The sequence below is a fragment of the Mustela erminea genome, chromosome 6 (genome assembly GCF_009829155.1).
Source record: "Mustela erminea isolate mMusErm1 chromosome 6, mMusErm1.Pri, whole genome shotgun sequence".
Classification (NCBI taxonomy): Eukaryota; Metazoa; Chordata; class Mammalia; order Carnivora; family Mustelidae; genus Mustela; species Mustela erminea.
The window spans coordinates 72,941,456-73,002,403 of record NC_045619.1 but is presented as its reverse complement, the minus strand read 5'-3'; the positions used below and the strand labels follow the sequence as shown (position 1 = coordinate 73,002,403).

Genomic DNA, 60,948 nt, shown 5'->3' with positions numbered 1-60,948 from the left:
AGCCCAGTCTTCTGAAGTCTTCAGAATACAGTTCTTAGACTTGTAATAAAATGCACATAAAAGTTACTATCCTAAGGGTCAATAGTGTTAAGAATAGCCACACAATAGCAAAACTGTAACTATACTCTCACTGAACTCCCCATTTCTCCCTAGTCCCAGAAATGTATTTTTTAAATTAATAGGAACTGTACATGTAGCACTGAGATTTTATGAAAATAATCTACACTTTTCTAGTAGCCATAAAGTGAAAGCCAAAAACATTTTGCTTTCCATGCTTTCTTGCCATTTCCTGACCCTAGAAAAATGTTTGCTCTTCTTCTGAATGTAACCTGAAAATATTTACTCCTGACAGCTTAACTAAAATTTCTCCTTTTTTAAAACACCCTTCTAAGATGTGCATTGTTGTGAGGGTAGAAAATCAAACACAAACCATTATAATTTCATACATATATATTTTAAAAATAAATGTTTATTTCAAGTATGAAAAGTAATGTTTAAACATTATCCAAAAATTATGTCCAGCTTAACAAGTACAAAACAAGACTTCTGACAAAGTTTACAATTAGGTATAAAATACTTAAGAATATACTCTGACATTCACAGTGAGCATTTTAAAAAAATAAGTATTGCTAATAAGCTTTAGAAATAAAAACATATTTACAGTCCCAGCTAAAATAAACAAGTACTTAACTGAGAACAGCCCTCCCTCAGGATGGATAATTAGCATTTCAAAATAAACAATGGTAAACTTTGTTCAATAATGTCAAAATTCAATACCTTGCAGTTTCCCTGAAAAATACCATCTATTTCTTATGCCTGGTACCCACAGGTAAGGTCCTCAAGCTGTTTTAATTAAGTAATTTCAATGATATACATAACTTAAGTGGTAACCAAACTCTCTTGAGAGATTTTATCATGGTAATTCTGAACATTTCCAGCAAAATACCCTGAACAAAAAATGGCAAAAAATTACCCTCAAAATTATTTTAAAGGACTGCTACCAAGGCTTCTGCTTCTCTTCTCCATATACATCTTTTTGTAGGTTTGAAACATTGCTTTTGAATCTTTTACTGGATTTTGTAGTGTCTCAAATCCATCTGCACTGAAGGTTCTCTTGGAGAGTCTCGAATTAGCCAAAACATTATCTAAGGAAACAGAAATTTTATTTATTACTATTAGTGACCAATATATAATTAAAACGAAGAGGAAAACCTGCATTCTTCTTTGGGATAAAATATCACTAACAAAGAGTATGATAAACTGGCTTTTTGGGCAACCTTCTCCGGTCCCCTCTCTCTGCAGAAGCTCTGTACTGTATCATTCAATATACTTTGCTGCCCAAACAAACAAAAACTATGGATTTTTACCTACAGAATGATAAATTATGCACAAAGGGGATCTTGCCTCTCTGGTGGGGACTATTTTCTACTCTCATCCCATCTTCACAAGCCCAGGGCTATTCTGTTCTACTATCATTTGCACAAAATGTGTGACCTTTTAAACCACTATCTCAACTATCATAAAAAGCATGAACACGAGCCAGTTTCAACCAGTGAATGGGAAAGACAGTATTCTGGCCTTGCTACACTTTACAAGTCTGTCATTTTTCTGTTTTGTTAGACCATCTCAGCATTGCATTAGCTCATTATCTTTTTGATGGGTTCAGTTTTTCCTAATTCTTGAATTTCTAGATGTTCCTCTTATTTCTCAGTCTCCATTCCCTCTATACAGAATTCCCACGGTTTTCATTCCTGCTCTAAAAAGTCCATTCCTGGGGCGCCTGGGTGGCTCAGTGGGTTAAAGCCTCTGCTTTCGGCTCAGGTCATGGTCTCAGGGTCCTGGGATCGAGCCCCACATCGGGCTCTCTGCTCAGCAGGGAGCCTGCTTCTTCTTCTCTCTCTCTCTGCCTGCCTCTGCCTACTTGTGATCTCTGTCAGTCAAATAAGTAAATAAAATCTTTAAAAAAAAAAAAAAAAGTCCGTTCCTACTCTAGAAAGCCCAATCTTTTCTAGAATACAGTACAATTTTACCTTTTTCTGATGCTCTAGTTCTTTTGGTTCTTTACATGATTCAAAATTCTTATATGTTCTCAATAGCTTTATGATGTCAGTAATACTGATACCCAAGATGTGTCCCTAAATCATTTCCACTGGATTCTCTCAGCTCCTCTTCTCTGAACCTTATCCTGACTTGAGTTTCACAACCTGCTCCATCTACACTCCAATCTTTGCTACCAAATTTAGATGTACAATTATCTAAAAAGTTTCTTGGCATCTATTTGGGAGTTCATGACAATTTTTTTTTTATCTTTCTTCACATTGGTTCATAGTGTCCACATCTTCATCTTGGTATTTGTTCTTTCACACTTTCCCTGAATCTGATCCAGCTTTTTTGAATTACAGGTGCATTTTATTTGCCTTTACTTTTTAACTGAAATTAAATTGACATACAGTATTATATTAGTTTCAGGTACAACCTGGTGATTTGATCTTACACTTTTGACAGAGCTGTGACTTGTACCTTGGCTTTTCTCTACCGTTTCAGATCTCCTTGAGCTTGTCCGCCAGTCTTTATTTTTTTTTTTCATCATGACTCTGGGTATTGTTTATTCTACTTCAGTTTATTGCTCATCCTATCTGTGGATATCTTTTCTAGTCAATCTGTGCAGGCATCTGTGTTTTCAGGTTCAGATTTCAATCAAGCCTCTCACTTAATCTACAAGGTAATATCTCTATTTCCAAGGATCTTTCTTGCCCAATCTCCATGCCCACTTTCATTTTCTCATTTTTAAATTCCTGTGTTCCAACTCTGAAAGTGTTTTCTACTCTCAGGACTCTTAAAATTCATTTTCCCCCTTTTCAGCTGTTTTCCTATTCTGATTAAATGTGCATTTTTTCCTTCTTTGAGTCTTCAATTCTACTCAGTGTTTACCTATATGCACCTTTAATGTATAGATGCAATTTCTAAAAATTGTATTTAAGCTCTCTCAATTTTGTCAAACTTCCTCTCCTTTAAGAAATGTGCTTCTTCCAGGGGGAGGGAGGTAGGGCGAGGGTGGTGGGGTTATAGACATTAGGGAGGGTATGTGTTATGGTGAGTGCTGTGAAGTCTCAGCACTCACCTGAGAGATTCAGAAACCTGGCGATTCACAGACCTGTACCCCTGGGGCTAATAATGTTTATAAAAAAATAAAAAAAATTATAAAAAAATAATTAAGATGAGAGGAAAAAAAAAATGTGCTTCTAATTGTTGCTTATGGGGAAATTCTGCTTCCCTCCGTCTTCAAGGAATTCTAAACCCCTGTCTCTGCATATTCAATTAACCAAAACAAAGCTAAAACTCCTGAACCCTAGCTTCTAATTCTCAGTGCAAAACCCTAAAAACCAAGCACATTCATTCCACTACTTAAAATCAGATACTGAAAGTTCTGGTTTTTCTGGTTGATCCTCAGCCCAAATCCCTTCCCTGCAAAAATAAATTTTAACTAGTAGGCTCAGTCTTATCAAAATAATTCAGATTCCACACTTAATTAACTTTGAAAAGGGACCAATTTCAAGTGCCCACTCAGTTACTAGTCATGGAATTTCAGTCCAATGATCTAACCTTCCACTGATAAAATGGGGACACCCTATCTGGATTTGAGAATTAAATGGATTAACTTATAAATCACCCAACCCAGGGGCTGGCAAACAATGACATGGCCTGTAGGCCAAGCCCAGCCTCTAGCCCAGTATGGTTGAAACACAGCCCATACTCTTTCACTTATTATTTTACTGCCATTTTCTCACTAGTGTCAGAGACGAGTATTTAGGAGACCTTATGGTCTGCAAAACCTAGTATTTACTATCTAGTCCTACAGGAAAAAAAGTATGCCAACCTCTTAACTCATGATAAGAAACATCTTTTTATTAACGGGTAACCTCTTCCTTCTCTACAGTAGGACAGAAACGATGGAAGGGGCGCCTGGGTGGCTCAGCTGTTAAGCATCTGCCTTCCGCTCAGGTTATGATCTCAGGCTCCTGGGATCGAGCCACATATAGGGCTCCCTGCTCAGCAGGGGGCCTGCTTCTCCCTCTTCCACTCCCCCTGCTTGTGTTTCCTCTCTTGCTGTGTCTGTCAAACAAAATCTAAAAAAAAGAAAACCAAAAAACAAAAAGGAAGGGAAAATATCTTCCTATTATTCACACAAATATTTAATCACTAAAAATATGGATAAAAAACGAATGTCACAAGTTTCATAACTATAATCCAGCTTCTACATAACCAAGTGCCCAATAAACAAAATAAAAATTTATATAGATGATGATTTTACCTATTTCTTGGCTGGCTTCTGGCATCCTTTTCTCCTCAGTTACACCTCTTAACCAGTCTTCTTTAGTACTTTTTATTCCTGAAACTAAATATTCATTTTCAGATCTCTAGAAATTGCTATTCATCTTTTAATACTATATTGAAGGAAAATCATGTAAGCATAAAACAGAGATTAAAAGGTATAATATATTCACATATAATCCAAGTCTGAAAGAAGCCTGAAAAAAATGCTCTCTTCCATTTCAAGTGCCTGAGTATCACGTAAATGGAAAAGAAATTGCTTCAAAAGTTTATCTTCACTATGGAATTGTATTTCTCCCTCTTAGGCTGAACATCAACCAATCTCAAGGTACTTAAGGGTTCATGAGACAGAAAAGTCACTCCCATTGCCCCCACCCACTTTTAATGTTCTTGTTACACGTGCCTCAGTTCCCAAAGATCTACTTACATAGCCAAGTGAAATCACCAATACTTTACAAACTGAATTTTATACTGATTTTTATCATACATCCCTATCTCCTTTCAAGAAAAGATACCTTGTATTTATATCGTCATTTTATGTGCCCCAACAGATACCATCTAAACATCACGGGAGAAATTAAGGTTGTCATTCAAATCATTTACTTCTCCAATCTGAATTTCTAAGCACAATGTTTTATATGTAATATCCACAACCCCTAAATGTTTCCTTACTATCATAAAAAATTAGTCCTGTTTTCTCCTTCCTGACACTACACTGAAAGTTCTATTACTCAGCAGCTAACTGACAGTCATGCTTAACGTTCTGGCTTTGGTAACTTAATACTGGACAATACTACTTCCACAGTCCTCCCATTTCAAGATTTTAAGAAAAGACTACATAGTTGCACTTTTTTGTGGTAACACAGTCACCAACTACTTTAAAGTCGATAGTAAGTTGTGCCATTTCCCTATGTATGAGAAGTTTTCACTAATATGTAACAATTATCTCCTCATATTTAGACAGACAAAATCTTCAAGTTCACAGGGCTTTGAAATTCCAAGCCCAAATGACAATCAACAGAATACTTGAAATAGTATGTTAACATTTTTCTAACTTAGCGCAAAAACCATTTTTCGTAATATAGGCTTCTTGGTGCAAAAGGAAATTTTGTATTTGGCAAACTTCCAATTTTATATACCTCTGAAGTACAAATTGAGGACAATTTACAGTAAGGGGGAGATAAATACTGCCCAAATGATCCACTGATTTACAAAAACAAATACCAAGCAACAGCAAATTCATTTAAGTCTTTTCGAGCTACCCATGTGGCTTAAGTAGTGCTAACCTACTTTTTCACCTATAATGCCTGACAATGTTCCAGACACGATGAAGAAAATCATACTAGACCTTGCACAGGTGCTTGCTCCTTCCTAGGACAAGGCTGCAGATCCTTCCAGTCATGAACAGAATTTGTATTCTTCATCAGTCCATCTGGACATAATTTAAATTCCAGCATGTTTCGTTTTTCTGTGGCAGGTAAGAGGCTCTGAGGTTTATTTTCCAGTCTCTTCTCTTTATGAAGCTTCCTGGGTGAACTCTCTAATTTTGTGAGACAAATGCTCTCACGCTCAGTACATTTAAATGCAACTCTGTTCAGATACAGTTTCCTTTGATCCTTCGACTGGGGAGACATTTGACTGAATTCCACTTCACTGTTTATGTTGCCTGAAGTTTTGTCTAACTTGGTTTTATCAATCCACATTTTATCAGGTTGCTTTCCACCAACTATACCCTTAACACTTCTTGAAACGTATGTTTTAGATTCCTCAGAATGGTGAATCTTGAGGCTTTTACCATGGCTTGAATGAATATTTAAGGATTCTTTAGAAGCCTGTACACTGCTGTTAGGTCTCTCATTTGATTTCCCACAACTCCCAACCTGCATGGGAAGTTTACTGGACTTCATGTATTGAGAATCACATGGTACATTTCTCACATAGCTTTTCTTTGATGCACTGCTACCCACTGCTTCTTTGTGCTTCTGCCTTTGCAAATACTCCTTTGATGTTAGAACTCTACTAATTTTAGATGAACTATCCTTAGGAACTGAGGACTTAACATGTGATACTGCTTTTTCTTTAACCCTAGCTCTTTCATTTGTAACTGACAAAAAATTACATAATTTAAAGGTACTATCTCCCATACTTTTATTCTGCTCCCGTTCATATTTCTTCTTCTTCTTTATCTTTGAATCAAGTATGCTCCCATCATCTAACTTCCTTTTTTCCAAAACTTTTTGTCTTAAGCCACCTTTCAATTTTATTTTCTCTGGGGATAGTGACTGTACCAAAGAACCACTCTTCATACGTAGATCTTTATTTTTACTTGTCAAAAACCCTGCCTTTGGTTTTAGTGGACGTAAGTTTTGTGCCATGAGCTTCTGTTGCAGGCTCTCTTGAGAAAATTTTGTCATTTTATTACTGGTATTAAAAGTTACCTCATGAAACTGCAATTTTCTTTTTCTTTTGTGACTTTGCATGGAATCTAGTTTTTTATCACCTTTAGATAAAAACTGACCTGATACTTCTTGTGTCTTCACTGACTTATGTTTTGTTTTAGGCATATCATTTCTATTTTTGCCTTGCTCTATTTCAGAAGAATGTTTTTTTGTATCTGGAGAAGTCGAAGGAATTTCCGGACTGTTATTTAGAGAACTATTACACCCAACAGGTACATTTCTATCAGAAGTTCTTTCTTCTTGTTCACAACTGTTAATCTTTGAAGGAGAACACTGATTTTCCCCTTCTTCTTTTGAAATTGAATTGTTGATGGAACTACACTGACACTGGGGTACTCCTTCATAAACCATAGACAGCCACCCCAATGCACAGCAACCGACATCATCTTTCTCTGAATCTAAGGTATCCTCGGTCTTTCCATCTGTATCTGCTTGTGGCTCACACTGGCTGCTCCCTTTTTTTATAGGTTGTTCTTTCTGATGTTCCATCAACTTGTCTACCTCACAGAGTTGATCATCATGTTCAGGAAATAATTCTCTCATTTGCTCTGAGTTTAATATTATAATTTGTATTTGGTCTGCTGAGTCCTTAGAGTCGCAACCAGTTTTATCACAAGTTTGATCTTTCAAGATTTGGTTTGTTATTTGCTGGGTCACAGAACCTTCATGTGTGTTCACAGCTTCAATACCATAGGGAAATTCTTTTAAGAGTTCTGATAGCTGATCATGTAGGTATAAGACAGATGCTTTATCACTGAGAATCTCACTTCCTGGAGGATCTTGAGCAGTGTAACTGCCAGACATGTCAACTTCCTGAGGACAACTATCCTGCTGAATAGCTGACAATGAACACATATCATTAGCTGTGCTTTCTTTTTTAGTGATATGGTCCATGTTATTCTCCTCTAGAATTCCACTATCCACTTTAACATACTCTGAAGATGACTCTTGAGGTTGCAGAGATTCTGCCTCATCAGTTATTTTACATGAAACATCTGTGCACTGTGAAAAATTATCATTTTGAAAACGAAAGTCTTTATTTTCAGTGAGGCTGTCTATTTGTTCTTTTTGTTGTTCTTTGGTAATCACTTGAGTAGGTAGAGATTTCTGTGGCTCAACCCTTTCCAAAGGAGGCATGTTAAATATCTTTGCTATTTGGGAATTGTAAGATGTATCACCTTCAACAAGAGAACAAATATTGTCAATATGTAACATATCACCACTAACAGTATCAGTGTTCCTTGACTTGTATGAGGCTTGCTGTTCACTCACAGAACAGTGGGTATCTGGTTCTAACTTGATACGCTTCTCTTGATTGCTTTTAGGTGTGTCTTCTGAATTAGTTGACTCACTTTGCTCTTCCTTCTGAATTGGTGAGAACATCTTTGTGTCTGTTGAGGTACCAGCAACTGGTTCATTAAGATTAGCTTTCAAAGCAGCAGTAACACTTGTATTTTCTGCCAGCTGATTTTGTAAGCTACAAACACTGCCTTCCTTAATAACTGGATACAGTGTTTCAGGTACAGCTTCAGGTGTTATTCCTTTGGCAGACAATGTTTTGACATCTGAAAGAATTAAGGGAGACACCACAGCAACCTGAAGTTCTGTTCCCTTTGTAACAGCTGCACTGGAAGACTCGTAATTCTGTACTACTGTTGACAAAGTTGTTTCTTGTGAGGTGTATACCTTCTTATGAGAATTTCCTATAACTGAAAATGGACTCTTATCACAGGTTTCCACAGGCTTTGAAACTCCAACTGCTGTTCTGTTTTTTGTCTCATTATACTGTTTTTCCTCTGTAGATTCTGAAGGCTTTTTCCACAGAGAAAGACAGGTTGCTAGCAATTCCACAGAAAAGCGTTTGTCACTGTCAGAAGGCATTCCACTTGAGGATTTATGCTCGAGGAAAAAGGAGTTGTCTAAAACCCTGGCATTTAGATTACAAGTACTTGGAGTTTCCATAGTTTTCGAAGATGGTTGGTTACCAGTGATTGGAGTATCTGGGTTAATTTTAAAACCATGTGGTTTAGAACCCTGAATAGTTTCACTTGCATTTTTAAATAATTTCTCCTGAGGTTGATCTCTACATGTAAGCAGACTGAGAATTAGCGTATTTTTATTTGGGTTTTTTGAAACATATTCCTCAAAGGATGTAGACTGAGGGACACTAGTAGTTTCAGAATTTGTTGGCACATTTAGTTCAACATTGACATTTCCTGATGAAATCTGAGTGTTATTTAATGTTGCCTGGGTAATCTCAACAGTTGATGCCTTTAAAGAAGTCCTAACTTTTAAATCATGTAACTTGTCTGGCATAGGCAACTTTTCTGAACAGACAGAATTTAGAAGAACAGAATTCACTTGGTTACAATTTCCCCAGTTTGGGTCCTGAATGTTGGAATTCATTCTATTGTGTGTTCTATTTGTTTCTTTTGTAGATTCTGTTATGGTTCGTGGTTTATCCTCTTTAGTCCCTAGGGTCACTTGTGGTCCAGACTGGATTTGGGCAGTTTGTTTCAGAGATAATTCAGAATTTGGAGCTAATTCATTGTAAGAGGTATCAGTTGTTTTAATACAACCTGCTGCCATCAGAAGATTTTTATTAATTTTAATTTTCCTTGCAAGTTCCGAGAACTTCTTTTTTATTTCTACTAATGTTTTAATATCCCTCACTAACTTTTCTTTTGTGGCACTTGTGTCCAGTACTTGATTTGAAGTTAGATCACAGTTTCTTCTTCTCTCTTGATTATTTTGAGCAAGGGCCTGAACACCATCCACAGAAGATCTAACAGGTTCATTAAAAGGCTGAGTGACATTGGTATTTACTTTCAAGTTACAGGAATTTCCAACTGTGCTGACATTTTCATTAAGGTTTTGCCAATGCTGTTGAAAGCTTCTGGAGTAGTCTTTCCTCATCTCAGGTAAGTGCAGTTCTTGACTCTGAGGAATGTCCACAGAAGCCTGTTTAATAACATGCTGAGTACTCTGCAAAGGCTGGCCTGCGTATCTACAATCATAAGGAGGTGGTGGAGGTCTTTTGTCAGTTTGAGTAACTGCATATTGATAGGACTGTATGGCTGCAGTCTGCTTTGACTGTAAAGTCTGTGGAGAATCTGGAGGGTGAACATTTTTAATATGCAATGATGTTGATGGCACAGAGGTTTGTTTCTGAGGAGTAGGATCTGGCAAAAAGCTTCGTGATGAGTAACTGTATTGCTTTGAAAGTGGTCTGTAATCTGGATAAGTCAGTCCACTGGATGTATACTGTGGTGTCCAATCAACCTGTCGTTCTGATAAAGATGGGTTAAGTCCTGGGGCTCCCTGATAAGTTACAGGAACTCTTGCAGAATTAGAAGGGATCATTTGTAGTTGCACAGAATAGGAGTCTGATGTTACAAACTGATTCTGTAGTGCATGTATACTAGGTTTATTAGTTCCAAAACCAGTCTGATGGGACATAGTTGCACCTGCATGAGAAAGCATAGGATTTCTCATTGGTGAGTTCAACCATACATTTTGGGTAACTCCTGAAGACGTTTGAAAATTGTGATTTAGCTGTTTGGATCCATTAACATTTGCATATGTGATTCGTTCTACTGAAGTTTGTGAGGCCACAAGTGTCCCATTATGCATATCAGGAAAAGGGATCTGCTGAGGAGTTGTGTAATTCCTGATATTTAGCAGTGGCTGTGAAACTGGATTTGAAATACCAAGAATACATGATTCTTGGTTACTTCCAGGATAGTTTAAAGAACTTTGAGATGTTGTGTTAAGTGTATTTATTAATGCCTGCTCCAAAAAACATGACTGCTTTTTAGGATACTGTGGTGGTGAGGTGACATTCTCTGGTTTTGCATTCCAATTCATTGCTGATTTGATGTAGCAGCAGTGTGTTAGCAGTTGCTTTGAATGTCAGGAATCTGTAGGAAATAAAGATCTTTTATTAGAATTGTGGCTATGTAACCTTAACACCAATGCTATGTCTATCATAATTCCAGACACCTTAGACCAAAATTCATATTTAACTTGGAGAAGAGAAACAAAGAAAAGAGCAAAGGAGGATACAATATAAAATTATGTCAAAGCTCAAGAAGATTTCTGGGGTGTTTTTACAGGAATTCATTCTACATTATACAGTTAAGTATTTTGTTTGTTACACTGATGTGGCAATTACTTTCTGCTATTATTTATTTTAATAGGTTCTTTATTCTAAGTAACCCACGCTCACTGAAGCAAACACAAAGTTCAAACCCATGGCAAAAAGTCCACTGTCTATAACTCCCTAGGGGTTTCATTGTTAAATTTCCTTTCATGAAATTTTATACACCAAAAACAAACATATAAAGAAAACCTTATCTTTTTGTCTGATTTTCATTACGATACCTGGAATTCCTCTATCATTTCACTATAAATGTATTAACTTCACTGTTTAACATTAAAGTTTCTGGGTATATCCCCATTTAACCAGTTCTCTACTGACTTAAGTTTAAACAGTCCTCTATTTGTTTTTCTCAAGTTTTTGCACTTATTAACTATACTACCCTAACCATTCTCGTATTTTTGCTTTTATATTTGTGGTTATTTCTGAAAATTCCTAGAAATGAGATCAGTGTGTAAAAGGACATTAAAAATAAACAGTGACAAATTGCCTTCCAAAATGGTTAAATTTTATACTCACCAACAGTACATTGATAAATTTAAAAAGTCAAATCTATAACCATAATAAATGAAGACAAATGAACAAACTTAACATACTAATTAAATAAACTTAACATACTAATAGTACATCCCAAATGCAGGCCATTAATAGATTACCCAATGCAGACATTCCTTCCAAGCGCACATGGAACTTTTACCAATATGACCATCCAACTGAGCGATAAACCTCAATTTTCAAAGAGTTATAGTAATTCAGATTAATTTACAGTAGAATCAATCTAGAAATTATAGGGGGGGAAGTAACGAGGAAATTGCCAAATAACTAAGAAATAAGGAATGTACTTTATACTTACATAGAAAAAGTGCTCTGGTGTCTCTACCTCTACTTAGGATACCAGTCCTACTGAGTCAGAGCCCCACCCTTGTAATGTCATTTAACCTTAATTACCTCCCTAAAGGCCTTCTCTTCAAATAGTTACAACAGGGGTTAAGGCTTCCACCTATGAAAAGCAAAGAGGGACACACAATTCAGGCCATAACTTGCTCTTACATTCATGTTCATGTAACACTTCAGGGTAATTCATAGCATAAATAAATGTACTTTAAAAAGAAAACTGGAAGGGGGGCTTGGTTGGCTCAGTTAGCAGGGCTTATGACTCGATCTCACAGTTTTGAGTCTGAGCCCCACGATGGCTGCAGAAATTACTTCAGATCTTTAAAAAATTAATTAAAATAAAATAAAATGAAATGACTGGGAAATAATTCCCACATTTATCACAAGCAGAGTAATAAGTTAATTCAGGGAAAAAAATGATGATTGAAATAAACAAAATAATGAATGCATATGCAAATACAGAGATTCAGCAAGTCACAGGTAATTCTTTAAAAAGAATAAAAATCAGTTAAGCCTCTGACAATACTGATCATGACATTTTTAAAGTGCAATACTGGCAGCGGTGGGGGGTTGGAGTGGGGTGGGCACCTCAGTTGGTTAAGTGGCCAACTCTTGTTTCCAGTTCAGGTCATCATCTCAGGGTTGTAAGCCCCACATCTGGCTCCCTGCTCAGCTGAAGAGTCTGCTTGTGGATTCTCTTTCTCCCTCTCTTTCTCTGCCTCTAGCCCAGCTTGCATGCACCCACTTACTCTATCTTTACAATCAATCAATCTCTATTTAAAAAGTACAATATTGGGAATAGAGACTACCATTAGACCCTATAGATTTAAAATAACATTATTATTCTGAAAAATTCTATTCCAATATATTTCAAATTTAGATGGAATAGAGAAATTCTTCAAAAAAATACACCTAGCCATGAAAAATATCACAAAATTAAGTATCTTTTCACAAAGAAAATGCCAGACCCATATGGCTTTGCTGGAGTATTCTAACAATCATTTATGAAAGAAATAATCCAAAATAACAAAGGATAAAGGAGAGCACTTCAGAGCTCATTCACTGACACTATCATCCAAAAGATGAAAAGGAAAATTAAGAAGCTAATCTCTCGCAGAAACACAAATGCAAAAATCCTAAATAAAATGTTAGCAAACCAAAAAGAGTGACATATGAAAATAACCTATCATGATCAAATTGGAATTATTTCGGAAATACAAATGTCATTTGAAAATTAAAGTAATAATGACAATAATTTTTAAAATTCCAAGTTCATTTCAACACATACAAGAACTTGATAAAATTCAACATTCATTCATTTGAAGAAAACTATCAAACCAACAACAGAAATTTCCTTAAATTTGATACATGGTAGCTTTCAAAATTCAGACTGACAACAAAACCAACACATCACTATTTCCCTTTCTATTCATCACTGTACTGGAGATCCTCGAAAATTTTAAGAATCAGGAAGGAAAACATAGAAACTATGATGCAGAGGTTATGTAGAAAACCCAAAACAATCTACAGATCTTAGAGATCTATTAATTTATGCATCGTAGTGTTCTCCTTAAGAAGAAAAACAAAACCGAAGAAGGCATATATGCTTCTGGATTAAAAACAGATCCCAGAAAAACTCAGTGAGAAGAAGTCAGAGGGAGATAAATCATGAGAAGCTCTTAACTCTAGGAAGCAAACTCAGGGTTTGGAGAGGAGGAGGGTGGGGGAACAGGGTTAACTATGTGATGGGCATTAAGGAAGGCATCGCAACTGAGGAATAACTGACTCTACATCTGAAAGTTAGGATGTAATTATTATTATGCTGGCTAATAAAGAAGAAAAATCAGATCCGCATATTCCTCACATGCCTTCTACCAAGAAAGCTGCCTTAATGCAACTGACTGGGGGCACCTGGCTGCTTCAGTCAGCATAGCATTAGACTCTTGATTTAAGGGTCATGAGTTTGAATCAGGGGCAGTTTACTTAAAACAGAAATAGTAATACAACTGATCAAGAAGATGCATTAATGCAAAGTGGCACTTACACTGGAGTTAATGATGCCTAATACATTCCCCTTAGTTCTTATTCCTACTTGCAGTGAGAGGCCAGTTATGAAGTGAATTGTGTCGTTCCACCGCAAATTCATTATGCTAAAACCCTAACCCTCAATGTGACTATATTTGGAGACAGGGCCTTCAGGCAGGTCATTACATTTAAGTGAGGTGATAAGGCTAGGCCCCTAATCCAATAGGACTAATGTCCTTTTAACAGAGACATCAGGCAGACACACACAGAGGAAAGACCATGTGAGATCACACAGAGGCGGCTGACTACAAGCTGAGAGGACTCAGGAGAAACCAAACACCTTGATCTGGGACTTCCAGACTAAAACTGTGAGAAACAAATTTGTTGTTTAAGCCACCCAGTCTGTTACATTAGGGCAACCCTGGAGGACCAATATAGAGCCTATGGGTAGGAAGACAAATGACCTTTTTGAGTAACCTGGGGTTACTTTTTTCCTCTCTCTTCTCTGCTGGCACAGAAGAAAACTGAAGCCTGGAAAATCATCTTTGAACTACCTATTTAGATGGAGGGAGTCAAAAGTTTGATGTTTGTGTTCCTGAAATAAAACCAGTCTGCTGACTTGTGTGACTTTTATTTTCTGACTTTTTTCGGACTACAGAGTCTCTACTTTTGGATACCCAGTATTAAGCCTTCTGAGAATATAATGTAATGGAGATTACCAGAGACAAGATTTACATGAGCTATCTATCATCTTAATTTCTCTTGAAAAAATGAATTATTGGACAAAATCTCCACCCCACTCCATCATCACCCTTCACCTGTGACAGCCATGGCACTCACCTGACAAACCCCAAGTATGGCTGATTTTAAGAATCTCCTTCTCCGCACAGGAGCAACTGAAGTTTTCTAGGGGAAAAATAAAAGTCACACAAGTCAGCAGACTGGTTTTATTTCAGGAACACAAACATCAAACTTAACACTGCTCAACAATTCTACTTCATTTTATTGAATTTCCCTATTCTCTAAGACCTCTCCTCTCAGGTCCCCAGCTACTCCAACCCACACAACACATTTCCCTGCCCTAACTCAGCTGCTTATATTTCATTTTTTTTTTTAAAGATTTTATTTGTCAGAGAGAGAGAGGGAGAACGAGCGAGCACAGGCAGACAGAATGGCAGGCAGAGGCAGAGAGAGAAGCAGGCTCCCTGCTGAGCAAAGAGCCCGATGTGGGACTCGATCCCAGGACGCTGGGATCATGACCTGAGCCGAAGTCAGCTGCTTAACCAACTGAGCCACCCAGGCGTCCCATCAGCTGCTTATATTTCAGAGAAAAAATAGCATCATCTGCTGTTCTCCCATCATTAAATCTATGAAGCCCACCAATATAAATGTAACATGCATCTCCTGCAACAGAGCTGACCTTCATACAGAATCTCCACATTTAAAATCCTATTCCTAGGGCATGTGAGTGGCTCAGTGGGTTAGGTGTCTGCCTCTGGCTCAGGTCATGATATCAGGGTCCCGGGACTGAGTCCCACATAAGGCTCCCTGCTCAGCAGGGAGTCTGCTTCTCCCTCTGCTCCTTCTCTCTGCTCAGGCTCTCTAATAAAAAAATTAAAAAATAAAAAATAAAAATAAATAAAATCCTACTCCCCTCCCTTTACTCCTACTTATCAACCTGTCTCTCCAGGATTAGGTCTTCCACACAGGTATACACATACTCTAGGATTGGCAGAATTCAAAAACAAGAGATCAACCTCACTGGGCCCCATATTCTTCACCTCTCTACCTCCATACTAGTAACAGTCTTTTAGTTTGATTTAAAACCACAAGCATAGGGCAACTGGGTGGTTCAGTTGGTTAAGCAACTGCCTTTGGCTATGGTCATAATCCTGGAGTACTGGGATCAAGTCCCCCATCAGGCTCACTGCTCAACGGGGAGTCTGCTTCTCCTGCTGACCTTTCTCCTCTCATGCTCTCTCTCAAATAAATAAATAAATAAAAATCTTAAAAAAAAAATCACAAGCATAATAAGCTAGATTTTAAATGCTTAATACCTTTAAAGGTATAGATAAAAATGATTCAGAGCTACCCTATGACCCTGCAATTGCACTACTTAGATATTTATCCCAAAGATACAGATGTAGTGAAAAGAAGGGCCATAGTACGCCAATGTTCATAGCAGCAATGGCCACAATCGCCAAACTATAGAAAGAGTCAAGATGCCCTTCAAGAGACGAGTGGATCAAGAAGATATGGTTCATATATAAGATGGAATATTACGCCTCCATCAGAAAGGATGAATACCCAACTTTTTTATCAACATAGTTGGGACTGGGGGAGATTAAACTGAGTGAAATAAGTCAGGCAGAGAAAGTCAATTACCATATGGTTTCACTCACTTGTGGAGCATAAGGAGTAACACATATGACATTAGGAGAAGGAAAGAAAAAGTGAATTGGGGTAAATTGGAGGGGGAGACAAAGCATGAGGGACTATGGACTCAGAAACAAAATGAAGAGTTTTGGAAGGTGAAGGATGGGTTAGCCTGGTGGTGGGTATTAAGGAGGGCACGTATTGCATGGAGCACTGGGTGTGGTGCATAAACAATGAATCTTAGAACACTGAAAAAAAAAAATAAAAAAATATATAACGTATACAAAATACAGAAAAATACAAGAAGAAAGATTTTCAGGTGGTCTACAAAAAAAGGTAATTTGTGCTTCCACAAAATATACAGTGGGAAAAAAACATTTTGAATATTAGAATGTACACTAGAAAATATTCACTTAACGCAAAAGAAAATACTAAGGGAGGAAAAAGACACAAGACCTAGAAATCAAAAGTATAAATAGCCGATATAAATCCCACTATATCAGTAACATTAAATGTGAATGGATTAAATAATCCAAAAGACAGAGAATGTCAGACTAGATTAAAAAAAAAAAACCCAAAACCTATTTAACTAAAATGCTGTCTCTAATAGACACACTTTACATCCAAAGATACAAACAGAATGAAAGTAAAAGAATAAAGAAGGCATCATGTCATGCAAACACAGCAGTTAAGAGAACTATGGAAGGTCTATGCTAATTATCAGACAAAATAAACAAATCTTACTAGAGATAAGAAGTATTCTGCAACCATAAAGGGTCAATCTAGCAAAGAGATAAAACAAACACACCTAAAAGAGCATTAAAATTAAAAAAAAAAAAAAAAAGCAAAAACACAAACAAGGGAGAAAAAGGCAATTCACCAAGAATTGAAAATTTCAATTCTGTATTTTCAATAATGAATAGAACTGGCAGAAAAATCAAGAAAGAGAAGTACAGAACACATTATACACGCCTGTATTTGCTTCTAGTAGGGATTAAAACAAATTGAGTATCTTAAGTTGTGGGTTAGTAAATAATTGTCCATTGGTTGCCTTCTAAGTTTAAGGATCTCCCCACTTTGGCAACAACAGTTCAAGTACTTTTGTCAAGTGGTGAAAGCAGGCCGCTCAGTAATGGGAGATGTCATCAAGCCACCAAAACACTGGAATTTTATATTCAACTGTGGGAAATTCTAGGAACATCTTTGCTATTACTAGCTGTGAGTAAATTAGCAATCCCTGAATAATGACACTTGATACAGTGAGTACAAAGTCTGGCTCTACTAATCCCCTCCCCCCACATCTGGTAGGTTTTGTAGTCTGAAGAATAGGTAATACCAATATGTTGATGCTGATAGGATGTTTGGCCTTCACTGGGAGGCCAGAAGTCCTTGTATGTTGACAATGATAAAAGTGCCGTGACCCAAACTGAGGGAAGTCAGAGTCAATACACACACTCCTACCCTGAAGAGAACATCTGTGAGGTTTGTGTGTCATAATAAAAACAATCTTAAAAGTTTTAGCTAAAAAAACCTTTTTTATATCCTAGAAATAGACAAAGTCCCCCCCCCCCTTTTTAAAGATTTATTTATTAGAGAGAAAGAGTGTGAGCACACATGGGAGGGAGGAGCAGAGGAAGAGAGTCCTTAGGCAGACTCCCTACTGAGCAACACAAGCTCCATTCCAGGACCCTGAGATCATGACCGGAACAAAAACTAAAGAGTCAGCCATGTCACTGACTGAGCCACCCAGGTGTCCCAGTCTATGGCTTTAAATTTTCTGATACTATCACTATTACATACTGTGAGAAAACTGGAAGAAAGCAAATCACTAAAAATTCAAAGTATAAGAAGTTGTGAATAGTAAGCTATGAAATGCATAGTCTGGGGCTTTAAATTTTATGATACTATCACTGTTACATCCTGTGAGAAACTGAAAAAAGCAAGTCACTAAAAATTCAAAGTATAAGAAGCTGTTAATAGTAAGCTATGAAATGCAAAATTAATCTGTGAGGCAGGGAAAAGAAAATCAACAGCTGTAAGAGACTGTATGTTAACAATGTATGTGATTTTTATATAAAAATTTCATAAAGCCCTCACCAACGGAAGAAAAGATTTGTGAATTGTCTTTTCATTTTAAAGTATTCTATATCCTTTTAATGCAAAGATTGTAGTTTAAATGAAAAATTGTCAACCTAGCAGCCTCCTTTATTGGTAATTTAGCCTTATTACAGAAATTTACAAAGCAAAAAATAATCTAAAAATCACAGCTTGGAGGAATAATCATAGTATCTATCTTACACAGAAACACACAAGCACACATACCCATCAACAAAACTCTTATGAAAAGGAACTGTCATATTATGGTTTGCCATGGCCAGGCCTACTACAGGGTCAGATGAAAATAGTAAGAAAGACTAGGACAAACTAAGACACATCAAGAACTGTTTATATACGGGGTGACTGTTAATTTATCAAACTGGAACATTACTGAAGTGAAAGACAATGCTATTAATAACCAAGATTAATAGGCATAAAAAAAGACTGTCTTAGAGCAACACAAAAGGTGCAAATCTAGACAATGTCTGGTGGGCTTCAATAAATGTCAAACTAATAAACATTATCTGTAAGTGCTGAACACCAAGTTAAAAAGAAGTCCCTATTTAGACTTCTGAATGGGGAAAAAGTTCCCACCCCTCCCTTCAGATCTATGTCAACCATAATTATCACATGATTTCATTTGCAAGCCTTTTAGTATTTCAAAAATATAGAAACTTAAGAAATGAATACTTTTCTCCTATCTAAACAAACAAAAAAGCAAATGGAACTCTCCCTTATCGCTTTTTAAGTTCCACTTCTAATGTGTTCCACACCGAAGTTTATTTGGAGTGTCCACTGATGTGGTTAAATTGAGGAAGGCCAGTATTTTTCATTGAAAAAACCAATCTGCATTAGAAAAAGCTACCGATACTTCTATATTATCAACAACGCCACAAATACCAACACTTTTCAGGAATGCCAAAGTATCATATTTACTCAACCTATTCTACCTTTGGCTGTTTGTAACCTTAGTCATGGGAGAAAATAGGCTATCAATCCTTGAATTAAGCTTTCAAGAATATTCTAAGTTTTGTGTTATTTATAATACAACTCTGTAAGTAACGGTTAACATGAGAATTTACCATATGTTAAGAACTGCACTGAATGCTTTAAAGATATGATGCCACACAGTAGTGTCACAGCTAGCACAAGTCCCACTATCACAGCTGTGAGGTCTCCACGCTGCCGGAGACAAGACTACAATTTCATATGCAATTTATTACTTACACACCAGAAAAACCAGTATCAGTGTCCCTATTCCTGGAGGGTGATACCAACATGGCTAAGAACACAGGGTGCTGAGAAGCCAACTCAAGCATAATCATTTTATAGCCTGAAGCTATATCTCAAGGGTAAGGGAGGTGGTAAACTGTGCTCAATGGACACCAGGGCAGTAGAAAGAAAGAAAGAAACAAAAAAACATCCTCATGGTCATTTTTTCCAAGGGTTCTTATCAACCTTTGTTCCAGGAGGACAAGCTGGGTGTCCTACCAAGATATTCATACAGCGATCTGGCTTTGCCTATTCGGCCCATGAGAAGACAAAGGTAATCACAGTACCATGGTGAAGCTGCCCTCTCCCCCTACATCTCTACCTTCTCTACCTTCTCTACCTTTCACGTGTCCAGCTACAAATTTTATTCAGAAGCACAAGACAGTTGGTCAAATACCTTAATTAACTGTACTTTTCTCTTAGGCAACAATGGAAAAGACTGTCTTGACCCTGATCCCTGGCAGGATGATCAGGTGTTTTGTGGAGGTCAGGCCTCCACACAGAGCCAAGTCAGCAAAGTACGTCCCAGGTATCATCATCAAGGTTCACCAATGACAGCCACATGGCTTTCTCCCTGGAAGAACAAGGGAAGAAGGAAAACTGCTCTACTCTTGCTGACTGATTAATGGGACAGCACAGGGTGTTGGGAATCACATACATCGCATCGTAACTGGCCAGTGGAAGTTCAGAGCAATGCATTTGTCATTCCGGCTAGAAAGTTTATGCTACTTTACTGTGTCTCTAAAGCAGAGGTCAGAGACAAATTTCAGACTACCTTTTATAGTTGTACTATACCCTAGAGTGGGAATTAAAGATCCCAGAGCACACATGAGAAAGTCAATTACCCTTCCTTGGAGTTCTGCCTAGCCGACTGTTCCAGGTAAGGAAGGAAAAAGGATTCATTAGAGGGTAGTGGTTTCAAGAATCTAGAAATCCCTGACAAGGGTCTCAAGTACACAAGTAGTTTGCCAGGCAAGTATAAGCTACCTAAGATGCAACATGCTGCTGGAGTACAAAGTGTATTTATTAAGAGTTTAAATATTGCTATTGTAATAGGCGTGAGCCAATTCTGTGGCTCTTGAGGTGGACAAACTCTTTGAACAAAACTAAATAGGAGCCATAAAAGCAGGCTGAATTGCCCCGAAGAAAAATCTGAAAACTTTCACAGTTATCGCTGTCATTATAAGCCACATTCTACCGTCCACTTTGGTTGTCCCAGGTTTAGAGGGTCACAAGAACTTTGTTATAACAGAGGCATTTTATTGGCATGGAGTTAAGATCTAGACTTTAGAGAACTGAAGTTTGAGATTAATGATGCAAGGGGACCTGAAGTACCAGAAGAGCCCTGTGGGACACAATCTACTTTGTTAGCAGGGTCAGGCAGGGGATAACATATCTACTTAAAGCCAGAGCCTGTAACTCTAGTCCAGAAAATACATACAGGAGAACTTCCCTTTCACTGATCAGGAAATCAATGGAAATCACGACTAGAAGGATAAGGTATAGAAGCTTTAACCCAAAGGACACCACTCCCAAGGACATTCACTTCCCAAATCAGCAGGGGCTGAGTTGGTAAGAGTCCTCAGATTACAATCTTCCACTGGCCAGCAGTATGTTGACTGAGGGTGGTAGGTAGCAATAGCCTAGGGTAAATTAGATTACAAGTTTCTGCCTACTTCCCCAACCCTGATCCCCTGGGTCTACTGTCTTCCTTCTCCAACTAGCACAGGGGACCTATGTAAGTTTTGCAGGTGAGATGGCATGACAATCACTCAACTGTGAACTGATCTATACTATGCTCTAAGCCGCCCTAGCTACAACACTTTGTCCAGTAACATGGTCACCTGGAAGGAAAATGTAAAAGCCAATAGAAGCTGTGGCAGTGATCCTTCAGCACTGTAATGAAGCACTGATCTAGTTCATACATCCAATAAACACCCTCAACTACTTCATCTAAAACAGTACATGGCAAAAAACTGAAGCAAAAGCAGATCTGATATAACCTACATAAACAAATACTCTTTGGGGTTCTAAAGAATTTCTAATGTACATAAATGCTTCTGGAGACCATCTGTCCCTGCCATCTGCAGCTGCAGAGATGGCATACGCATGCAGTCCTCGTGAAAGGAGAACCTGGAAACATGCATCTCGCCGCCATGAACTTTGCCTGTGCCTTCTCTCTCTTCTGTTGGTCATATATTGTATTTTGCTGTCATAAACTTCAGCCATGAGAATACAAAAATAGAGAAAACGAACAGAACCAAAACTTGGGTCTTTGAGAAGATCACCAAAATGGATAAACTTTTATCTGAACTGACCAAAAAGTCTCAAATTTCTAAAATCAGGAAATAGAGACATTACTATCAATACTTCACAGAACATAAAGAGAATACTACAAGCAACTGTATGCCAATGTATTTGATAATTTGGATAAAAATCATATATTGTGATTTACAGTAAGAAATATGTATTTGATTTTTGTTCCCATTTCTGCCAGAGTTCCTAAAATCCTTAGGTTTTCCAAAGTGATGTGATGAAGGAAGGTGCCTTTTGTTATGTTAATACGGCAAATTTTCAGAATGCACCAAAAGAGGTGGGCTGTTGGCCAAGAGAACCAGCCCCCTGCTTAAGGGGTTGGAACTTTGGGTCCCACCCCTCCCACCTCCAGACAGGAAGAAGATGTGAGGCTGCAATCAATGGCCAATGTTTTTAATCAATCATGATTATGTAATGAAGCCTCTATAAAAACCCAAAAGACAGGATTCTGAGGGCTTCTACATTTGTGAACACATGAAGATTTGGGGAGAGTGGCATGCTCAGAGGAGACAGAAGTTCCATTCTCCTTCCCACATACCTCACCCTATGCATTTCTTCTATGACCACTGATTTGTATCCTTTAAAATCCTTTGCAATAAACCAGTAACCTAGTAAGTAAAATGATTGAGTTCTGTGAGCCTCTCTAGCAAATTAACAGACTCCAGGGAACAGTTTGTGGAAACCTGTTATCTACACAGCCAGCTAACTGGAAGTACAGGTAACAAATAATATGGACTTGTGACCAGTATGGGAAATCCAAGGAGGGTCAAAGAAAAACCTACAATATGCAGCCTGTTGGTCAGAAGCACAAGGGACAACCTGGGCACTGGTATCTTTCATGGGGGTGAGGACAGTCTTGTGGGACAGAACACTCAACCTATAGAAACTGATGCTACTTCCAGGTATATAGTATCAAAAATGTGTTGACTTGCGGAATACCCACATTGTATCTTTAGAGAACTGCTTGTTGTTGATGTGGGAGGAACCTTCCCCTGGAGAGCGGAATTGAGTGCACAATCCCAAAAGACCCCAAAAGACACACTGACCAAAACTGACTCCAGAAAATACAAGAAATCTAAACAGACCTATCAAGAGAATGAATTAGTAACCAGAAAATTACCTAAAAAGAAATGCTTAGTTCCAGACAGCTTTCTGGTGAATCATATAAAAAATTTAAATATTAGAAACCAATTCTATAAACTTTTTTTTTAAAAAGATTTTATTTATTTATTTGACAGATAGAGATCACAAGTAGACAGAGAGGCAGGCAGAGGCTAAACCACTGAGCCACCCAGGTGGCCCTCTATAAACTTTTCTAAAATGCAAAAGAGGAGGGAATACTTTCCAAGTTAATGCTATGAGGCTAATATTCCCTAACGGCAAAACCAGGAAAGAGATCACAATGAAACTGCAGACCAGTTTCTTATGAATACAGATGCAAAAACATCCCCACAAAGTACTAGCAACCAAATACAGTAGTATATAAAAATTATTATATGCCATAACCAAGTGGGACTTGTCCCTGAAATGCAAAATTGGTTCAACATTAAAAAAAAAAAACAAAAAAAACCCAACAACGTTATATAACCAATAAAATGAAGAACAAAAACCACACAATCATCTCAGCAGATGCAGAAGTATCTAATAGGGCAGAAATTAAATGCACGTTCAAATATAACACATGTCCATGATAAAAACACTCAAACTAGAAACAGAAGGGAATTTCTTTGATTTGATGAAAGGTATCTACAAAAAACCCGTAGCTTACTTCATAATGAACAAAGACTGAATGCTTACCCCCTAAGAGATCAGGAACAAAACAGAGATGTCTATTCTTGCTACTTCTGTTCAGTATTGTACTAGAGGGATAAGCAAAAAACCAAGGCAGTCATACAAAAAGAAAGGGATATCTGATTGGAAATGAAGAAGTAAAATTGCAGGGCACCTGGGTGGCTCAGTGGGTTAAGTCTCTGCTTTTGGCTCTGGTCATGGTCTCGGGAGTCCTGGGATCGAGTCCCACTTTGAGCTCTCTGCTTGGCAGGGAGCCTGCTTCCTCCTCTATCTCTGCCTGCCTCTTTGCCTACTTGTGATCCCTGTCAAATAAATAAATAAAATCTTTAAAAAATAAATAAATTTTAAAAAACTATCTCTAATTGCAGATGACATCATATTGTATGTAGAAAACTATAAGGAATCCACTAAAAAACTAACGTTAAGTAATAAACTAATTTAACTAGGATGCCTGGTACAAGCTGGATGTACAAAATCCAAATGTATTTCTTTTCTTTTCTTTTTTTTTTTTTATTTATTTGACAGAGAGAGAGAGAGAGATCACAAGCAGGCAGGGAGGCAGGCAGAGAGAGGAGGAAGCAGGCTCTCTGCAGAGCCAAGAGCCCGATGTGGGGCTCGATCCCCGGACGCTGGGCTCATGACCTGAGCCAAAGGGGAGGCTTTAACCCATTGAGCCACCCAGGCAGCCCCCAAATGTATTTCTAAACGAAACAACACTTACTCTTGTAAACAATCCATTACATCATTAAAAAGAACAAAATACACTTTGGAATAAATTTAACAAAAATGAAACATTTATACTCTGCAAAACATTGCTGCAAGAAATTAAAGACCCTGGGCACCGGGCTAGCTGGGTCAGTAGAGCATGAAACTTTTCATCTTGGAGAGGTTAAGTTTGAGCCTGATGTTGGGTGTGGAGTTTATTTAAAAAGAAAAGGAAAATAAAAGTGTCATAATTCTTTTTTTTTTTTTTTTAAAGATTTTACTTATTTGACTGAGGGAGACACAGTAAGAGAGGGAACACACAGGGGGAGGGGGAGAGGGAGAAGCAGGCTTCCCACCGAGCAGGGAGCCTTATGTGGGGCTCAATCCCAGGACCCTGGGGATCACGACCCAGGCCAAAGGCAGATGCCCGACAACTGAGCCACCCAGGCACCCCAAGGTGTCATAATTCTGAGGAAAAAAATAAAATAAATAAAACCCTAGATAAAACAAACAAAATACTTGGGGCACTTGGCTGGCACAGCAGGAAGAGCATGCACCTCAATCACGAGTTCGAGCCCCATGTTCGGTGTAGAAATTACCAAAAAAAATGTTTTATTAAAAAAAAGAAAAAAGAAATTAAAGACCTAAAAAAAAAAAAAAAAGGAAAACATCCCACATTCAATGAATTAAAGGATTTAATAATGTTAAGGTGGTGATACTCCCCAAACTCATCTACAGATTCAGTGCAAACCTTACCAAAATCCCAGATGTCTTTTCAGAAGTTGAGAACATGATCCTAAAATTTATTTTGAAAAGAGTAAATTTGGAGGATTTACACTACCCAATTTCATATTCTTTTTTTGGGGGAAGATTTTATTTATTTATTTATTTGACAGACAGAGATATTAAGTAGGCAGAATGGCAGGCAGAAAGAGAGGGAGCGGGAAGCAGGCTCCCGGCTGAGCAGAGAGCCTGATGTGGGGCTCGATTGCAGAACCCTAGGATCATGACCTGAGCTGAAGGCAGAGGCTTAAACTACTGAGCCACCCAGGTGCCCCTCGCACTTCCCACTTCAAAACTACAATAACAAAACCATGTGCTACCTACCAAACAGGATAGACAATCCTCAGTGGAACAGAATTCAATAAAGAACTCTTACAACTCAACAATACAAAGACAACTCAAATTCTAAGTCAACAAAGATTCTGAACAATTTTTCCAAAGATCTAAGTAGATCATAAAAAGATGTTCAACATCATAAACCATCAATCAAAAACAGTGCCATACCACAAAAAGTGCTTGCCATGGATGTGGACACACTGGAACTCTTATGCGTTGCTGTTGAGAATATAAATACTTCCACTACTATGAAGAACACTCTGGCAGTTTCTTTCCTTTTTTTTTTTTTTAAATTTTATTTATTTATTTGACAGAGACACAAGCAGGGGGAGTGGGAGAGGGAGAAGCAGGCTTCCTGCTGAGCAGAGAGCCGATGTGGGACTCGTTCCCTTGACCTGAGACAAAGGCAGATGCTTAAAGACGGAGCCACCCAGGCTCCCCACTCTGTTTCTCAAAAGATCAAATAGTTATCATATGATGGAGCAATTCTGCTCCTATGTGTATATCCAAGAGAATCAAAAATGTATGTCTACACAAACGCTTGCACGTGAATGCTCACAGCAGCATTTACAGTAGCCAAGTGTCTGTTACCTGATGAAAGGATAAACAAAATATGGCATACCCATACAATGGACTATTACTTGGCAATAAAAAGCAGTGAAGTACATACATGATTCAATATGGATAAACCTTGAAAACAACATGTGAGGTGAGAGAAAGTCACAAAAGATCATGTATTATTAATTCATCTATAAGAAATGTGCAGAACACACAAACCTAGACATAGAAACTAGATTAACAGTTGCCTGGGAATACTTGGGTTGGGGTGGGTTGGGGGTGAGGAGGGATTTGTGAAACAACATTCCAAAACAGAGTAAGTATTACTAACAGCCACTCCAAATAGAGTCAGAAGGATATTGAGGAAATAGGGCCAGTGCTTATCTTATTTCAATTTTTGGAACACCATGAACTTTTGACTTTTGTCAACTGGAACTAGACCACCTCCTGCAACACATCCTCTTACTATGGACTGAAACAGAGAGAATGTTAATGCCTATTAGCCAGTCAATTGTGTATTCTAGTTAGTTTAAACTCTGGTACCACCAAGCATTATTCTTCCAAAATAAGTTATGTACCCTCCTGGTTTCTGCCTCTATAACCCTGCATTCCTCACTTGTTGGGAGGACACTTTGGATTTCAGTCAAATCTGTGTATCCCAGATTGCAGTCCAAAATATGCCTAAGAAACTCTTTCGGTTACTTTACAGCCTCATCATCATCTGAGTCGACACCATTAATGAGCATGGAAACTGTTTGAGGTCGTGTGTGTATGTGTGTGTGTGTGAAGAAACTTCTAAAATTGACTGCAGTAATGGTTGCAAACCATGTGAATACACCAAAAATCACTGTACTCTGTAAACGGACAAACTGAATTAATGAGTATGTATGAATTCTATCCCTGACTGTAAAGACTAAACACAGCATTTCCCTGTTATCAGCACAGACAGGCACATGACCCAATGAAAGCCATTGAAATTAATTATAGACTTCTGGTAAAGCAATCATACACAAGGCATGTCCAAGACGAAGCTATTTGGATATTTACCTGGATATGCTGCAGCCACTCAATGAAGGGAGAATGAAGTCAGTGCTGAAGATAGCAGAGCTCAAAGATAGGAGTGTCTCTAAAGCCTAAAAATTTTCTTTCCTTAGATTCACATGCTAGATCCAGCCGAAGATGGAGCTACTTGAACTTCTAATGATGTAATCCAATAAATTACCTTTTGGAATTAAAAAAAAATAATTTGCTTATGATTTGTTTCTTAAAACCTAAGGTGCACAATATTTCATATAACATTTTGCAACTTTAAGCAGATTAAAGATTTTACTTACAAAGGAGTCTTGTAATACATCTCAAGAGAATCTTAGTGATTGTCATTAACTCTTTGCAATCCTTACTACTATGAGCAAATGTCTCACTTGAGACATTTACCTCAACAGGGCAGCCTCCAACATTGCCCTTCAATTTACAAGCACACTTAAGATCCCAAGAATATACACACTACAATGCTGCCTCCCAACAAAGCATTTTGAATTCCTCAAAGTCCGCAAGATTACTTCTTTCTTTACAAGGCTTATTATAAAGTAAATTTTAACTTGCATTTCTGGAGACAGAGTTGGTAAACTGTCGTCTCTTTATCTCAAACTGAAAGCTTTCCATGTCTGTTTCAGAGTATGCCTTACATGGGGGGGAGGTGCAAAAGGGTGGAGAAGGCCTCCATACACACACACAAAAACTGGAAATTCACCTTTATAAATACCTTTTTAAAGATTTTATTATTTACTTGAGAGACGGCACAGGCAGAGGAAGGAGGAAAAACAGAGGACTCCTCCCCCAGCCCAGCATGAGAGAGAGCCGGACATGGGGCTCAATCCCAGGACCCCAAGACTACGACCCTAGCAGAAGTCGGATGCTTAACTGACTGAGCCACCCATGCGCTCCTATAAACACCTTTTTAAAAAGCAACATCAGGGTGCCTGGGTGGCTCAGTGGGTTAAGCCGCTGCCTTCGGCTCAGGTCATGATCTCAGGGTCCTGGGATCGAGTCCCACATCAGGCTCTCTGCTCAGCGGGGAGCCTGCTTCCTCCTCTCTCTCTCTCTGCCTACTTGTGATCTCTCTGTGTCAAATAAATAAATAAAATCTTTAAAACAAACAAACAAACAAACAAATAAATAAATAAAAAAGCAACATCAATTCCCTAAACATTTGCACTCCTATTTGTGCCAGTCATCGATAATCTAACCGGGAAGAGATTCCTGTATATCACACAGTTAACATGTAAAAACAAGGCTTTCGGGCAAATCTGCCTAGATAAAGAATTTAATGAGGCATTCCTGATTTCAAATTAAGCCTGCAGGTAAACTAGAGCTGTGTCTGGTACTTTCCTACAAAAACTGGACCTACAGCAGGGTCTATAATGAAGGGATTTAATCAACACAAAGCTGGTAAACGGACTTGGTGAAGTTGGTAAACTTAAGAGTTTACATTAGCAGACTGAATTCCCTATTAGACATAATGTTGTCTTGGACTATAAAATATCTTTCTTCTATCAAAACAATAGCTAAAATTTATTAACCACTTACCACTAATAGCTGATAGCTATTTCAAGTGTATTGTATGAGTAAAATCATGTAACCTATCCCAACAATGCTATGAGGCAGGTGCTCTGTCATCCCCATTTTACAGATGAGAAAACTAAGGCAAAAGGTTAAATAATTTTCCAAAGATTGTATAGATAATAAATGGTAGAGCCAAGATTTGAAGCTCAGCAATCGACTGCAAGGCCATAGTCTTAATCACTACAGATTATTTCCTGACACAACTTGGGTGTTTACAGTATAGAAGCCTAAGAGATGATCTCTCCAGCTTTCTATCTCACAGAATGGTTCTCTCAGAGTTGCACTCTGTGGTGCCTTAACTCCTTGCCAGAAATAATAAAACCAAATTTTAAAAATCAAGAAACAGAGCAATCTTAAGTAGACCTCTACCTGAGTCACCTGAACCAATCACCTCACCATAATCTACTCTTCCTTATCTTGAAAAGATTAACAACTGAATTCTGTGCTTTGTCAACCATACCATTTCTCCCCAAGTTTTGTCATCAAATCCATTGTGTCCTACCATTTAATGTTTAACCAATTTTATTCCCTAACAGATAAATTAAAAAAGGTTACTTGGAGGGAACAGACTTACTTGTAAAGACAATCTTACTCTTGTATTATTGTGTATGTTCCCATTTCCCTCTGAAAATGTGTTCCCCCTTCACACAGTGTTTACTTCTTTGGTCCTAGGAAGAGCAGGAAACATTTAGTAATCAATAATAATTTAATATAAAATTTATATTTTTATGTATATGAAATTTACTTCAAAGTTACAATAAAAGTATATGTTAATCTGTTTACTTGATACAACACTGCTGTGCAAAACTCAGTTCAAGGTTGCACCAAAAACATACTAGGTTTACAAAAATTCGTAAGTGTGCAAAGTAACAGAAATAGAAACTAGGTGTGGCCTAAGATACCATTCACTGTTTAATTCAGAATTGATGTGCAGTCCTCCAGGTTCACTACTGTCCTACCATTCTAAAACAAAACTACTTTGTTTTTGCAATTTTCCTGAATAGTAAGAGAACAGTAAGAGAATCCGAATCTCCGCTATACAGGAGGCAAAATTAAAAAAAAAAAAAAAAGTAAAACCTTAACATTCGTGCACGGTAACACTGAATATAAAACATACGGTTTACAGCTAACATTAAACAGAAAAATCCCCAAACAAGCCCTGTGACCCACCTATTCAAATGCACCCCAAATTGAATCACATCACCCGCTGTTCTCTTTGTTTTAAAAATAGGCCTTTTCAAAATGTTACAAATAGGGGCGCCTGGGTGGCTCAGTGGGTTAAGCCTCCGCCTTTGACTCCAGTCATGATCTCAGGGTCCTGGGATGGAGCCCCACATCCGGCTCTCTGCTCACTTGGGAGCCTGCTTACCCCCCTCTCTCTGCCTACTTGTGATCTCTGTCAAATAAATAAAATCTTTTTTTTTTTTTTTTTTTTTTAAAGATTTTATTTATTTATTTGACAGAGAGAGATCACAAGTAGGCAGAGAGGCAGGCAGAGAGAGAGAGAGGGAAGCAGGCTCTCTGCTGAGCAGGGAGCCCGATGCGGGACTCGATCCCAGGACCCTGAGATCATGACCTGAGCCGAAGGCAGCGGCTTAACCCACTGAGCCACCCAGGCGCCCCAAATAAATAAAATCTTAAAAAAAATAAAGTGTTACAAATTAAATGTTTTCACTGAAACGATTCCCCTAAAGGGTGCTGCTGAACTCGGGACCAAGGACACTCGCTCAGGGCATTCGCATCCCTCGAGAATACCTAAAAGCGATATGCATTTGTGCATTTAAAAATGCCTCCAGGAACTCGCTACCGCTGAGAACGGAGAGCATATGCGGTACAGAGGCGTTCGCGGGCCACTTGGATACACGAGCCGAGCAATCCTGTTTCGGGAGGGTCAGCATAATGGAGGTGGAGAGGAAAGGAACGCTCGAGAAACAGTAAATGCAAAACACAATTTTTTTTTTTTCCCCACACCGACGACAGGAAATAATGAAAAACATAAGCCTTTTTCACACCCACTGCCTAAACCACCGCCTTGTAGTTCAACAAAATGAGTGCTCGCTCTCGCCACCCGCGACCTCCACCACAAGGAGTAAGGCAATTTAAAGAAAACACCCAACGAGGCGCCGCCCTCCGGCTCGAGCTCGGCGTCCGCGGCTGGCCGCCGCCAGTCCCGCGCGGCCGTCCGGGCCACGAGCGGGGCGGACGGCTGGCCGCGGGAACCGCCGGGCCAAGGCCCGGAGCCGCCTGAGAGTCCGCGATCCCGCTACCCCGTCCCCTCCTCAGAACAAAAGCTCCCGCCGCCGCACGCCGGGCCCCAGCCCGCGGGCGCCTACACTTCCGGCGCCCAGCGCCCCACGGGGCGCCGAGGATGGCGAGCGAGGAGCCGCGGGCTACCCGGCCCCACACTTACCGACCGGCGAACAACCTAGGGCGGGTAAGCGGGGAGGGCGCTCTGGCCTCCCGGGCCCCTGAGTTTAAGTCAGCTCGGTCCGCCTCCAGGGGCGGGTCGAGCAGCGAGGTCCCGGCTCCCCGCACAGCTTGGCCCCGCCCCCGGCCGTGGGCGGTAGCGGTGAGGTCCGTGCCGCCCGGGTCCTAGCGCCACCCGTGTGAGCAAGGCAGTGGCCAGCCTGGCCTTCCAGTGTCTGGGCGGCGAGATTTGCAAAGGCACGTTCACGTGTCTGATGAAGAATCCCTCTCCATCAGTGGTTCTCTGCCTCTCACTTGCATCAGAACGGTCCAGAGAGCTTGTTACAAAGGGATTAAAGATTAAAGACCGCTACCTGGGAAACTGCCAATTCAGTAGGGCTGAAAGTGTAGATTTCTAATAAGTTTCCAGGATAGGCTATTGCTGCTGGTCTCCGGACCAATGATACAGAGAATGGGGTCGGCAAGCTTTTTATAACACATGTGATAGAAACCGCACCAAGGGAAGCTGAGATTCCCGTCCCCCATCAGGCCACTGGCAATAGGGAGCGTGTCCATTAATGCAGAGGAAACTTCTCAAAGAAAATAGACCCTTTTTTCATATGAGGGCTTGTATAGGAAGACGTAAATAAGGGAATATGACTGAGGGTAAAGAATAACAAAGGGTAGTGGTGGTTTGTTCTTGCTTTTGGGAGGGCAGAGTATTCCTTTGCCCCCAAGGTTTGGATCTTAGCTCTGCCATTCACTAGACATACAACTCTGGGAAAATCACTTACCCTGTCTCGGCTCAGTTTTCCTGCCTCCAAAAGAAGAAGTAACAGGAATGCGGGTTTCTCCTGCTATCCAAAAGTAGAGATTTCCTATGAAAACTTTCCTAAGCCAAAATGGTGTAAAGTGAGGAAGCGATGACCATTAATTGATATGGAAACATTTTTGAACATCCCCAGACCCGAAAAATAACTCCTTCTAGGTTTTCCGTAGGACACATCTTGCTAACTGTAGTGAGTACGAACCTTTAATAAATAAAGTGTAATAAATAAATGAATAAATAAATAAATAATATGTAGTAAGTGCAAATCCCTACTAAATGAAAAACAGGAACAAATTGCAAACTAACCACATAGCAAGTAAGCCTAGACCATATGCGTGTAGTGATAACAAACTAACCTCATAGCAAATACCACATAGCAAGTAAGCCTAGACCATATGCGTGTAGTGATAAGATTAGCGCGGAGTAACAAGTTGTAAATATTTTAACTTGTGTGAAATATTGCAGACCAAAACATGTTTACGACGTGTGTATGTTTTTGGTGTGTAAGCATAAGAAAAATAAGTGATGTAATATGTTTGTGAAGGAGACTTAGCACAGTATATAAAGAGGCATCGGGTTGGACTGAGGTGTCGGGAGGACATCGCCGGTGTTACCGACGTCCCGACAGTTTCGTTGCCGACCACTCGGGGGTTCTCAGTCTCAACTTCTGCGGTGACCTCTCTGTCTAGATTGTGAGGCCACGTCTCCTTCTCCGTGACAACGTCAGCGGACCGTGACCGGGCCACGATAGTGGTGCGGACCTCGTCCCAATAAAGATCAAGTGAGTTACATCATATCCATCTCTCTATCTCTTCTTTACACGTTGCGACCTCCTGGCGGGACTCAGGGGTTTTGCTCGTGACGCTAACAGATGCACAAAATAAATTGGGGTACAGCACAGATGCTCCCAGACATAATTAAAAGCTACAGCAGCTCAGTGCTGAGATACCCAGTGTCCTCCCCAAGGATGGAGTGTGGTGGTGGCCCTCTGGCTGCTCAGGGTCCATGCAGTAAAATAAATGTTGAATACTGTTTTCACTTACCACCTTTTTTTCCATGAAAGCAAAAATCCTCTTCAGATTTCTCAGGGTTAGTGAAAACAGGTACTAATGTTAGTGGCGTAAGTACCTTATGTACTAAGTACATTATGCCACTAAAAGCCAAGTGGCATAAGGAGAACTTTTGAAGAGTGAAAAGCAGGGCATACCTATACTTCCTTTATAGGATTATTGAGATCATTACGTAAAGTAATATATAATTTAGACTGTCTCCTGGTACATGGAGTGGTGCACTTGGCTCAGAAAAGGGATTTTCCAGAGCCTCCACCACACACATCGGCTATGAGATACCAACCCTAGGGAGAGGGAGTTTTATTGCCAGAAAGTCTGATGCAGACCCCACTCCTATATCACCTAAGGAAGGCTTAATGCCCAGCAAGATTTAATGCCCAGGAAGCTACAATCCTATTTGGGATGAAGCTGCTGATCTCTCTTCCATGTATCCTTGCCTGTGTTTATGCTGACTTTCTCCTTTTGCCTTTGGATAAGTAAAGCTTGTCTGACTTCCAGAAAGCATTTGGTCTTTCCAGAAATCCTAAAGTAAAACTAGCAGTCATCAATACAGTAGCCCTGAAGGATCCCTAGTGAGAAGACTTGCAAAGGGAAGCACAATCTCTAGGACTTGAAAGTATATTTAATCCAGGGCTGGACTTTACATTGCCTTCTTTTTTAAAAGGCTTAAAAAAAAAGAGATTTTATTTATTTATTTGAGAGAGAGTATGAGAGAGAGAGAGAGAGAGAGAGAGAGAGAGATATCACAAGCAGGGAGGAGGGGTAGAAGGAGAAGCAGACTCTGAGATTATGACCCGAGCCAAGGTAGATACTTAACCAAGTGAGCCACCCATGCACCCCTACATTGCCTTCTCTTTCAGGTACTTACAACACAGTGTGTCAAAGTATGTTGTTATCCAGGTGTTCAGCCTGAGGAAAGATATCCCTGTTGGAACACAACCTGGCTCCTGGCCAATGTGACTGGTGTCATGTGAAATCTTGTGAGAAAATACCAGGAGATGGAGGGCAAGAATCTTCCTGGGCCAACGCCTGGATTAAACGTGGGAGGATCCGTGGGGTGTTTTCCTGTCCTCTAGATAGATCTGATAATTATGCTGAATCCTTAACTCGCTCTTGTCATTTAAAGCTAAGAGATACTGTCATTTAAAGCTAAGAGATAATTGTTGTTCACTTGTCTCACTTGATTGCCTGGTAAATCACATTTCACATGTAGCCCACCCCCTGCACATAAATCTATATCCTGTTTGTAATTGGATCTTGTGGAAGGTATAAAAGAAGAGACTGTAAGAAATAAAGATGCCTACTGATCATCAGTCAGTAGTCCCCCCATCATTTTGGCCCAGATCATCAGGATCCCCACCTCACAAAGGTGACAATCCCCAAAAGATTAGATTGCTCTATCCTATCTCTCCCATGATAAATTACACATTCTCTCCCTATGTTTCCCGACATTCAAAAGCAAAAATTCAAAATTAATTTGACTATAGATACTATCTCAATCTTTGCATGACATCATTAGCATGTTTATAGTAAGAAATTATAGCAGTGTACAAAAGGTGACTATTATTCATTTAAGTTGCAAATTAGGTCATTGATTTTCTTTTTCTTTTCTTTTCTTTTTTTTTTTTTTAAAGATTTTATTTATTTATTTGACAGAGAGAAATCACAAGTAGGCAGAGAGGCAGGCAGAGAGAGAGAGAGAGGAGGAAGCAGGCTCCCCGCTGAGCAGAGAGCCCGATGCAGGCCTCGATCCCAGGACCCTGAGATCATGACCTGAGCTGAAGGCAGCGGCTTAACCCACTGAGCCACCAAGGCGCCCTCTTTTTCTTTTCTTGAATGTCCTCTATATTCTGTTTCCCTTTTCTGTTAGTAATACTTAGCTGGGTACAGGGCCACATAACTGGGTCCCAAGCCTCTTGCAACTAAGTATTGCCATATTTCAGTTCTCATATGAGCAGAATTGTACACAGCTTCGGCCTAAGGGAATTCTTTAACCCAAAGTTCCTCTATCATTCTCATTTGTTTAGATTGTAATGTAGAAAAGACAATAACCAAATTTCAACCATACAAAGGAAGATAATTCCTGAGGACAGGAATTCTTTTCCTTTCTGGGGCCATAAACTCTCTTTGGTAGCTTAGTAGAACCCATAGACTCCTACTTAGAAAAGTGTTTGGGAATGCTTAAAATAAAATACGTAAGATTACAAAGGAAATTAATTCAGTATGAAAGTTCTGAAAATATTTTAAAAACTAATTATGACCTAGTAATATGTGTTTCCTTATTAGGAAATAAGATCTAGTAGCAGATCCAATAAAAACGGATTTTTTTTTTTTGAACTGATGACTGAAATGATATTTCAAGATCATCTGCACTAACTCTGATAATCTGAAAATACCTGCGATATATATGATGACAAATGTATCGTTAATACTACTATGTTACTGTGGATTTTTTTTGCCAACATTCGTAATTGAAGATGTGAAAGAAGATTCAGAATGACCTATCTATTGCTAAAATAGTCACTCTAAATAGAGTTAGAAAGATATTAGGAAGTAAGGCCTATGCACATCTCTTCTTTCAATTCTCAGAACACCATGAATTTTTGACTTTTGTCAGTTGCAACTGGACCATCTCCTGGGATATATCCTTCTACTTTGGACTGAAATAGAGATAACCTAATACCTGTTAGCTAAATAGCCAATCATGTATTAGATAGTTGAAAGTCGGCCAGCACCAATTATAATTCTTTATTTTTTTAAGATTTTATTTATTTATTTGAGAGACAGAGATCACAAGTAGGCAAAGAGGCAGGCAGTGGGGGGGTGGGGAAGCAGGCTCCCCGCCAAGCTGAGAGCCTGATTTGAGGCTCAATCCCAGGACCCTGGGATCATGACCTGAGCCGAAGGCAGAGGCTTTAATCCACTGAGTCACCCAGGTGCCCCACCAATTATAATTCTTCCAAAACAAATTATGTTAACTTGTGTTTTTTGCCTTTATAGTCCTGGAATTCCCACTCATAATTTGCAAATTCTCAATTCAAGCATCCTTTGGATTAGGTGGACTCTGTGTTTTCCAGATTGCAATCCCTAAGACCCCAAATAAACACTTTGATTGCTTCACAGCCTCTTCTTGACCGATTGACAAGGAATATGATACATTTCAGTAAAGCATTTGAGTAAAAATAGAGTTAATTGTTTTGCCATTATCAGGGACAAGTATTCCTTTAAGGGAGCAAGGTCCGTTTCAAGGGTCCTTCTAACTGGATTGAGAATCAAATTGACAGGAGACAGATTAACTGGAGAAAATAAAATTTAATAGCATATGTATGAGGAATTCACATAGACATGGAAATTCCAAAGATAGGCAAAATGAGGTACATGTGTCATTCTGAACTAAGGAGAATGGGATAGGGATCTGGAACTTCAGAGGAAAAGAATGTAATTCACAGGGTGGTGAGAAAAGAGAAGATTTTTGGTAATTAGGTGTTTGCCCTGCCATTCAGATGGGTCACTCAGATAAAATTTATCTTTGCTAATAAACCTTTATTCTGGAAAGACCCTCCAATTTAGATTCTTCTATATAGTAGAGTGAGGGGCAAAAGTTTCTCCTAAGCCCACAAGGTCTCGATTGCCTGCAGCTCAAAATGGCCCATATGCCAAATGCCAAAGTGGGGGTAGGGGTGAGGAGTGGGAACTGTCCCATTGTCCCAAACTCCTTCACCTTCCAAATTCATGGTATTACTAAATTCTATCCATGAGTGTAGTAGGCAGAATTTTGGTGCCTGGAATCTTTACCTCTTGATGTTACTCCATGGTTATATTAGTTACATACAAAGGGGATTTTGCAGAGATAACTAAGATTACTAATCAGCTGATCTTAGCATAAGCAAATGAGCCTGGATTATCTGGGTGGATCCAGCCCAATGTAATCATATGAGCCCTTTAAAGCAGAAAAGGAAGATGGAGGAGGAGGAGGCCAGAGAGATGTGGCAGAGGTGGAAGTCTGAGAGTGAAAGGATGAGAGAGGCTCAACTCACTGTTTCTCACTTGAATGGAGGGCACCACAAGGAAAACATGCGAAGCAAGTAAATTCTGCCAGTTACCTGAATGGGCTTGAAAGCTCTGTGAGATAATAAGTAGGTGTTGTTTAAGCAGCTCAGTTTGTGGTAATTTATTATGGCAGTAATAGAGAAATAATATAATGGACTCCAGGTTATAACCCTTACCCAAGGCAAGGTTTAAGGAACAAAATGGAAAGAAAATAGATTCTGAAAGATCTGTAAAGAAGAACTCTTCACCTGCCTGGAACAGCCAGATTATCTAACTGAGAGAGAAGTAAATTCCAGTCTTTTAAGAGTTTATTAAAACTCTTGATATGAAGGGGTATTGCCTTATGTGAGATGAAAAATGAGAAATGAGATGAGGACCAAGCCTCAAAAAACTGTAAAGTTTAATGGTAAGAGAAAAGGATAAACCTTAAAGAGACAAAGGAATAGCCAGAAAGAAAGAAGGAAAACCAAGAGAATGTTGTTACACAGGTGAAGAAAAGAATGGGCTAGATGAGTAAATTGTGCCATTTGTTAAATATCAAGGAAGAGAAAATAGGAAAATTTCCTTTGGATTTGACAAGAAGAGGATAATTGGAGACTTGAGCCTGTAAATAGAAAGGAATGAGACCAGCAGAAACCGTCCTGAAAAACACTTGAAGGACTTTCACAACCTGATTTCAAGACTTACCCAATAATGATACACATGGTTTGGGTACAGCGATGAGCCACCAATTCCCCTTCATCCATGTGTACTTCAGTACTTTTCTCCATGCTCACTCAACCATGTATTAATAAATAAACATCCATACAGAGAGATATTAGTCACCATTTTATTAAATAGTATATGTTACACACTTCTCTGATTTGGCTTCCAGGTCATAGAAATTGTTATAAGTCATTTTTTCAAAAAGATTTTATTTATTTATTTGAGAGATAGAGATCACAAATAGGCAGAGAAGCAGGCAGAGAGAGAGAGGATGAAGCAGGCTCCCTGCTGAGCAGAGAGCCTGATGTGGGGCTTGATCCCAGGACCCTGGGATCATGACCTGAGCCGAAGGCAGAGGCTTTAACCCACTGAGCCACCCAGGCACCCTGTTGTAAGTCATTTTTAATAATTAGTTAAATTGTGTCTTATCCAATGAAATTCACTTTGTTTCCATTTTTTTGCCACTTATGAACAATCCATAAGTATTGGAAGGATTCCCAGGAGGAGGACTGTTGGGCTGAATTGTAATTTTAACATAACAGCTATTGTCAGATTATTTCCTTTTAAGGCTACAAGAATTTCCATTAACGCCCAGAAAATTATCCTTTCCCCATCATTAGCAATGACTATTTACTTCTCAACTTATGTAAAGTTGATCTCCGTGTCGTGTATTTTGAACAGTCAAAAAGATCCCCCTGAGTAGAATTACCAACTGGAAAACAAAATTCAAGGGGAGTTTGGAAAACAAAAACCAAGGAGGATAAGATGTTGTCGAGGGGTTCAGCAGTCAAAAAAAAAATAGCCTAGCAATGCAGATTCTAAGAGCTTGAGTTTGGAAGACTGAATGTAAGATGATGAATGTAAGAACTACTATTCTGTTCAGATTCATGTTCAAGGAGAATAAATCCTACCATTGTTGAGAATTAGTTTTTAAAGACTGAATTTCAGCCCAGTTTTGTTAGGTCAATTCATTCTCAGTGGTGGTATCCCAAGTGACATTGAATGTTGTTAGAGACACAGACGGTCTAAGAATTTTCCACACCTGTTACTACTGTTCTTGTCCCCACAATTGTCCCTCATCACACCTTCTTGCACACGACCATAGCCCCTACCTATTATCACCCTCAACTCTTCTTGACAAAACTGATCCCGTCCTGTAGGTAGGTGGCAGTTACCAGTTGGGGTTGGGAAATGTAAAGTAAAGTTGCATTGAGTAGTAGGCACATTACAAGCTATGCAAATGCAATTGGCCTCCAATACATTATTAGATGCTGGAGAATACACCTATGTAAAAATACAAATAGGATCTCCTGATACTTATTATAAAAGTTATCTTCCCATTATGGTAACGATAAACCCGGACCCTACAAGACTGTTGGCCCTAGCCAACTTTTGGATACATATGGCTCTGAATATTATGAATCAATCTCAGTTTTGTGTTGCTGATGGTAACTACCCACAAAACCTGCTTTTCAATAGCCTAGTGGGTGTGGGGGCCAAGCAGGCCAAAGTTTTACAACTCTTATTAAGAGTCTTACCACTCAGTTTGGAATACTTCCCTGTGGTTCAGGCCCTCAATACATCTAAAACATGTAATCAGAACCAATTGCAGATGCATGGCCAGTAATGAGCCTCTACTCAATACGACTTTACCTTACATTTCCCATCTCCAACTAGTAACTCATAACTTCCTAGAGGATGGGATCTGTTTTGTGCCTGTATGGACTATATCATCTCTGAACAATTCTTATGGGGGTGTTCTATAGGCAAACTAGGATTATTGATCATGTCACACCCAGTGGCACATTATCAACAAGACTTGCTGCATCTCACCTCCCACCCCACGCTCCATTAGGGTGATAATGTGGCTCTCATATCAGATAGGGAAACAGCAGGCTTGCCTCTCTCTGGTGGGACTCCGAGCACTTGGAAAAATCTTACACCATGAGATAAAACAAACTGTGTGCCTACTCCTTAGAACCTTGAATGATATGTCCCAAGAGTTAGATGCCCTGAATCAAGAACTGAGCGAAGTTAGGGGAAACTTCTGGAGAATCAGCCAACCATTGATTATTTATTACTTCTGCATCACTTAGATTGTAAAGGATTTCCACACATGTGTTGTTTTAACTGAAAATTCTTATAAAGTCTCACAATATATGACATTCAAGCTGAACTGGACAAAATCAGATTCTCTTCTGGATTATTTAGCTGGCTTGGAGAATGGGATCATTATTTCAGGGATGCTATTTTGCTGGTGAAAATAATCATTGGTTTGTGTTTCTCTCTCTGTTTTTGTCAATGCCTGTGTCACCTCATGCCTTTCAACATCTCCCCAGAGTTGTACCGTGGACCTCCTGACCAACCCCAGGGTAGACTCTGACTGTCACAACCTCATACCCTCCCTTTCCAGCATGAAGAAGTCAGAGCTGTCATCATTCTTACTCCCTAATGGCAATCAGGGATCCTTTTCCAAGAGGAAGGATGAATAGGGAAAGGAGGGGACTTTTGGGAGGGAAAGAAGGGCTCTAACTAGGCTCTGAGGGTATTCAGGTATGCAGGCACCAAGACAGAACAAAAATAAAAATCAGAAAGAAAAATCAGACCACCCTGCCCCAATGGGTAGGGTTGAAATGTTTGATGATAATTACACTGTGACCACGGAATATAGAAAATGACCACACACCAAAAAAATGACCAGGCCTTAAAGGAAAAGTTAACCATCAAAGATGTTATCACAAATCCTTGCTCAACCAATGACGTCATGGGAATTGGAAGTCTACAAGTTTCCTGGTCAGTTTTTAAACAAAACACTGCCAGCAAACGTCCCCATTGGCACCCCTGGTTGGGACCCCTCTCACTCCTGAGAGCTTCCTCTATACATTTGCTTTATGAAAATCTTGTCACTTTGCTCACTCTCCTTTGTTCACGAGATTCATTCTTTGACTCCTTAAGAGAAGAACCTCATCTCCTGCTTCATTTTTGACCAAACAATAATTACCAATCCACAAGAATTATTACACCCTTTCTTAAGGACCCATCTTTGACATTCTGTTCCCCAAATTAGCCAACCTGAACCCCTCCCTACTAAGATGCCACCCGTTCATAAGTGAGACTGCTCATTTGGAGACTTCTCATACTTGGCATTCTCCAGTAAACATTGTTTCTGTAAGGGCAGGAAATGCCATCTTAGTCATGACATTATTGCACAAAATGGAAAGTTTCTTTCCCATCAAAGAGTGGAAGCTCTTCATTACTTTACCTTGCTAATCACCAAAGCATAATGTCAAGGAGTTCTTGGACTCCTGGGATATTGTAGACATCGCATTCCTAACTTTGGGTACTGGCTATCCCTTTATACAACCTTTAGTTGACACATGTCAGGGAATAGAAATTTCCTGTCCCCTCCTATGTCTTTTTAGCCAGACAAAGAATCAAATTGATATGAGACAGATTAACAGGAAAAAATCAAATTTGCTTTTTTGCATGTACACAGAATCCACATGGACCTAGAAATTCCACAGATGCTCAAGCAAAAATGAGGTGTACATGTTGTTCTGAACGAAGGAGAAGGGGTTAGTGGTCTGTGACTTCAGAGGGAAGGGATGCATGCAATTCACAGGAAGATGAGAAAAGGAAATATTTGGTAAACAAATGTTGCTGGATCACTCAGAAATACTGAGATATAGAGGACTCAGCTCAAAGAGGACTTGCTAGATTCCTGTCTACCATACCTGGTTCCTCTCCAAATGTGGTACTGATTAGCTCTCTTCCCAGAGCAGGTTGCCTATCTAAATTCTTTTTAGACAGTTGAGAGGGAGGTAAAGAGCTTTTCCTGAATCTACTGGTTTTGTTTGCTTTTTAACTTGAAGTAATCTTCATGCCAAAGAGGCCCATTTTGGGATAGCTGGCCCTTAGTTCCTACGCACCTGGGTCTTTGCCCTGAATAGACTCCCCACCCTTGGGTTCCCTAATTATCACAATCCTTTCTTTCTACTTGTATATTAAAAAATCAGGACAAACTCTATGGGTCTTAATAGCATAATGGACATCAGAGACCCATTGATTATGTCCCCTTCTTTGACCCCATTGCAAAAGGCCACCCACTTTGTTTGGGTGTAATGACAGCAGCTGCCACAGTCTGGTGACTTAGCCTTATTAACTGTACTTAACCTCGTGGTCCCTGAGGCTGCTCAGACTTTATTCTTAACCGAAAATAGCTAGCATTTTCTGCATCTAGATTGGCTTAAGTTAGGGACAGGTGGGGCTATGTGGGCCATGGGATCAGGCTCACAAAATTCAAAATGTGGGAGATGAAGGGAAACCAGAGATAAGAGAACAAACCAGACCATCTCGTCCTAGGTGTCAGAGGTGGGGTCTTGGTTGGTCACAAGTAGCTGTTACAAGAATTACTGGACCCTAAAAAGGAAGTAATCCACTGAAGGTGTTATCACTAGTACTTACTCAGTGGTGCTATTGATATAGATGTTAAAAGGATTTGAGTTCTCTGGTTAGATTTCTATAAAAGACCATCCCTAAAAGTCCTCAGTGGTAACCCTGTGGGGACCCCTCTCACTCCTGAGAGCTGCTTTTCTGTATCCTTCCTTAAAAAACTTCCGTGGCTTTATTCACTCTCCTTTGTCTGAGATTCATTCTTCAACTCCGTGAGAGGAGAACCTTGCTCTCCCACATCAAAATCACCTCCTCTCCCCTGTACCTATTTATCCATTCCAGGGACACTCTAGAACCCATCCCAGTTCTTCCTTATTCAAAAGAAGGCAAACCTCTTAACTGTGATGGGTTTATTTGGGAATCGTACCTACCTTAGTGAAACTCCTTTAGATGATCCATATCTAAAGCGCCTGGGTGACTCATTTGGTTAAGTATCTGAATTAAGCACAGGTCATGAACTCAGGATTCTGGGATTGAGTCCCGCATTGGGCTCCATGCTCAGCAGGGAGTCTGTCTCTCTCTGCCACTCTTCACCCTGGACTAGTGTGCGCGCTCTCTCTTTCTCTCTCTCTAATAAATAAATAAAAATCTTTTAAATAAATACATAAATACATAAATAAATATTAAATCCCTCTGTAGATGGGTACTATTTGAGGACCAAAGAAGGCTATCATGCTGGACATGCTGTTACAACCTTCTCAGATATCCTTGGACCCAACCCTTTCCCAGAGGCCAGTTCTTCACAAAAGTTTGATAGCCCCTTGCCCAACAAATTTCTATATGCTGCGATACATGATTCACTTGAAATTACATGTTCTGAAGTGAATGATATTTGTTTTCTTAACTACAAATTCATCAAACAGAATATAGAAAGTGAATTTTTAAATTTTTTTTAAAGAAAAGACTTAATGTTTTTGTCAGAGAGAGAGAAAGAAAGAGAGAGAGCACAAGCAGGTGGAGCAGCAGACAGAACAAGTATAGGGAGAAGCAGGCTCCCCACGGAGCAAGGAGCCCAATGCAGGACTTGATTTCAGGCCAAAGGCAGACACTTAACCAACTGAGCCACCCCAGTGTCCCTTGAAAGTGAACTTTTATTATTAGAAATCCCCAAGTTTCAAAATAAAAGAGCTAGGCTTAAAATATCTGAATGGTATGATGTGTTTTTTCCTCTAAGTTTTCAGTTTCGACTGAAGTAAGCAGGATTACAAACAATACAAAGAATGCAATGATTTCGTACTACATCAATTTACCGAACTTCAAACTAACTTTCCCAGAATTTCTTTGCCTGTGTGATTCTGTGTTACAGTTGACCACAGGAGAAGTAGGAGTGTTTTAGAAGGCTTACGTGAAGTACTTGCCTTTTTTTCCATGCTGGAAGTCAGTATAGGGTGTCAGGCATTGTGGTAGCAATCGCATGTTGTTGCTGATGTCCTAGCGCAACTAGTAGTGAATGGTAATACCCAGTTCATAGTTCCTCAAGCACACACCATATCCCTTCCTTCAGCTTTTCCTAATCCTGGGCCAGGTGTGGGTGTAGTCCAAAGAGGAAGGGCACCAGCTTCTACCACAGGTCACCCAACATCATGGTTTGTCCTTGTGGTTTTTAATTTCTTCTTATTGAATCCAGTTCTTTCTCTTCCCTACTTCACACCCAGCCCCTGATTGCCAGCCGGCATGACATCACGCTCTTAACAACCGTCTTCTCAACCAGCTACCATAATCGTCTAAGTTCTAATGCCTGCAAGAAACTCCTTATCCTATTATTGATAGTGTTTCTGCTGCTCAAATCTAACACTGCCTGATACAAAGATTTTGGTGTCCTTATGAAACAAACATCTTTAAAAAGAAACATAAAAGGATATTTGTAGCATTTATTGTTTACTGTGCCAGACATTTTGTTAACTATGCCTTATCTTTATGACAATAATCTTCTACAGGTGAAGAATCTTCTACAGGTGAAGAATTTGAGCTCAAAGAGATTAATACTTTTGCTGAAGGGCACAGTGCTAAAATATGAAAAGCCAGGCAGTCAAGAGTTTTTGTTTAGGGGTACCTGGCTGGTTCAGTCAGAAGATCATGGGACTTTTGATCTTTGGGTCATGAGTTTGAGCCCCACGTTGGATAGAGAGATTACTTAAATAAATAAATAATAAACTTAAAAAAAGAAAAGGAGTTTTTGCTCATAACCCTGGAGGCTTCCTGCCTCCCCCAAAAGCATAAATTTGGCACAGCAATGAATTCTTTACATAGAATGCTGAATTTTTACCCTATAGACATTGTGACTTTATTCCTTTTTGTTTGAAAGGAATCTAAATATGCTTCCCTGAAATATGCCACTTTGGCGTAAGTTTTTTTTTTTTTTTTAAGATTTTATTTATTTATTTGAGAGAGAGAGAGCATGAGTGGGAGAAGTGAAAGAGGGAGAGGGAAAAGCAGGCTTCCAGATGAGCCGGGAGCCCACATGGGGCTGAATCCCAGGACCCCAGGACCAGGACCTGAGACAAAGCCAGATGCCTAACCAACTGAGTCACCGAGGTACCCCAAGTATAAGGATTATTTTGAGCCTGGGTGGCTCAGTGGGTTAGACCGCTGCCTTCGGCTCAGGTCATGATCTCAGGGTCCTGGGATGGAGTCCCGCATCGGGTTCTCTGCTCCGCGGGGAGCCTGCTTCCTCCTCTCTCTCTCTCTGCCTGCCTCTCTGCCTACTTGTGATCTCTCTGTGTCAAATGAATAAATAAAATCTTAAAAAAAAAAAAAAAAAAAAGAATCACACCTCTACCCACAAGCACCCCCACCAGAGAGGCAAGAGTGATTCTCATTGTCCAAGCCAAGGAACCATCACCAGGATGAGTTTGCATAAACAAAACTTATTGAAATAGCCTTTATCTTCCATTAGTTTCACTTCCCCACCATTTATTGTCCTTGCAAGCTCAAACTCCCTTTCTCTTGTTAAAAGAATATATAAACTCTGTTTCTCTGAGTTTCCCTTCTTTTCTGTGAACTCCTATACACATTAAAAAAAGTAAGCACCTTTTCTCCTGCTGTTATTTAATTTGCTTACTTCCAGGTATTAAACCTAATAAGGTAGAGGTTTTTTCCTCTCAGTGTCTACCAAAAACAATTTCCAAATAGATAGACCATCTGAAGTTCTTCTTTTTTTTTTAAAGATTTTTAAAGTTTATTTGACAGAGATCACAGGTAGGCAGAGAGAGAGAGAGGGAGAGAGAGAGAGAGAGAAGGAAGCAGGATCCCTGCTGAGCAGAGAGCCCGATGTGGGGCTCGATCCCAGGACCCTGGGACCATTACCTGAGCCGAAGGCAGAGGCTTTAATCCACTGAGCCACCCAGGCACCCCAAGAAGTTCTTTTGATTAACAACACAGCACAGAAATGTTGTCTTCTTAGTAAAAACTTGCAAGCCTTTAATTCAATCTCAGTTTAAAGTGTTAACTTGCACTCCTTTAATAAAAAGTCCCCTATCAAATATCCATTATGTGAGGTAAAATTCTTAGTTGTGGGAGGGAACACAAACTATAAGCTTTTGTATAGGTCACAAAAGGCCAAATTATTGCATCATACATTCTCAAAGAGTCAGGGCATGCTGGAACGTGCTATGCTCTGTTTGTATCAGTGTTTTCTTCATTATTAAGGTGAGGTGCTCATTAGACAATGAGGAAAATACTGAAAAATAAAAATTAATAGCCTATTACCCTAAGATGGCTATCACGAATATATTGTTTTTTCTTCCCACGATTTAAAAAAGAAATAGTTTTACATGTTAAAATGTAATCTTTGGGGTGCCTGGTTGGCTCTGTAGGTAGAGTGTATGACTTTGAGCCACACATTGGGTATAAAGATTACTTAAAAATAAAATCTTTGGGGTGCCTGGGTGGCTCAGTCATTAAGCATCTGCCTTCAGTTCAGATCATGATCCCAGGGTCCTGGGATCGAGCCCCACATTTGGTTACCTGCTCAGAGGGAAGCCTATTTCTCCCTCTCCCACTCCCTCTGCTTATGTTCCTGCTCTTGCTGTCTCTCTCTCTGTCAAATATATAAATAAAATCTTGAAAAATAAATAAATAAATAGATAGATAGATAAATAGATAAATAAATAAAATATTTAGGGTTACCTGGGTGACTCACTTGGTTAAGCATCTACCTTCAGGTCAGTTCATGATCCTGGAGTCCTGGAATTGAGTCCCACTTTGGGCTCCCTACTCAGTGGGGATTCTGCTTCTCCCTTTCCCTCTGCCTTTCCTCCCAACTTGTGCTGTCTCTTGCACTCTTTCTCTCTCAAATAAATAAATATTTAAAAAATAAATAAAAAATAAATTTAAAAAGAAAATATTTAAAATAAAAAATATAATCTTCACAAAATAATTTTAATTGTGTATTTTTCCAAAGAAAAAAATACCATAGTTTGCTAAATCATTTCTCTAGTGAACAGAGTTCATGGAAACATTCTGCCTTCTTTGTTTATACTTCCTTTTTATTGACACAATAACATTTTTGTGTTCTCAATTAAGGGACGTTTAAAATACAAAAGTAATAAAATACAAAAGTAATAAATATAACAGTTCAATGTCCTACTTGCATCCCCAGAAGTAAAACCACTGTCTAATTTTCTTTTTGTACATTCCTTCCAGAGACTTGTCTATAAATATATAATTATATTGAAAGGCAAAATTCTTTCATACATGTAAAGTTTTTTTTTTATTTGTTTCTTAAATTTATTTAAGAGAGAAAGAGCACAAGTGTGGGGGTAGAGGGGCAGAGGGGCAGAGGGAGAAGCAGACTCCCTGCTGAGCAGGAAGCCTGACACAGGGCTGGATCCCAGAACTCTGGGATCTAGGCAGATGCTTAATTGACTGAGCACCCAGGTGCCCCAGCACATGCCAAGCTTTTACTGAATTGTGAAGGAATTAGCAGGTAAGAACAGAGCTGGCTTGAGAAGTTTTTGAAGAACAGCGTCTTATTTATTTTGTTAGAGGAGCAAGAAATGCCAAATAAGATTGCAAAATTGGCTATAAAAGTGGTTAACATTTTCACAGCAATAAAGGCTTATCACTTATGGTTAATATCTCCACAAGGTAGTACGTATCCTAACAACTTACAGGTTTATATGTTAACTTTTAATTTTATAGATCAGTTGTCTTTCTGTAACTTCATCAGATGTTGATTATTGTCAAATAGATTGTGTCATTTCCCAAGAGTATCACATTAGTGTAAGCAGTTGGGGGAGCTCCAGAAAAAGAAAGGTGAGACATAACTTTCTCGACATAAGAGAAGTCATTTTAGAGCCTGGCCATCTTGTGATCTCTGCTTGATCAGCACTGCTTGTCCATAGCCCATTTCTTGCAGAACTTCTTGGGATATGTTGAAATGGCAGAAGAATAGACCACAGTAGTTAATGATTTTAAGAGAACAAAAGAATGTAAGCCCAAATAGCCACTATCAGGCCAGGAGATAGCCTAATCATATCAGAGACAATAAATCAGTAGAAAAACTCCCAGTGCCATTTCAAAAGTAAAGATTGACCTTATGCACATTCTTGAGTTATCTTTGCAGGATTTAAACTCCTTTGAGCACTCAAATACCAGACCTGCTGGAGCCAGAGAATAGACGATTCTGACCCTTGCTGGCCCCCATAACTTCTATCAACCAAGACCTAAAGTCTTTCACCTTAAGATAACTTTTGCCCCAATTCCGTTCTAAATTCCACACTGCACAAGCCCTTTCATGAATATATATGCATCCTTAGCTTAAAACTTCCCTGGAGTTGTTCTGTTGGGAACTAGCCCTGGTTGTCTTCTTCACTTGTTGTAAGTAAAACCCTTCCTTTTCCTATTCTTTGTCTTGGTGGTATCTTTTTGGCTCAACACCCACCAGGAGGTGAATCCAGTTTTAGGCAAAGTGAGGGCAAGCAGACTCAGCGTGTATTAAAAAAAACAACTAATTATCATATTACCTCTTTCCAAGTTCGAGATAAAATTTCTTTAACTATATATACAGTGTATGTACAATGTATATACAATTATATTTAATGTATATTTAAGGTACAAACATGCACACGAACACACAGCCCCCCCATTACTTCAAATTATAAAGGTATTCTACAAATTTTTTTCTGGTAAATTTGTATCTTTGTTTATCTTTAGATTTTTAAGTCTCTTCCTCCTCAAATATTTATTATTATTATTATTTTAAGTTTCATTGATTTAAGTAATCTGTGCACCCAGCGTGGGACTTAAACTCACCACTGCCAGTTCAAGAGTCACATGCTCTTCACACCGAGTCAGTCAAATCAAAATATTTATTATTTTTGGTGTGATGTGTGAATCTTTTTTTTTTATCAGAACAGATAAAACAATACTTACCCAATAGTTCATTTTTTTCCCATTGATTGAGATGAAACTTAGATAACTATGCAATATAAATATATATCCCTAATATAACCACATAGTATAAATATATGTCCTTAAGGTAACTACAGAATAAAAACATATGTCCTTAATGGTTTCTAAACTTTCTTCCCTTTTAGTGGTCAATTTGTTTATAACTGCTTCAATATGACAATGTTTTAATAACTTTATATTTTGATATCTAGGAGAGCATGTCCCCTATGTTTATTCTTCAGTTCAAAATATTTATGTGAACCTGCTCTCTAGACACCCATTTTTTAAATTAAATTTTATTTTTAAAAAAAATTTTTAAAGATTTTTTAAAACTTATTTGACACACAGAGAGAGAGAAATCACAAGTAGGTAGAGATGCAGGCAGAGAGAGAGGAGGAAGCAGGGTTCCCGCTGAGCAGAGAGCCCGGTGCGGGGCTCCATCCCTGGACCCTGAGATCATGACCTGAGCCAAAGGCAGAAGCTTAACCCACTGAGCCACCCTGGCACCCCGATGTCCTTTTTTATTAATAAGTCATATTCTTTTGGGCTGATAGAAGTGGAATTTTGGAGTTGTTGGGAATGTTTATGTCAAACTTTCTCAAAGAAGTTGTCCCAGTTGATGCTCCCAATGACAGGGCACAAAGGTTCCCACTGCTTACTTTCTCACCAATATGTGGTTTTATTAACCTTCTTAAACTCACTCATTCTGATGGGTATATAGATGTAACTTATTGTGGATCTAGACACAACTTATTCTGCTTTTACTGATTATTATGTGAAATAGCACCTCACTGATTCATCATTTGGAATTTCTGTTTTATGTGATGCCTATTTAAGACTTCAGCATATTTAGAGAGGAGAGGTCTGTCTTTTCTGTGTTTTCACTATGGTTTTAAGTTCACATTTTTGATCCACTGTAATTAATTTTGGTGTATGTTAAGTTGTAGGAGTTCGACTACCACTTTCCAGTTGGCTAGTTAGTTGTCATACTACTACTTACTGAATAATCCATTCTAGATCATTGAAAATTATAGAATTAGTTTTTGTACATGTGTACATGTGTCTGTCTACTTATATTATATAAATTCTATAAAGACTTCCTTTATATTGCATGGAATGCATAGATAAACTAGAGGAAAGCTTCCTTGTCTTTTCTTTTCTTTTTTTTTTTTACATTGAGTTCTCCAATCCAGAAACATAGTATGTTTCTCCATTTATCCAGGTGTTCTTCTATGTCTTTTTATACAGTTTTATAGTTTTCTAGATAGTTGTTTCTCTTACTGTTATCAGGATCTGTGCATTACAATTTCTAATTTCTTCTTTTTTTCCATGTGCTTAAAAAAATTATGGTAAAATATATATAACATAAAATTACTATTTTAAACATTTTGTGTTTTTAAAAAATGATTTATTTATTTATTTCAGAGAGAGAGAGAGAGTGCGTGAGTGTGGGGAGGGGCAAAGGGAGACTTCAAGCAGACTCCCCATGGAGCAGAGTCTTACTCAGGGCTTCATTTTACAATCCATGATATCATGACCTGAGCCAACACCAAAAGTTGGATGCCTATCCGAATTAGCCATCCAGGTGCCATTTCCTCACCCCCATTTTAACCATTTTTAAATATATAATTCAATGGCATTAAGTGTATTTACAAAATTATACAGCCATCACACTATCTTCCAATTTATGCCCTATATTTATCTTACTCATGGCTACTTACTAAGTCTATCCATTCTGAGAACTCCTCATGGACAACTTTAATCACAAAAACACTGGTAACTAAACGTTTAAAAGCATTCACAAGAAACTGTTATATTTTCCATAAATTAATTTTGTAACAGAGAGCTTTCCACTAAGATTAGACCAAGGCAGTGGATCTGGTTACTTTAGGAACCTACTAGTTCAATCAAGAAATAAGGAGTGAGGGATGCCTAGGTGGTTCAGTCATTAAGTGTTTGCCCTCTACTTAGGTCATGATCCCAGGTTCCTGGGATGGAGCCCCACAACAGACTTCCTGCTCCGTGGGAAGTTTTCTTCTCCCTCTCCCACTCCCCTTGTTGTGTTCTCTCTCATTGTATCTCTCTCTCTATCAAATAAATAAATAAATAAAATATTAATGAAGGAAAGAAAGAAAGGAAGGGAGGGAGGGAGGAAGGGAGGGAAAGAGTGTTTCAGGGACCCCTGGGTCGCTCAGCTGGTTAAGTACCCAACTCTTCGTTTTGGCTCAGGTCATGATCTTAGGGTCATGAGACTGGTTGGGCTCTGTGCTTGGAGTCTTCTGGAAATTCTCTCTTCCTCCTTCTTCTTCTACTCCCTACCCCCACCAACTCCCCCACCCCCTGTCTCTCTAGCTCTCTTTCTCTAAAATAAATACATAAAATCTTAAAAAAAGAGAGAGAGGGAGAGAGAAAGAAATTCCTTAAAAAAAAAAAAAAAAGAATGAGTGATTCAATAATTGTTAATTGGGTAAATGTTGTAACAAGGCCAGACACATACTCTTCCTCTTTGCCTAAACCTGCTTTCTACCTCACCAACTTCCCATTCTGTGTCTCCTAATTTTCAGCTAAGATTAGAACTATTTGTCTCCTTGAAACTAGCCAACTAGAGAGAAAAATGTTTGTTCCAATAACTGACTGAGACTTCCCCTGTTTACAAAACAACCTCCACTGTAAATTACCCCTGCCTATAAAAGTCTAAGGCAATACCACCCCTCTGAGATACTCTGATCTGAATAAAATCAATCTTCTTACTTGTCTGGTTTTTGTCATTGACCACTGCAAATGAATGGTATATATGTCCTACCAGGAAAAGTCACACTTAACCAAGACAGAGACATTTATTCTTAGAAACTTTATTTTCCATACCCATTCATTCTTTTGCAAGATTTAGGAAGCAAAGCATATATTTGCCAGAGCCACCATAAATGATTTATCTTCCCCATAGGGCCTAACAAACCTAGATCACGTAAGGTGCATAAGGAATTGAAAAATTGACTTTAGTCCTTCTGGGAAATATTAATTACATCCTTAGGAATTCATCCAGAGAGATGATCTTATCCAGAATCATTAAAAGGTAGCCAAACTCTTTGTTTAGCTGACTATGCTCTCTCGCCTATTAGCTATTGAACTAAGAGCCAGGGGTTGGTGTGTGTAATGAAGCATCTCATAAACTACACACCATTAGATACGAATCAGAAGATCTGAATTATAGTATCAATCCTGGTACTAAAACTTTAGCAAGTAATTTAACCTTTAAGCATTCAATCTTTTCTTTAAAAAGTCCTTTAAAAAGGACTTGAACTAGGTTGCTCCTAGATCTCTTTGCAGTCCCACACAACAACATTATACAATTAACCCATAACTGGCAGAGCGCTTGTTTCAAGGAAAACTAGACTCCAGGCTTCAGTCTTTCACATCTGTTAGATCTCTGAGTATGACTTCTCATTTCTAGTCTATTTGCTTTCCCTTTTTTTGTTCTCTTTTATTTCCTTTCTCCTTCCTTTCTTTCTGCCTCTGTCTTTCCTCCCTCAATTTCTCCCTTCCCTTTCTTTTCTTCTTTTTACTTTCCTCTCCTTTCTTTCACCATCATGAAGAAATTCATCATCTTACATAATGGAAAATCCAAATATAGAATATTCTGTCTTTTAACCTAATACAACAAGTACAAAAATTTTTGAGACTCTTTTGGGAAAAAGAAAACTTGATCTTCATTACCCTTAGGATGGCTTCAGTATGGCTTGGGGATTTGGGTACCTTTGAGAACTACCCTTGGGTAAACACACTAATAATGGTTACTTGTGTCCGCTAAGTTTAGAAGTAGCCATTTAAATAAAGTTGCCACCTGAGTCCTCAGTCTTCTAATCCTCTGGGATTTATTAAGTTCAGTTGTTAGGGACTCTTTAAGTCTTTATGCTTAACCATCTTACTTTACTAAGATCCCACAAGAGAACTCCACTATTTCCAGTCCACTGAATTAATAAAAAACAAACAAGAAAGGAGTGGAATTACTAAAGAAAAAAAAATTATAGAAATTTTTGCAACCCAAGAGAATTTGTTTTATGAACAAGTTAAGTTCTATCAAATTTGGAACCTCATTTACCTCTTCTTGAATCTTTTCTGATATCCAACTTGTCCTTGGTTTACATCAACCCTTACTAACTCTTTACCCCAATAGATAGCCTACAGTCTTTAATCCTGTTCCAGTCCAGGCTTCACACTGCCAACTCACATACCTCATATACACTGTAATATGTGCTGTGGGAGAAAAAAAAAATGATATAGCCCTGACCTCATGGAGCTTGTAATTTTAGAGGAAGCAAAATAAACAGATATGAGGCTATTATAAATCAGTATAAAGAATTGTTTTAAAAATGAAAACTAATAAAAAAAAAGGAAAATTCCCATCATATGCCATGAGTTCTAAAAGATTTTAAACTGACAGATAGGCAGCATAAAGACAAGGGAATTTGATAAACTGTGTATCTTTATATTTGAAGAATTTCCAAGTTAAAAGATTAAAAACAAAAATTTGAATAACACAACAAAAGCTTAATATCCTTAGCATAAAAAACTGGGTATTAGAAAGTTTTTAGGCTTCTTGAAGAAAGATTCAGTTCTATAGTCATGATAACAAGCAATTCTGTTAATCAATTTTCTTTTGTGAAAATTCTTTTGAAAGCCATCAGAGCCAGCCCAATATTCCTGAAAGCCAGCCAGTCACCAAGATATTGAGGAGGAAACAATTTTCTCTATCCTTCAAGATTCATCTGACTGGTCTAAGAATTAAATTAACACAAGACAGGTTAAGAGAATAATAATAATTTTTAAAAAGCTCAGTTAGGTACACATGGAGGCCCAGTGGTAAAACTGACACCCAAAGAAATGACCAAGACAGGCAGTTTTTATATGCTTTAGACAAAGAAGCAGAAATCTGTGAGTAATTGATAGGACAAAGAAAATGGTGACCTTTGATTAATAAAGAATTCTAAAGGTGATTCAGGCTAAGACAGTAAATTATTAAAAGTAACAAGGTTCATCTATATAGGTTTCTTCAACCCTGAAATCCCATCTGTGGTGGTAACTATACCTCTCTCAGTCTCCAGGTAAAGATTGGGATGCCCTTCACATGGGAGAATTATTTCCTGCATTCAGGGAGACAAAGAGTCAAGATGCCCTTCTTGCCCTGGCTGCTTTTCAAGTAATTCAAAATAATCATTATGACATTGTGGCATATTTTGGAGTGGTCTTCCCCAGGCCCCCTCTTACCAGAATAATCCACTCTCTTCTCTTTAACTAGTAGAGGTCACATTTGTAAGGCTGATGTAAACCCATGCTTGCCTCTATAATTAATACAACCACTAGACAAATGCTTCCAAAGAACCTCATTAAATGAGGAGTTTGTTTTCTTCAAGGATACTGTGCCTGGTAGTATTATTTTCCTTTACTTACGTAAAGGAATAAGTAATAAGATCCTGTTTCTCTTCAATTACAGATATTGAGTGGTAATCCTCTCCTTTGATGGAACCAGGTATAAACTAAGCAAATATGCCATTAAATGTACAAAGGATATGAGACAATAATTCATGAAGGGGGAAATCCAAATGCCTGCCCCTCCCCAAGTTCAACTTTCCAGGTAATCTAAATAAAACATTATACATTTTTTTCCCCTGAAAGATTAATGCTGTTAAGTGTTTACTGAAATAAACAAATTTATTTGTTTATTTTTAAAGTAATCTCTACATACAACCTGGGGCTCAAACTCATGACTCTGAGATCAAGAGTTGGATGCTTCACTGACTGAGCCAGCCAGGTACACCTGAAATAAATTTAATGCCTTGAAAATCTTTATTTTACCCTAACTCAAGAATCTTGTTTTTATCTCCACCTCTTCCAGAGAGAGAAAGAGATAAAGGGAAAAAGAAGAGGAAGGAAAAAGGAAGAGGCTGGGAAGAGTGAAAGAAAAAGAAGGAAGAAGGAGGAGATGGGGAGGACAGAAAGGAGAGGAAGAAGAAGAAAGTTGAAGGAGAAGAGAAAAGAAGATGCTTTATGAACAAATTTTTGGTGTGATAATAGGAAATATGAGATACCATCATGTTTTGATGGTCAAATTATATAATCACAGGGATGAGTCAGTCATGGATAGTCTTAATTCTTATTATTTTTTTTTATTTGAGAGAGAGCAAGAAGCGGGGAGGGGCAGAGAGAATCCCAAACATACTCCATCCTGAGCATGGAGCCTAACACAAATCTTGATCCCATGACCCTGGGATCATGTCCTGAGCTGAAATCAAGCTGAATTCTTAACTGACTGAACCATCCAAGTACTCTTATATCCTTATCTTGAACACTGCTAGCACAAGGCCTTGTTTATTTCTAATAATGTTATTTGTGTTGAACTCTACTATTCTCATTTTGATGGAGCTATGATGGTTTTCATTTTGCCTATTTATCTTTTCCATCTATTCACTTCTATTCTTTTCTATTACCATTTACTTTTCAAATTTTCAAATTTCATTTTACCTTCTAAAGGTCTTGCATGCAGCCTATAAATAAATTTTTACAATCGAATCTTTTTTAAACTACTAAGGCATCAAGTTCATCTACTTTTACTTTATGAAATTAGTTTCATAAAGATCTACCATCCTAGTTTATGCCTTTACTTCCTACTGCTTTTTGCCTCTTTTTTGGATCAATTTTACTATTTTTCTACTAGTTTGGAAGTTATACATTCTATTTTGTTTGGGGATGTGGTTTTTGTCTTTATTTTTTTGTTAGTGGTTACCCTCTATGTTGCCATGTAATCATTTAAATTACAATGTCTGAAGTTAATAAATATCCTTATCTCCTCCAGAAGATGAACCTGACATATAATATTATTTTGGATTTTGTTTCTTTTCAATATACAAATCATTAAACATCATCCTTGTTTTATAGTTTGTAGTTGGTATGTGTTTAGATTTATTCAAATATTTATTAATTTTTTTCCCTTTGTTTCTTCTTATATCTTAGACCTTTCATCTGGGATTACTTTCCTTCTGGCTAAACTTTCCCTTTCCTGGAGACACAGTTTTATTTGTCTGAAAATGATTATATTTCCCCTAATTCTTGAAAAATACTTTCACTGGGTTTAGAATTCCAGGTTTTCAGTTGCTTACTCTTAGTGCACTAAAGAGAACATTTCATTGTTTTGTAGATTACAGTGCCCCTAAGCCAAGTGTGACTAATTCTGCTTCTTTGAGGATTACGTCTTTCCCTCCTATTCCCAATGATAACCTCTTTTCCATTACTATTGTGCAGTTTCACTATTTTCGACATAGGTAGGAATTTCCTTAATAGGTTCCTATATTCAAAGCCCGAGAGGAATAAAGATGGCGGATAAGTAGCAGGCTGAAACGACATCAGGTAGCAGGAGATCAGCTAGATAGCTTATCAAACCATTCCGAACACCTACAAATCCAACAGGAGATTGAAGAGAAGAAGAGCAGCAACTCTAGAAACAGAAAATTGACCACTTTCTGAAAGGTAGGACCGGCGGAGAAGTGAATCCAAAGTGATGGGAAGATAGACTGTGGGGGGAGGGGCCAGCTCCCAGCAAGCGGCAGAGCAACAAAGCACAAAATCAGAACTTTTAAAAGTCTGCTCCAGTGAGGGACACTGCTCCAGAGGCCAAGCCGGGGTGAAGCCCACATGGGGACAGCATGGCCTCAGGTCCTGCAGGGTCACAGAAGGATTGGGGCTGTCTGAGAGTCACAGAGTTCACAGGTATTAGAGAGGGGAAGCCAGCTACAGAGACAGAACTGAAGAGTAAGCTCTCAACTCGGGGTTACTTTAAATCATGATCCGTGGCACAGACTACTGCTCTGTGAGCAGGGACCCCACAAGATCCAGGGAGCTCAAGATCCAGATCCAGAGCTCAGGGATCTGTGGGGTTCAGAGACCCCAGGCAGGGCTGTGTGCCAGAGACAGAGAAGCTTGGTTACAGGCTGGGTGAGCTCAAGGCGTGGTGGAAGGCCAAGGAGATGGGAGTGATTGAGTGCTTTTCTCTGAGGGCACACTGAGGAGTGGAGCCCTGAGGTCTCAGCTCCAGGACAGAGATTGGGAGGCTGCCATTTTCATCATTCCCATCCTCCAGAACTCTACGGAAAGTGTTCAGGGAACAAAAGCTTCGGAAAATGAACTCGAGTGGATTACTCAGCCCGGCCCCTGGTAAGGGTGGTGCAATTCCACCTTGGGCAAAGACACTTGAGAATCACTATAACAGGCCCCTCCCCTAGAAGATCAACAAGAAATTCAGCCAAGACCAATTTCACTTATCAAGGAAAACAGCAGAATTTCAGAGGAGGAGAAAGCAAAGCATGGAATTCATGGCTTTCTCCCCATGATTCTTTAGTCTTGCAAAGTTAATTAGTTTTTAAAAAATTTTATTTTTTTTTCTGCTAATTTTTTTTAAACTTTTACCCTTTCCTCATTTAACATTTTTTAAACTAGTTTATCTTAACAATACCTTTCATTAAAAAAAAATCTTTTTTGAACCTTCATTATTATAGTCATATTTTATTCTTCATTCTATGCAGCCATCAAAAGAAATGAAATCTTACCATTTGCAACAATGTGGATGGAACTAGAGGTTATTATGCTTAGTGAAATAAGTCAATCAGAGAAAGACAACTATCATATGATCTCCTTCATATGAGGAAGTGGAGATGCAATGTGGGGAGTTTGAAATGTGAGGGGGTAGGAAAAGAATAAATGGAACAAGATGGAATCAGGAGGGAGACAAACCATAAGAGACTCTTAATCTCACAAAACAAACTGAAGGTTGCTGGGGGGAGTGGAGTAGGGAGAGGGCGGTGAGGTTATGGACATTGGGGAGGGTATGTGCTATGATGAGTGCTGTGAAGTGTGTAAACCTGGTGATTCACAGAATTGTACCCCTGGTGCTAATAGTACATTATAAGTTTATTTAAAAAAATATTAAAAAAAAGAATAAAGCCTGAAAAAACATGCATAAAGCATAGACTGCTAGAATCACCAGAAGAAACAGATAAATCTATAATTATAGTGAAAGAATGTGTCTAAACTCCCTAGTAACTAACAGAAAATGTTTGATAAGTTAGAAGATCTGATGTGTATAACTTACAAAATTTGACATAATGAAAACATGGAACTCCGCACTGAGAACTGCAAAACAAACAAATAAACAAACAAAAAACAAACAAAACAAAACAAAACAAAAAAACAACATGCATACACACATTATCTTTCAGCACACATGACGCTTATGAACTGAATATGTATTTGGCTGTAAGGCAAATCTCAAAGTTCCCGGGATTGAAATCACATAGATGACATTCTCTAATAAATGCTATTAAGTTATAAGGAGACAATAAAATGATAACTAGAAAATCTCCTTGTGCTAGGAATTTAAGAAAGACACTAAGAATTCAGAATGGGAATTATGATATGTTGAACCAATGATTTTTTTTCCTTTTCAAATTTTTATTTAAATTCTATTTAGTTAACATACAGCATAATATTGGTCTCAGGAGTAGAATTTAGTTATTCATCACTTACATATAATACCTGGTGCTCATCATAACAAGTGCCCTCCTTAATACTCATCACCCATTTAACCCATCCCCCACCCGCCTTCCTCCATCAACTCACAGTCTGTTCTCTACCCTTAAGAGTCCCTTCTGGTTTGGTTCCTGCTTTTTTTCCCCTTTCCCTCCCTATGTTCATATGTATTGTTTCTTAGCTTCCACATATGAGTGAAATCATATGGTATTTGTCTTTCTTATTTTGCTCAGCATAATATACTCTAGTTCTACCCATGTCATTGCAAATGGCAAGATTTCATCTTTTTGATGGTTGAATAATATTCCACTGTATATAGATAGTATACTTCTTTTCCATTCAACAGTCAATGGACATTTGGGCTCTCACCATAGTTTGGCCATTGTTGATAATGTTGCTATAACCATCCAAGTACATGTACCCCTTTAAATCAGTATTTCTGTATCCTTTGTAAATACCTAGTAGTACAATTGCTGGGTCATAGGGTAGCACTATTTGAAACTTTTCGAGGAAACTCCATACTGTTTTCGGAGTGACTGCAGTAGTTTGCATTCCCACCAACAGCATAAGAGTGAACCAAATGATTATAAAAACATTACAGATGGGATGCCTGAGTGGTTCAGTCTATTAAGCACCAGCCTTTGGCTCAGGTCATGATCGCAGGGTCCTGGGATCCAGCCCCACATCAGGCTCCTGGCTTAAAACAGGGAACCTGCTTCTCCCTCTCCCTCTGCCGCTCACTCATACTTTGCTCTCTCTCTGTGTGCTCTCTCTCTCTCAAATAAAAAATAAAATCTTGGGATGCCTGGGTGGCTCAGACGGTTAAGTGGCTGCCTTCAGCTCAGGTCATGATCCCAGCGTCCTAGGATTGAGTCGCACAATGAGGCTCCTTGCTCAGCAGGGAGCCTGCTTCTCCCTCTGCCTCTGCCTGCCACTCTGTCTGCCTTTGCTCTCTTGCTCTCTGACAAGTAAATAAAAATAAAATCTTTATTAAAAAAAATCTTAAAAAAATATTACAGATGGCAAATGCAAGATGCAGGTAAGTAATAGAAATGTATGAACTTAAAAAGCTTGTATTTGAAAAATAAAAGCAGAAAAATCAATAATTAAACATCTATAATAAATCAATGTAAGGGAGAAAAGTTTTCCTTGATCCTCTTAGGGTCTCCAGTTGGGTCTGAACATTAAAGACAGATTAACAGAAGAAAAGCACACCAATTTATTTAATATATATTTTTGTGTGACACTGAAGCCTCCATAAGGAAATGAAGACCCAAAGGCACAATTCGATCTGAGTATTTTATGCTAGGTTTGATGAAGAGTGTACAGTTTTTTAGAAATATGATTGTAATTAGGAGAAACATAAGAAGGCTTGTTTGTTTGGATTCTTCTCCCTGTTCCTTTGTCTTTGGAGATAAGGACTCTCCTTTCCTTCAGCAGAGGGAGAGCACCTCCTGTATCATGGCTTTCTGACCTGTTTCAGGGAAAGAGGACAGGGGAAAGGTCAAAGTGACCTTCCTGCTTCTGTTTACTCAAACCCTTTCATTTTAAAATTTTCAATATGCCAAGGTGTCATACTTAGGGGTAGCATGTCCTGAACCCCATAATCACAAAAACAGCAAAAATAAATCCAGTTAAAAGCAACAGTTATTTTAAAAGAATAGACAACTCTGGCAAGAATGATAAAAAACAAGACAGAAGTGTGAAAACATATTTTACCTAAGAAGTTATATGAATGGCAAATAAGAACATCATTTAGTCATTGAGGAAATGCAAATTAAAACCATGCAATACCACTTCGCACCCACTTGTGACTCCAATTAAAAAGACTAACAATAGGGGCACCTGGGTGGCTCAGTGGGTTAGGCCACTGCCTTCGGCTCAGGTCATGATCTCAGGGTCCTGGGATTGAGTCCCGCATTGGGCTCTCCACTCAGCGGGGAGCCTGCTTCCCTCTCTCTCTGCCTACTTGTAATCTTTCTCTGTCAAATAAATAAATAAAATCTTAAAAAAAAAAAAGACTAACAATACCAGGCATTGGTGAGAATGTGGAGCATTTGAAATTTTATTTCCTTGCTGGTAAAAATAATTAAAAAATGGCTCATATACTTTGAAAATAGTTTCTTTTCTTTTTTTTTTTTTAATGTTGTATGTAAATTCCAGTCACTTAACATACAGTGTAACATTAGTTTCAGGTATACAATACAGTGATTCAACACTTCCATGCATCACCTGGTGCACAACAAGGACCCTCCTTAATCCCCATCATCAATTCCACCCATTCCCTGCCCCACCTAGCTCCCCTGAGGTAAACATCAAATTGTTCTCTGGAGTTAAGAGTCTGTTTTTCTTGGTTTGCCCCCCTCTTTTTCCCCTCTCCTTTTGCTCTTTTATTTTGTTTCTTGAATTCCACATATGAGTGAAATCATATGGACTTTGTTTTTCTCTGACTGACTTATTCACTTAGCACAATACTTTCTAGCTCCCTCTATGTTATTGCAAATGGCAAGATCACATTCTTTTTTACGGTTGACTAATGTTATATATATATGTGCGTGTATACATATATGCACCCCACCTCTTCTTTATCTTCATCAATCAGTGGGCATTGGACTGTTTCCTTAATTAGGCTATTATAGATAATGCTGTCATAAACATCAGGGTACATATATCCCTTTGAATTAGTGTTTTTGTATCCTTTGGGTAAATTCCTAGTAATGCAATTGTTGGGTCATATGGTAG

General features: G+C 38.7%; 1 protein-coding gene across 6 annotated transcripts; it reads right to left on the bottom strand.

The window, feature by feature from the left end:
- Window positions 1-449: 449 nt before the first annotated feature.
- Window positions 450-34,105, bottom strand: RESF1 (retroelement silencing factor 1). Of its 6 annotated transcripts, none has more exons than XM_032349932.1 (8): window positions 33,899-34,105; window positions 31,926-31,985; window positions 29,300-29,393; window positions 27,151-27,325; window positions 14,710-14,775; window positions 5,681-10,711; window positions 4,313-4,396; window positions 450-1,145 (listed from the first exon to the last, which is right to left on the bottom strand). In XM_032349932.1, exons 6-8 carry the CDS (start codon window positions 10,656-10,658, stop codon window positions 982-984), a joined length of 5,226 nt encoding a protein of 1,741 aa, XP_032205823.1. In that variant the 5' UTR covers window positions 10,659-10,711; window positions 14,710-14,775; window positions 27,151-27,325; window positions 29,300-29,393; window positions 31,926-31,985; window positions 33,899-34,105; the 3' UTR covers window positions 450-981. The 6 variants fall into 6 exon arrangements, with proteins under 6 accessions (XP_032205823.1, XP_032205826.1, XP_032205825.1 ...); XM_032349935.1 differs by lacking the exons at window positions 31,926-31,985; window positions 33,899-34,105 and adding exons at window positions 23,728-23,789; window positions 31,136-31,242; XM_032349934.1 differs by lacking the exons at window positions 31,926-31,985; window positions 33,899-34,105 and adding exons at window positions 20,012-20,188; window positions 31,136-31,242.
- Window positions 34,106-60,948: the final 26,843 nt, after the last annotated feature.

Coding starts and splice junctions, on each gene's coding strand:
- RESF1 (XM_032349932.1), bottom strand. CDS start 10,658: ATGAATTGGAATGCAAAACCAGAGAATGTCACCTCACCACCACAGTAT. Junction 4,397..5,680: donor GGAGCAAGCACCTGTGCAAG/GTCTAGTATGAT, acceptor ATGAATATTTAG/TTTCAGGAATAAAAAGTACT. Junction 1,146..4,312: donor AGAAGCCAGCCAAGAAATAG/GTAAAATCATCA, acceptor CTGTTTCCTTAG/ATAATGTTTTGGCTAATTCG.